Source organism: Malus domestica, chromosome 12 (genome assembly GCF_042453785.1).
Source record: "Malus domestica chromosome 12, GDT2T_hap1".
Taxonomy (NCBI): Eukaryota; Viridiplantae; Streptophyta; class Magnoliopsida; order Rosales; family Rosaceae; genus Malus; species Malus domestica.
The window spans coordinates 9,579,051-9,650,598 of NC_091672.1; the positions used below are offsets into that span (position 1 = coordinate 9,579,051).

Genomic DNA, 71,548 nt, shown 5'->3' on the forward strand with positions numbered 1-71,548 from the left:
CAACCCGTTCTGGTACTCTTTAACTAAAAGTACTCAAGGGGTAAGGAATTCAAGGCAAGATGAACTAGAAAAGGATCATTTATCTTAATGTTAAGTGCGTTAAGCTTTGATGCTACATCAACCATTGAGAGAATGTGCTCCCTCACATCACCACCAAGGTACTTAGTGGTTATAAGAGTGTTCATGAGTGTTCCAATTTCTGCCTTCTCAGACTCTTTGAACTTTGCTTCTATGGAGTCAAGGTATGCCTTAGCATTGTCTGACTCAGTGATTGCCCCTCGAACCAGATCAATCTTTTGATTACCAGCAACGCCATTCTATTAGCTTTAATCCACTTTTCATATTCATTCTTCTTTTCTGCAGTTGTATCTTCAGTAGGCCTGGCTAGTTCATTCTCTCTTAGAGCTAAATTGAAATCCATGAGTCCTAGAGTTATTTCAATATCTTGCCTCCACCTCTTATAATTGGTTCCATTGAGTGTTTGAATTGAATTCAGTGAGCTAATTACTGAAAGATTTTCAAATGAAAATAAGCATTCAAGACTCTACATTCTGTATAACTAAACCAACTCAACCTTTGTTTGGTTTTTTTCAAATTTAATCAGTATCAGTGCAAAGCATATAAGTTCCATAAGTAATGGTACAACATGAAAGCCATCCATCTTTGTTTGGCAATAACTTTCACAGCTCATGCATCTTGTATGTTTTCATTGAGCTATCAATAACTGAACCAATGTTGATTAGTCACACCTTTATTTGGGGATATAACCTCATTGTTATGGCTACTGATACAAGCTGATCAATTTAAACCTTGAATTTTTAGCAATTCTTGAATGATTGAAACGAATTTGTTGTGTTTCATTCATTCAATTACATCTAAAAAACATTGATCATGTTATAACTTTCAGCATGCTATGAACCCTAAAACTTTCGATTTATTAGACATGCTTAACAATCAAGACTTCAGAAGCAAACAATTTCTGAGTTCTAATAGGCCAAAATTAGTTCTTACACTAGTTATGCATGTTAGACAGCTTTAGGGTTTCCGTGAATGCAAGCATAACACAATATGCACAAATAGTATCTCTCAAAAACTTCATACATATACGTGTGCATGCAAGTATTAAACATAGCAGCGGAAAAGAAACCAGAATCGAAACTTGAAGAAACATTAGTTCATTCATCTTGCATGCATGATTTCATTTATGTTAGTTTTCTTATGGATTTTAACTACAAAAACATTGGCTCTGATACCAAGTGTTAAACTTAATACGTTCATGCATAATAAAACACCATTGAACTAACATTGAGAAGATATCTTCCTAGCAAAACAAGCACTGCAGTTGCAGCAAACACTCCTTGAACACTTTGAACTTCAAATGATGATCTTCTGCACACTCACCACCACTGTATTACTTGAACCTATAGGGAGTTCTCTAAGTTTGTGTATCAGTGGTGTATGCAGGGACCTTCCCTTGGTATTTATACTACTACAACCATAGTGTACATTCCTGTAATCATACACTAAGATCCCTTATTGTACAAGGATATAATCTACCAAATCTCAATCCAAATAGGATAGTATCAAGAGCCCTTATTCTCTAATTATAACGGGTTATATACCTTACTTGGAGTACAAGTTATAGCTTATAACTAAACCCTAATCACGCTTACATTCCACATCAATCCTTATTAACCATATTGACCTTTTAGCTGTTGGATTAGAGTCCAACATCCAACACAGATTTCTAAGAAGGTTCCCAAGTTGATAAGCACTAGGGAAGTGGATCGACCCTCATCTGAAACCATGCCCATGATTAAAAAAAAACTTGTGTTTCAGTTCGAGCATGATCTAAAGCTTCCATGGTATGAAACTAGCTACCTTGACATCTGCTTGACTAATATGTTGTGTGTATCTGCATATAAAATGTTAAAAATGTTCTCTCTTGGCTATCTAATTTGTCAATTGTGTACTTATTTCAAAGGTCAAATTGATATATAACAACATTAATCTTCATTTCAACTTGAATTTTAGTAGTGTGATCATGAATTTCTTTCTCAATTTTTGTTGTATTGATGAGATAATGTATTTAGTTTGCAAATGCTTTGAAACCGAAACCAAAACCGTTTGAAATCAAACGAACCGCAACCAAATGGTTTGGTTCCATATTGGTTCAAACTTCAAATTGCACCAAGGGCCTCATCTCGAATTGTATTGAACTAAATCATGTCCACCCATATACTCGAGGGAATTTCAAACATGCATTTAACAATAAAAAAATCACTTTAGCCCGTCAAGACTTAAGGTGGGGAGTTTTCCAACCACATTTTCCCTCTCATTATGGAAATAGTATATGATGGAGTGTTTATGGTAAATAAGGTCAGTTCTCTTGCAGAAAGAGTGGGGAATGAAGAGTTAAATATCTTTTCCGGGTGAAATTTTATTTTGCTAAAAAATATACAAACCGATTCCATTAAAAACTATACAAAACTTATTCTACATATATTAGAAATTGACTCTGCAAAAGTGGTCGAGGTCAGACTAGGCTAATGACATGTTTGTAATTTGTTGATGTTTTACATATTGAAATTTGATTATTCAAAAAACTATACAAAATGATCAAGGAGGGGTTGTGCTGTATGTACTAATTGGTTCTACTAAAACCTAATTATGCAAAAATGCTCAAGGATGGGCCGAAAACGAGATGAATTGATTCTGGTAAAATGATCGAAGATGGGATGAACTGATTATGTAAAAATGGTCGATGACGAGTTGAACTGATTCTGCAAAAATGTTGAAGACGGATTGAACTAATTCTGCAAAATGGTTGAAGACGGGTTGAACTGATTAGGTAAAATGGTCGAGAACTAATTCTGCAAAAGTGGTCGATGACAGGTTGAATTGATTCTGCAAAAATGGTCGATGACAGGTTGTATTGATTTTGCAAAAATGGTCAAAGATAGGTTGAACTGATTCTACAAAAATAGTCGATGACTGATTGAACTGATTATACAAACATAGTCGATGATTGATTGAACTAATTTTGCAAAAATGATCGAGGACGAGTTAAACTGATTCTGCAAAAATGGTTGAAGACGGGTTGAATTGATTCTAGTAATAAAAGATACAAACTGATTCAACATAGAATTTCAAAACTGATTATGCAGAAATAATCGAGGATAAATTGAGCTTATGGCAAATATAATTTTGTTGGAGTTGTGAGGATTGGGTTCTATTAACAGCCCTAAAGCCTTAGGGGTATGACTGATATTTTAAAACATTGTTTCCATGTTTTTAGGCAGGGCTTTAGTTGTTTTTATGTTTTTCTTCTTGATATGTTTAAAAACTAGTGGAGTTTTTTTGAAATATATTGAAAGCTTTTGTCTCTAAATATGAAACTCCCTAATTAAAAAGAATGTAATGAACCAAATAAAAGAAAAATAAACAACAAAAAAGGGAATGAAAATGACTTCGTTGGACTTGGGTTTAAAAACCTTTAGAATTCGGATCCTCTTTGTGAGGATCTCGAGGATCCGTGAATCATATCTATTCATCGTACATCGTGTGGTCATAAATCATTTCAAATATTTTTATTTAAAATTAAATACAAACAGTACCAGATAAAAATTGACTGCACGATTTACGATAAACGAACACGATTTATGGATCCTCAAGATCCTCACCAAAAGGATTCAGAGAGGATCCTGTTGGAAACTTTTATTCCTCCAATTTTTTATTAAAGAATAACTTTTACTATTAAAATGCAATTTCTTGAAATTTAGTTAGCTAAAGGCATTTTTCGGTATTTTGAATAGATAGATAACTACATCCATTAGTTTTTTTTTAATTTTTTTAAACACAACACCTAATTTACAAACTTTATTTCATTTTTTTGGAATTGACTACAATACTTACATTGTCAGATATAATTCACGTAAGTATATGTATTTAGTACAATCACCATCTGATCGTCGATATTGTGATTATATTAAATACATGTAAGTATTGTAGCTAGATCCTTATTTTTAATACAATACTTAGTACTACGGTCTAATAGTATTCTTATTCACTTGTAAGTGAGAGGTCTTAGGTTCGATTTTTGCCAAAGACAAATTTGAACCACATTATTCCTAGCTCATTGTGAGGCTAAGCTCACCCCCTCCCCCTTACACTATGTTTGGATGAGGAAAATAAACTTGGAATTAGGGTAAAAGTCAGAATTTATAAATTGATGTGCACCAATTCATTTGTTTGAATTCATAAACATAGAAATTTAGAATTTCCACCGTGGAAAAAAAAATTTGGAATTTGGGACCTCTAATTCTCAAGTTTAAATTCAAAGTAAACATATGTCATTTCTGTGCTTTTGGTGAAATTAATTTTGGGTTCCAAAATCACTTTAAGTGCTTTTTAGAAGAAACAACATATTTGTACTTCTGGTAGGAAGCATTTACAGTGCTCTTTCAGTACCCACTTGAATTTTTACTAAAAGTGTTTTCAGTCATTTTAAAAACATTTTCAAACGAACCCTAAAAAGTAGTCAGTATTTATTTGTTCGAATAAAGAAAAACTAAGATCAACCAAAATTAGCTATAAATATTAAATTAAAATAAGGCTAGTTGGTTATTAAATGGAGTGGTTTTTCCATGTGATTTTTGCACCAAATCCACAACTTGCCCATTTTCCCAAAAAATAGAATAAGAGTATTGGAATTTCTAGGCAATAGCAAAATGTCAACCAGCTTTAGTTGCTAACATACAAGCCTTACAAAACATTAAAAATGCAAATAAATTATAAAATAAAATAAATATGTATAATATCACATGCACAATCTTAATCGACTTATAAATTTTTCTTATATAAAAATTCACACTACAAATATATCATTTTTTTTTAATTTTTTTTTGAAGAAGAGAACGATATTTCATTCATTGATAAAAGGGAGTTGCTTAACTGTGACTACAGATAGGATAAAGTTCCCTATAGACTTTTCGGGTCTGGAAGGGTGAATAACGTTGTCACTCTTTAAAAAAAAATGAAGAAAAAAGAAACAAAAGAAAAGGGCATTACAAATAATATCTTGAAGAGCTCAGTCCCAAAAAGTCATTTCAAACTAGATTTTAAAAAATTCGATAAAAAAAAGTAGATCCAAAAATATTATAATAAAGCATAACTAATCACAAAACAATGAGTAGACTTCGAACACTCATCCGAGCTCATCGGAAACCGCACAATATTTCACATTTAATATATCATTGCATATCATGATAATTCATGCAAAAGATTGTATGGGTCAATGTCATTTTTCCCTGGGCAGAAGGAGTCAATGGCGTTTAGAATCAAAAGGGAAAAGTTATTTGACTGACGATGGACGTCGTCGTCGGTCGCACAGTTGAAGATGGACACCGCGTTCTGAATACAACTAATACAACTTGTAATTCTATGAGCTCTATGATTATCTTCAACTTAGTGCAAATTATCAATTTTCCCTCGCCATCTCTATGAACACACTTCCCAATTTGATCCCACGTTTTCCTCCAAGACAAGATATTACTATGTTGCGTATGAGAAGGGAGATTCGAACTCAAGATAATTACAAGCCCATACCTTATCCATTTAATCTCACGTTTAAGATTTTGCAAATAAAAATAATTCATTCTACCAAACGCGTCAATAAAATGCTTATTTTGTTGAAAATTAAATAAAAAATTGGGCTTGGTGTAAGATTTATTGAGGGTATGTTAGACCTTAGCGTCCCGTCTTAGAAAAAAAATAGCATGTTTTGAAATGGCTTAAGACTAATCGGACACTTTTTTCGTTATAAGTCACTTTTTAGGGGAATTTTGCGGTTCTAAATATACACAGGCTTGCAAACTTGAACATAAATATAACTGAAAACATGAGTATACACCTTGAAATTCAATTCTTTAACTAAAACCCACCATGATAAATTTATCTAACAAAAACCCAATGACAAAGCTTCAACTAAGCTTTATCCATAATTTAATGACTTATTATATTAACACCCCACATATTGTTGAATAAACTCCACATACTTAATACACCCCACATTTGTTTTTTTAATTAAAAATGATATTAATACACCCCACATATTTCCCCATAATATCCTCACACCCCACATTCTTAACATCACCTTACATTTTCTACATACACCGCACGTTTTCTATGCACCCCACATTCTTCAAATCTTTTTTTGAAGGAAAAAAACCCTAACTTCCTGCGTGCTTGATGTGGAGAGAAGGAAACAGACACTTGAGAGGTGCCAATTGAATGGAATAGGTAATTGCAATAATTCACCCTTAAATTGAATGAGTTATATTGCAGTAATTCACCACTGAAAACAGTGAGACACCAATTACTAAAAGGACCGAAGAATTGTTACATGGTTAGAGGTTAAACTTATAGCACAAAGAAAAAAAATGCATATTATTAGAGAAGTTCCTAAGAGAGAAGCATTTAGGTAATATAGTTTTTTGGGAATTGTAAATAAATATTAGGCTTAAATCAATCAATAATAGGGCTTGGGTAGTATAGTGATATTTGGGACTAGTCTCCTTTGAAATCAAAATTAGGGAATAAAATAACGCAGATAGCCTAAACAATGCTTATAGCTTGGTTAAGATTTTGTTCAGCAATGGAGAGCGAGGGGTTTTGATAGTGAAGAAGGTAAATAATACCTTAAAAGTGATTTAGGGTGTTTTTAGAAATTTCTTGTTTTTTTCTAAACCTAATAAGGTCGAAATTGTCATTACATAATAGGGCACATAAATCATTTCATGTTAAATTTTAATGTGGGGTGCTAATATAAAAAGCCTAATTAAATTTGACTTGGAAAAATTTGTATTTTTGGATGTCTAAATTACTCCCAATAACTTTGACTTTGGATATGTTACTTGTTATCTACATTAGATTATTTGATTCATTTCAAATAGCTTACGCTGATCTGGAAAAGAAATTTTCAAACATGATTTCCATGCATATTAATAACAAATTACCTGGTATTAAAGTTTTGTTCCTTATATAGTTGTTTTCACATTTGTGTAAAATTGAGCATTTTTTCGTTCCGTTTCAAATGATGCTAATAGGTAAATTAGTATATCCTACAAATAAAAAAAAACTTATTTTGTTCAAAATTACCAATACCTTATGTCACATCCCAGACCGGCTCCGCCGTAGCACGATATTGTCCGCTTTGAGCCCCGGCCACGCCCTCAGGGTTTTGTTTCTGGGAACTCACAGGAGAACTTCCCAGTGGGTCACCCATACTGAGAATGCTCTCGACCAAACGCGCTTAACTTCGGAGTTACGATAGAATATGAAGCTAGTGAGTTCCCAAAAGGCATCGTGCTATAGGGAGGGGAGCATGTACATATAAGGCACATCACCCCTTCTCCGTTGGTCGATGTGGGATGTTACAATCCACCCCCCTTAAGGGCCCAACGTCTTCGTCGGCACACTTGCATCGAACGACAAAATGGCTCTGATACCATTATGTCACATCTCAGACTCGTCTCCGCCGTAGCATGATATTGTCCGTTTTGGGCTTATCATTCCCTCATGGTTTTGTTTATGGGAACTAATGAGCAACTTCCCAGTGGGTCACCTATCCTGAGAATGCTCTCGCCCGAACTCACTTAACTTCGGAGTTCCAATGGAATCTGAAGCTAGTGAGTCCCCAAAAGGCATCGCGCTATACGGAGGGGAGCATGTACATATAAGGCACATCACCGCCTATCCGTTGGTCAATGTGAGATGTTACATCTTACCTACAAAATAAATAATTATTGTTTAATTCAAAATTAATTAAATACGTATATTTTGGAAAATTATTTGCACACGCATATACATAATAACATAAAAAAACGTGCCTAACATATGTAATAAACACTGTTCTAAAAATCTTCACCGTCCCGATTAATGCCTAGGTGTTTGAAAATTAAGAATGGCACCTAGACTTGCTAAGGGGCCCGCCTAACCCGCACAGACCCACTAAGCACTCGCATAGGTTGCGACTCACTTAGACAGAAAATAGATAACTTTCATTTTGCATTTTATTTTTTTTCAATAAATTGTAAAAAAACTTGTTGAATACTTAAACAAATACACATTATATGCTTATTCTTCATGTTTTTATTATGTTCTAGTACTCCATAATATATATATATATATATATATATATATATATATATATATATATATCATTCTATGTAGTAGTTTATGATGAAATTATAGATATTTGAAGTATAAACACACTTATTTACACGAAATATAATAGATTTACTTAAATCCACCTAGTTCGCCTAGGCGATAGGCTCCAGCCCGCCGCCCAACTAGCGGCTAGCGTCTTTTAGAACCTTGGTAATAATGTATGCAAAATAATTTACTTACAAAAAAAAAAAGGAATGTTGATTGATTGCACACACCAAATAACAATAACAAAATGTGCCCAGGATATGTAATCATACATGCAAAATAATTTACCTACAAAATAAAATAATGTTTTTAGCCAATTGATAAAAAAATTAATTAATTACCTATATTTTACATACAAATGTAGATAAATTATTTGCACACACATATATAATAATTACAAATGTGCCCGGTACATACATGCAAAATAATTTACCTACAATGATTGTCAAACATATAAAAGAAATGGAACATTTGATGGTAAGACAAGTATATAATAAGGCACTTATTTTCCATGGCAGTCTATTTCAAATTTGGGTTTTATTTTAATGTTCAAAATGAGATGGGTTTTTGTTAAGAAAATAAGTGTTGCATGTGCTTTTATATAAAGAACCCTAAATATAATCACGCTTGTATTTGGTTATGTAATTTTTCTAAGTAAGTTAGAGCATCTCCACTAGTCACCCAATTGCAAGGGCAATTGGGTTGAGTTGCCTTTCACCCCAAAAAACAACTCCTCCAGCAGTCGACAAAATGGGAGGCAATTGGTTGAAAGCAGCTGCCCCTTCAACAATTGCAAGGGCTTGCGCCCTACTTGAAGCCTAACAGACCAGGGGGCCACGTGAAGCCCAGAGTTATTCCAACACGTGAGCTGTTCACCAGCTCTCCCACTTCCCCACCCACACCGCATGGGTCTTTGTAAGCCTTTGATTAAAAAATAAAAATAAAAATAAATAAAAATTCATTCAACGACTAGGATTAATCCAACTCTAAAAAATTAAAAAAAAATCATAAAAATTATTTAGAAAAATTAAATAAACTTACATTATTCTCACTTTAAAAATCTTCCAAAGTTCAACACACTTGCAAACTAACGTTTAAAAGTACCCAAAAATCTACGGCAATAATGATATGTGGGATAAGACAAAGAAAAGATTAAAGAAATATAAGAATAAAAAAAAGTGTTTGTGAATAGTAATTGCTCTTGCCCTTTCTCCTTCCAAACAGGTTGACTTGCACCAAGGTAATTATTGTTTAGAATGAATAGTGAGGGCAATTTATTGCCGTTACTCAGTAATTGTCATTGCCGTCCACCAACTAGTTGAGATGGGCTTATACTTGGAATACCTGTCCTTTTTTATATCTATGGTTTTAATATAAAAATAATATACTATGTAATTTTTTTTTCATGTTAGAAAAGAAAATGAAATCAGTAATAAATAAAGTGGACTTCTCCCATTTATTTTCACAAAGGACATGTATTTTAAGAGCAAGTCCACCGGAGCAAACATTGCCCAACACCCAATCCAAAAAACAGCCCAGCACCTTGTCCATTTCCTCCAGCCCGCAAAACAGCCTGGCACCCAGCCCATGCTGGTCTCAGGGCCAGCCCAAAACAGACTAACCAAGAAGTCGGGCAGTTTGCTGGCGCGTGCATGTCACGGGGCTCGTGGCACGAGTGCCCGACAACATTTCAGATGCGGGGCCCGCGAGACTCGGGCCACAACCCGAGTAGGTGATGTGGCCCACTTTTAACCGTTGGATTTCCAACGGCTATTTTTTTGTAGACCGTTGAATTTCCAACGGTAAAAAAAATTTAAATTTGACTTTTAAAATGGACCGTTCGATCACAGATCAACGGTCCATGTTTTTTTCACCAAAAATAAAAAAATAATAATAAAGTTTGTGGTTGAAGAATAAAGTGTATTTGATGAGTTTATGTAATTTCATTTTAGTGTGTTTTTTTTTTTATAGTTTATTTGATGAGTTTATGTAATTTTATTTTAGTGTGTTTTTTTTAAGTTTATTTGATGAGTATGTAATTTTATTTTAGTGTGTATTTTTTTTTAAGTTTATTTGAAATTTTATTCGAAATTGGTTAAAAATCTTATCCGAAATTAACTTTAAAAAAAACATCAAATAAATGCGCTGGGTGCCAGCACATTTTTATAGGGGTGGAGATCCCTTGGCCTATTACTGTTTACTCCAGTATATTACTGTTCATCTGAGTGGATAAATGCGCTGGGTACTGGCGCAAAGTTCTTAGGGATGGGTGAACTTGCTCTAAGTACACTAGAAGAGAAAATGTTAAAATTTGGAATCCAATGGCAACGATGTAATTACCTTGCCGTTCCAGGTCCGATCTTGAAACTTGAATCCTTTATATACATCCATTCCCATCGGTCTCAAAAATCTGCAAACACTCCCATTTTCAGACCTTCCTCGAGGACAAAAGAAAATGTCAGGCTACCCACACCCTCCTTCCGGCTACGGCTACGGCAGCGCTCCACCACCAGGCCAACCTTACGGCGCGCCGCCTCAAGGCCAGCCCTACGGTGCGCCGCCCCAAGGTCAACCCTACGGCGCAACGCCGCAAGGGCAGCACCAGACAGCCCAACCCTACAGTGCTCCGTCTGCACCGTACGGCGCTCCATCCTCCGCACCGTACGGTGCTCCGGCAGCACCGTACGGCGCGCCTTACGCGCCAGAGAAGCCTTACAATCCAGACAAGCCTCACAAGAATCAAGGCGGAGGAGGCGGAGGCGGAGGCGGATACCCGAATCAAGGTGGAGGAGGCGGAGGCGGAGGCGGATACCCGAATCAAGGTGGAGGAGGCGGAGGCGGATACCCGAATCAAGGCGGAGGAGGCGGAGGCGGATACCCGCCACCTGCTCATGGTTACGGGAGCCCGTTTGCGGCTTTGTTGCCGTCGGTGTTCCCGCCGGGCACAGACCCGAACGTCATAGCTTGCTTTCAGCTGGCGGATCAGGACGGCAGCGGCTTCATCGACGACAAGGAGATGCAGAGAGCTCTGTCGTCGTACAATGAAAGCTTCAGCTTGAGGACTGTTCATCTTCTCATGTACACCTTCACCCAGACCAACGCCAGGAAGATCGGTAACAATTTTCAAACCCTAACACTCCATGCACTCCTATCTGTGTAATTTTCTCGTCCAATTTGGGAATGTATGCCCTAATTCTGCGATTTTGATCGGCGCACAAACGGTGTCGTCTGGGGTGAGCACTGAGTCGCTGTTAGAATCATGTTGCGTAATGTCCGTCATGCCCTCAGTCTCTATTTGCGTGCCCGCGTTGTATAATTAAGTCAAACACCGGGGCCTAACGGATAGAGTCGAAACGCCGGGGCCCACCGTGTGATTCCGAGTGTGGTAGTCGTGGTCAGTGGACCGTTAGATATTGATGGCATTACGCGTTATGCTAAGCGGGAGGGATCCAATGTATTGATGCAGAACTTTTTCCTGTGTTTGGAGAATTAGAATTACTTAAAGTGTTGACCGTCATCATGGCGTCTCGGTCCATTTTTCTACATGGAATGACATTTATTCTTGGACCGGGAACACATGGAGAATTAGAATTACTTAGATGGAAAGAGTTTCACCGTGGCGTCTCAGTTCATTTTTCTACATGCAAGTTGCTCTCCTGTTTTCGTGCTTTTGAAATCATCACCATTGCTAATTTGCTACAATATATCTTTGTAGCTTTCAGTGTAGCTCAATTCACTATTAATTCACTGAAACAGTTGATAATAATGATATTTATTCTGTGTGTGGGTATATTGTGAAAACAGGGCCTAAGGAATTCGCTGCACTGTTCTACAGTCTTCAAAGTTGGAGGGTAATCCCCAGAATTCCCTTCTATTTCTTTTTCTTTTTGTTTTCTAAGATTTTTTCTTTTAATTTTTGTGGGAAATTAACTCTTTTGTAATCGTTGTGGTTGATCAGGGAATATTTGAGAGGTTTGACCGGGACAGAAGTGGGTTCATTGATGCAAATGAGTTGAGAGATGCACTGCTGAGTCTGGGATTTTCTGTGTCACCTGTAGTTTTGGAACTGCTGGTCTCTAAATTCGACAAGTCTGGAGGCAAAAAGAGGGCCATTGAATATGACAATTTCATCGAGTATGTTTTCTTGTACTTTTTTTTTTTCCTGTCATATTTTGCTGGGTTTGGTTTGAGGATTAAATCTTTATGCGTTAGAGTTGGAGATACTTATTGCATTTCGGTTTGGTGTATTTTGTATTATGTTTTCTTAACGATATCTGATTATGCATTGTTCTTTTGTTTGTTTTGGTAAAATGCAGGTGCTGTCTGACTGTTAAGGTGAGTTTGATTTTCACTAAAGCTTATATTTTGTGCACTTAATTTATAGTTTTAATTGGAGAACTTTTGCTTGGTCCTGTGCTTTAAATTTCACTCCTACTTTTGATATTTGAGCATTGTTTACAAGTTTTTGCTATCTTAGCATATCTTAAAAGCCTCGATGTGCAAGTGTATTCAAAACGAGAACAAACACCCCTTTATTCTTTGCTTAATTTCTTTGCACGGAAACCATAAAATCATTGTTCATCACTGAGTCATAGTTTTCACAACATTAATACCTTACAAAAAGGGCTTCCATTATCTCAAGTTAGCTCAAAAAAAGGGGTGTCTGTGTGCAGTTTTATGCTGTTGGATGAGTACAAGATGTAGGTTAGCGGATAAACTGTTGATACTTAATGGAGCGTTTTCTTTTGTTATTCTTGTGTCTTTCAGGGATTAACTGAGAAGTTTAAGGAGAAGGACAAAGCGTACACTGGTATGGGAACTTTCAATTATGAGGAGTTCATGTTGACTGTCCTGCCATTCCTCATTGCGTAGGTTGTTCGTTGTTAAAAGGCTTTATGAATTCGGGTTTTTACGGTAATGTAATATCTACCTCTTTTTTTTTTTCCCCTGTTTCTTGGTGGAGTGGATGCTGTAGCTGTATTTTAGCTTTCATATAATAATGGTTTCAGAGTTTGGTTTTTGCATCATTTTCCTATTAAAGGTTAATGCGTTGGAAATAAAAGTTTATATGTAGTGATTTTCTTTTCTGTTATGCATGGTACTTACAAAAGTATGAGTCTTTCATTTTGGTTCCACCTGTGATCTCACCCGATATAAGAGCTGCCTAATCGGCAGTCCAACTCACGTCTCGCTCAGTATGAGAGTTACTCTAATCAGTCAGGCAGCACGATAATACAAAATGTGAATGCGAAAATTATATTTTGGGGTCAAATGCTTCCAAAGTGGGTTATGCCGTGTGTGGATTGACGTGCTAATATTAGGATGAATTCAATAACAAAAAGGAAAGCCATGAAGCGTCCAAAACCAAATTTTATTTGGGTGACTTGATCTTTCATGTGTTGGCAAAAGTCGAAGTTTGGTGGACATCAGATCCAGATCCGTAGCTTGTGTAATGTTTTTATACAAGTCGTTCGCAAATTCATCTCCCTTCCCCAAATTCATCTCCACTCAGAACGGTTGGTTCCATGATTGGATTTTTTTAGTATTTGTATTCCTGTTCGTCTTACTCTGGCTCAAGAAAATTATGGTCCCACACTTTGCATATATACCGGATTAGATTCACTTTTTGGCGTTTTTAAATGATCATTTTGCTACCTACCAAATATTTTTTTTATTTCACATGAATTTGTTCTTTGAATTTGCGTGGATTGATCAGTAGCTATTATAATACATGCACCAAATAAAATAAAATAAAAACTAGTTTAAGTTACATATAAGGCTTTTTTTGAAGTGCTTTTAAAAACACTTAAACTGCTTTTAGAGAAAATGTTTTTGGGTCCAAAAGCACTTCAAGTGCTCTTTCAAGATTCACTTGCATTTTTATCAAAGATTGGTTCCAAAAACATTTTTACCAAAATCTTTTTCAGCAATTTTAAAAGTACTTCCAAATAACTCTTATAATCTACCTACCTAAAAGGTAAAATGAAGAGCACATACATCCCTTAAATTATCTTAATAGTTGCTACTACGAGATTATATTACCTTGCTAAAACACACATAAAGATTAGATTACCTTGTTACCGAAAAAATAAAGAAGATTAGATTACCTTGTTAGTAGATATAATTAATAGGCCAATTTTTTTGTGATCTATGTGGTGATATGGTACTTTCAATATTACCCCCGCGGTGAAAAAGTTGTTAACTAAACCCTTATAGAGAGCCTCGTTAGCAATTGAGGTCCAAACCTAAACTTTCATTAATCTCCCGTTAAATAAGACCACATGACTATCACATGGTGTCATTTATATCCAACTTAAGAAAGCCATGGATATCTGTCGTTTGATTTGGTGATGGATCCCTTGGAATTTGGAGGACGACCTCTTTCTCCTCCACCACCTAGCGATTGATCCCAGGGCAACAAAATCAAACAGCTCCTGTGGCTGCGTCCTTGGCAAACACGAGGAGTGAGACTGATGTGTTCGGTGCGACAACCCTCTTCCTATCTTGGGATATATATTGTTTGCACATGAGTTCAACCCCTGATTGAAGATGTGGTAGGCAATGCAAACAACAATGGTTTATCACAAGCATCCGTATTTTCAAACGAAACTATACCTAAGAAATTAGGCGCGACTTCACCTTCATCTCGTCTCCTAGCCATTGATGTGGATTTCCAAGATTAGCTTCACCTTGTCCAAAGCTTCTTTTCCATGAAATCCAATTCCATACTAGATGTCCATGGCCTTCTTAATCTGGATTGAAATGACAAATGTAATCCCTATGCGTGATAGTCATGTGGGTTTATTTAACGGGCTGATGAAAGTTAGTTTGGACCTTAATTGCTAACGGCACTCACCAAGGAGGTACAATTAACAACTGTTTCAACATGAGGGTCACATTGAAAATGTCGTGTCACCACAAGGAACACAAAAAAATTTGGCCTAATTTAGGGTTGAAGAATAATACGTATATGAGAGTATCCAAATAGATATATCTTAATATAGAGTAGGGAGACAACATTTTTTTGTATCATATTGGTGTACCACGTGATGTGACAAATGATGCATACAACCAACATTCAATAAGTGCGAAACTATTAAACTTCAATTTCAATATATATGGGTAAAGAAGAAAAAGCACACATATCCCTCTCTAATGTACTTTTACACTAATTAAGCAGAACCTCCAATGTCCCTTGGAGTGTATAACAGCACTGGTCTTCCATCCAGTTCTTGAGTTGGCCTTGCATTCATCTCGAATCCCTGAAAACGAGACACACACGGTTAAACTTGAACTGCGCAACGCAGATTGAACGAGGAAAAAGTGTCTCTGCATCAATGCCACAACGAAGTACTCAACCTCACATCGGATAGGTAAACAGTCTCTCGCGTTTACAGTTTTCAATTGGGATATATATATTCCGAATTCAGATATACTTACATCATGTACAGCCTCCCTTAGTGCATGCACTTGCTCCCTTGAAACTGTCCTCACCTATAACAAGAACAATGTTGGCAACCAGGTTGTTGGAGTAGAGTGAAAATCTGTCATTGCAAAAGGGTTAAGGAGTGAAAAACCTTTTTGACGATTGTCCAAATTACACCCTCAGTGCACGGAGGAACGGTAAGAGAACCGATATATCTGTAGTACTTTCTGCTTCCGAACTTAATATCCCCGGGATTAATAATCCCTATGTCAACCTCCTCTTCTATCCCAACCGATTTTATGTGGTGGAATAGCTGCCGGAATGGATAACAAAATAACAAATAAATAAGTGTATAAACCAGGAAACAGTCTGGCATTTAAGGTATGAAATGATATAGCAGCTTAAAAGTCAAAAGTCCCGTAGCTTGTTGTATTTTCGCTTCATGAGAAAATTTATACCTTTTCCAATCAATTGTTTAGCAAAGAAATGGAGGTTACTCATAGAAAACAGGAAATTATGCTATGGGATTACATGCTACTCTTTCTGATACGTGTTAAATGATAACCGAGTGTTTTTCTCAACTCCAAAACGTCCCACAGCATGATACAACGGGTCTGTTTAAGTTTTTTCACTGCATCTACATATCCAGGCAGTATCACCTAATTAGTTAGCTAAGTTTGTATAGCTGATATGATAATTGGTTTGTTGAGCAAAGCGTGTTTTGTGTCGCAAGTATAAATCAGTTTTTCTACATTATTGCATTGAGTTTACGTTCATTACCTTAAACTCATGAAGGTTTAGAGGCAAACAGAGAGAGATACCTTTGAAAGGAGGGGATCAGGTCGACCATATTTGTACACAATTCCAATTACAGCAATCTTTCCGGTAGAGCTTAAATGAACAACATGAAACTCCAAAGCATACCTATGAAGAAAATTAGAGGAAGAAATACATCGACAGAAATTAGAAATGGTTATATACTAATATAAATTAGCATGGTAGCTGCAACTTGAGATTATATATTTCACAGAAAAAAAATTGCGAAAAACCGGAAAAAAAAAAAAAAAAAAAACCTTGATCCATTAAACGTATGTTCAGAGGGTGAATGCCAATGACATTGTAACAGTCTATAATCAGTCCCATTTATGTTGATTTTTCCTGCATCTCCGTTCCACCTCATCTGATAAAAACCTCATGTTAAAAACAACTAAAAACTGTCACATATTAACATATTCAACTGATTGGATTCAAGTTCAATATGATAGACAAATATGGAAGAGAATAGAAAGAGTAGACACTTGGGAGCGGTGTAGCTCACCGTGATGTCATGACCTCGGTTCTTCACAGTAGCAGGAGCTGGTTTGTAACCCCTTTTCAATTTCCCCAAGTGAGGGAAAACCTGCACCCTTTGGTCAAGAAGATCGATTGGAGACTGCAATTTTCCAGTATCACAAACTTTCCAATGAGGGTCAATTTCTCCCCATTTCTTTGGTCCTTTACCAGTTCCTTCAAGATAAGTAAATGGAGTTTCATCACCTGCCCCATATATGAAAAACTAGGTTAATTACATCACAAGGTACGGTAATCCAAGCGTCTTATTTCCTATATCTACACGTTATTTCATGAAAATATCTTCAATAATACGTAGCATTGAGTGATACTGAAAATGAAGGGTTACGATTGAAATAGAAGATTTAATTGTGGAAATCAAATCTACTTTCATAAGATAACCAAAGTCTAAATGTACCACCCATATTTACCGTCTGTGTGTGAGAGAGAGAGAGAGAGAGAGAGAGAGAGAGAGAGAGGATACTTTCTTTCTCAGACAAAGAAAAGATTGGATGGTGTACATTAAAACTAAAAACAAGGACTTGAATGAGAAGAAAGAAAAAGTTAGAAAGACACTAAGAATAATTCAACCTATGGCAGACAGTAAGAAGCTAAGTAATACTTTCTCTATTCCCAAGAATACCAAAAAGAACTCATATGGTCTAAAAATGTCGGTCCAAGCACGTGACATTGCTACCTAATTGAACTTAATTCCATAAAAATACCAAGTATATAATGCTTCTTTCAACAAGTCAGTCCAAAGCGGGGTACCCAAAAATTTAAATCACCTAGATCTGAATCACATGCATAATTTCAAAATTGGTCCTACGTGTTAAACATGCATTGTTAGCTTGATTAGCTAATTATACTCAGCAAAGTTGTTGAGTTGATGATAATTGTCGTGCATTTGAATTTTCTCACTCTTGATACGTCATTTTGGCATCTTTAGAAAATAATAATGTCACGCGTTTGAAAATTCTCACATGACATTGTATTATTAATTTAGATGCCACTATAACGTAAGGGGAGTGTAGGTAAATCTCTCTAGCAAAAGGTCAAGGAATAATAAGAAAGGTAAAATGTTGGTGTGGGTGCATTAAATCCCTAGATTAATGCAAGAATCAGAATCAAAATGATTTATATTGTTAGAAGGACTTCAATTTCAAATTGTTTGTCTTGATTTTTGATCCTGGGTTTCTTATGACTTCACAGAACACAATATTTAGGAAAATGGAGCTGCCATTTCCAGCATATTCTTATATAATTTGTGTAGTGTGTGTGTGTGTGTGTGTTGAAAGCATAACAAACACCGTAAACAATGTGGTGTTCATAAGGAAACATAACGGTTTGACAAAAAAAATCAGGAAATATAATGGAAAATAAAGAAAATGAAATGTTGGAAGAGGGAGAGAATAATTACCAACTTCATCAGAGTCCTCGACTGCTGCACTGCAAATGGTGAAGGAGGAGTGATGAGACGAGAAGAGGAGAGACGCAAGAAAGAGAAAGAAGAAGTTGGGTTTGGTCATGGCGACGTAGAACAAGCTCATAAATTTGGTTTTGGTGATTGGATTGGGAGGAGTCGGAATGAAATGGCATGTCAGAAGAAGAGATATAAATATGTAGAGAGAGAGAGAGAGAGAGAGAGAGAGAGAGAGAGAGAGAGAGAGAGGGCAGCGTATTGGGAAGACAAAGCATTTTTCAGACCAGTAGAGGATTTCTGTAACAAGTAATTGGAGATGGATTGTCTGCCCTTCCCTTCCCATACCTTCCAAAGTAATTAAGCGGCTTTTGCTTAATTAACCCACTCCCTGTTAATGTTATGAGGTAACGGCTACTTGCGCTTTCATCTCTTGGCTTCCCGGCTCCCACCTGCTGGAAATTAAAATCAGCCACGAATCTAGGAAATAATATTACGAGGGTGAGTAAGAGTAGCGCACAATTTTTTTTTTTACTAGAAAAGCATACATATCATCTTTTCATTGAGTCTTGGTAGGCCTGAAGTCATTTGGAAAAGCATACTACACACTTGTTAATTCCTCATTTGCATGGGTAACTAACATGTTCCAAGGCTGCTCTCATATGAATGCTTAACGAAGAAACACACTTATCTTGAACATACTAGCAATGTTTGATATCATTGCATCCTATCCAAGAATGATAATGCTTTGTTATTCTCTGAGATCACCATTTCATTTACTTTGCATTTTTGGATAGTTTTTTACTTGGTTCATTTTTTCTTTCTACAATTGTAATCACAACTAACAACAAACCAGAGGTAAATAATATTAGGACTAGACTGTAAAGGGGCAACTTTTCTCTAACGCATTTTATCAAGCAGTTGAAGGGCATATATGAAGGGAAACTCCAACCTTCAAGGGGGCAGCACCCCCTTTGCCTCTAAGTCGGTCGGCCCCTGATTAACGTCGTAAGTAACATTAACTTGGTAATTATCACAATAATTATTTTGGATGTTGGTGTGTTTACAACTTTAAATATTTACCAGAGAATAGCCAATTCTGAAAGCGTAATATTGGGAGTAGTCTAATATCTTATACAAGTCCTTGTATGATTTGATTCCTCAAATCATGCATGGCTTATAAGCCTTTGTATGGTTTGGTCCCTCAAGCCTTTGCATGGTTTGGCCTCTCAAACTCTTACATGGTTTGGTCTCTCACCGATGTGGAACTTTGTCTTCATTTTCTCACACGTCCCCTCACATGTGGCAAATTTAAATTTTCAAGTCTGACACATGGACAACACAAATAGGGTGATGTGGAGCACATGTGGTTATTGGACTTCACACATGGAGCAACCTGCTCTAATATTATAAAAAAGTTGAGGTTCTACCTTAAAACCAATTGGTAATATAGGAAGTAGCCAAACCTCTTATAAACCCTTACAATGATTCTCCTTTCATCGATGTAAAACTCTTTTATCTTTACAATCTCATTTCGGACACTAATTGGGTGCATTGTTGAGAGTATAAATGTTATATTTAGGGCCATTTAGTATTATGATTTAATATTATTTCTCTTTACATGTAAGTGAGATGTCTTAGTTTTGAATTTTGAAAATGAACAATTCACATCTTATAATTTAATTCGTTTGTAAGTAGAAATAACTCCTTACAATTTTCTTAATCGTCCAAATAAATAAGGAAAAGAAAAGGTAGTAAATGAGGAGACTGTAACTTTGAAAGTTTGTTCATACTTTTTCATATTACCCATGGGTTAAAGATTAATGTTGGGTTTAGGGTTTGATTCTCTTTCATTTTACAAAGAAAGGAAAAAGGATTAATTCCAAGTCCAATTCTTTGTCTACTTTGGGTATCCTTTGGATGTCTTTTGTATACTCCATGTCATATGGTTTTTGTAAGCAATGGGAAAAGAATAATTCGAACTTATATCACTAGATTAGATGTAGTTGGTATAATTAAAAGTTAAGGTGCAAATGCAATTGCATTTTCAATTAAGGTTTTGAAACTCTTGTATGAAACAGGTTTATTGCTATTATGACATTCCTCCAATAATTTCAAGTTGGATGTAAGTTTCTCTTCACATGACATGATATTTTAAATCACAACGCTACGTAACGGTGAACTCATTTATGAAAGTCATTCTCCTTTTCGTAGCTCCAAGATATTATTTTGTCAATTCGTTGGGCACTGACTTGGGATAGATGAGAAACTTTATTGGCGTTGGATTGGCTTTTTTGGGTTTGTCAATCTTGGTTCGTGATTGATCAATTATCTATTTTTACATGAGCAAAAATATGCAAGTTAGACATCGATTTTTTAATATAACATTAGTTGAATGTAGTGAACCATCCCCACCTAATCCTACACTAGCAATTAGAATCCACACATTTATTTTATCCCCCTACACATCCCCCTGTTTAATCTTGGTCGTATTAATTTAGTTTGATTTATTCAATTCGATAATCATAAATTAAAAAAAAGTGTGTAAAAAGCTAAAAACGATGTGAGAAAATCACTTCTAGATAAAGTTTAAGACCTTATTCAATTCCGATTACATATAAGTAAATATGGTTGAGATGTATGTAAATTGCATTCGGGGAAGGAATGGTTTTGGGGCCGACGGGTCTTAGTAAGTGGGCATCGGCCCACCTCTTCTCAAAAGAAAAGCACAAGTTGCTACAACAAAAGGAAAAAAAAGACAGGCTAAACCTACAATATCAAAACCCTTCTCCTTCTACTTGTTTCTCTTCGACGCTCTCCGTCTCCGCTGTTGCCGCAAAAACCAGGAGCTCGCTCACTGACCATGGCGGAGTACGACCTAACTCCGCGCATTGCGCCCAACCTCGACCGGCATCTGGTTTTTCCCCTCCTCGAGTTCCTGCAGGAGCGTCAGATGTACCCAGATGAGCAGATCCTCAAGGCCAAGATCGAGCTCCTTAACAAGACCAACATGGTCGACTACGCCATGGACATCTACAAGTCCCTCTATCACACGGAAGATGTTCCCCAAGGTGAAATATATACACACCCATTATGTATTTGTATGTGTTTGTTTGTGGGAATTTTTGTATATATAGGTCTGTGTGTGTTTGTATGTGCGCTCCCATTAGGTGTTTGACAATTTGTCTCTGTGGATGTTTAGATATGGTGGATAGGAGGGTAGAGGTCGTGGCTCGCCTCAAGGCTCTGGAGGAATCGGCTGCGCCCCTTGTTAATTTCTTGCAGAATGCCGCCGCGGTTCAGGAATTGAGGGCTGACAAGCAATACAATCTCCAGATGCTTAGTGACCGTTACCAGGTTGCCCCAATTTCTTTTTTCCTATTAACTTTTAAAACCCAGGAGTAGAAGCAACCAATTTGATATGGGTAATAGCATATGCAGCTTAATATTGCAAGTATTTGCGGATGTTATCTTAGAAAAGATTGCGTATTTAAATGTAAAAAGGTCTAATTTTTGTGTGGTTAACATTACTTTTATTGGACAAAGAGATTTGGTTTGTGTTTTCTTTTTGGCTTTTTGTTCTTTTGGTTTGGCATTAGTTTTAACTCTCATGGCATGGTTGTATGAACAGATTGGTCCACAACAGATCGAGGCGTTATATCAGTATGCAAAATTTCAGTTTGAATGTGGTAACTACTCTGGTGCTGCTGATTATCTATATCAGTACAGGGCTTTGTGCACAAACAGTGACAGGAGTCTGAGTGCATTGTGGGGAAAGCTGGCGGCTGAGATATTGATGCAGAACTGGGATATTGCCCTTGAAGAGCTTAACCGCTTGAAAGAAATCATTGATTCAAGGGTTTGTTATTTTTTTCACTTATCGACTTGTTTATTTAAAGGTGTATTATTTTTTTCTTTTGAGTTCCATTATAAAGGTGGATGATTTCTGTTGCAGAGTTTCAGTTCACCTATGAATCAAGTGCAAAATCGAATATGGTTGATGCATTGGAGTCTCTTCATATTTTTCAACCATGATAACGGGAGAACACAAATCATTGACCTGTTTAATCAGGACAAGTATGTCATCTGCCCTTACTGATTTGACTGTTTTGGTTTCACTCTACATTTACCTCTTGCTTTACCAATTGCTAAAACAACCCGGAATTCATGCGCATCTCTTTTCTTATCACCGTCTACTCCTAAAAGCTTAGAACTTTCGAATCATCTTTGGTTCTAATTGATGTATTTATACCCTTGATCATTCATTTGACACTAACGGGACTGCTACTTCTGCTCTGGTATTGAGCTGTAAATGTGACACCCCGTGCTTTTGTTCTCGTAACATTAATAATTGTTTGCCTCTACCATGTGGATGGTGTCAGCATATTGTTCTGAACAGGATACATTTTATAATGCATTCTTGAAATGTTAGGAAAAAGAATATGCTTATTAATGTACAATCCTAGTAGCTTACATAGTTGAGATGCCATTAAGTTAGTGGTTTTATCATTGTATTAGACAGTATGGATATCCTTTTGAGCTTCATGCTATGAAACATAGACATTCCCTATGGAAAATTGAGTTCTAGTGAATACCAAGTGACTTGGTATTTTATACTTATTTCCTGATAGAAATGTTTGATTTTTTTTACAGGTATCTGAATGCCATTCAAACCAATGCTCCCCATCTTGTGCGTTACTTAGCCACTGCATTCATTGTCAATAAGAGGAGGAGACCTCAGTTCAAGGATTTTATAAAGGTTATTCAACAGGAACAACATTCTTATAAAGATCCCATCACCGAGTTTTTGACATGCGTTTATGTTAATTATGACTTTGATGGTGCACAAAAGAAGATGAGGGAGTGTGAAGAAGTAAGTGCCTGATAACCCTTGACATGTTTCAGAATTCAAATTCCACTTTTTTCGACCCTTGCGTAACTGAGCTGACCATTTCATTGTAAATTTGCCTTCTGCTATATCTCAATTCCTGCTTGAAAACTTGATTTGCATTATCTCTGTCATCTAGGCCCATGACTATTGATTTGAAAATGTGGGTTGTCTGGCAATGTAGGTAATTTTGAATGATCCTTTCCTTGGAAAACGAGCAGAAGAAGGGAATTTCTCTACTGTACCACTGAGGGATGAGTTCCTTGAAAATGCTCGCCTATTTATCTTCGAGACATACTGTCGTATACATCAGCGCATTGACATGGGGTAAGTAATTTCTTCTATGAGTTTGGCTGTGCCCTTTTTCTTTGTTAGACATCATTATTCTGATTTCTATATAAGAAAAGGAAAATAGTAGAAAAGTTCTGTAATTCACCATGCGAAGTGGTATATGATTAAGTCATATGTCAGAGTACACTTTCGTTGCTTCTTTTTATCTTTATTAAGACTTTCATAGAAGTATTGTGACTAGGCACATTTAAAGTCATATTCCTTTAGATTTTTAGGTGCAATTTGACCGGTCTGTCAACATATTTATTTGTTCTTGTCCCAGAGCTTGGGAGATACGAGTAATGTGTGTAGGGGTTTTTGCTGGGTTCAAAATGTTGGTGCATGCCTTTTGTTTTTCATATGTAGTGTGTACGAATGATATCTTGTCTTTTATAGTTTTGTAGAATTTTTCGGGAACCTAATTGACTTATTGTCTATTACTGGACGTATTTCTTTTTTGTTCTTAGAAAAAAAAAAACATTCTTCACTCTTTTCAGTTGCTAAATCTAATAGAATCGTGGTTTCGCAGAGTGCTTGCAGAGAAATTAAACTTAAATTATGAGGAGGCTGAGAGATGGATTGTGAATCTAATTCGGAGCTCAAAGCTTGATGCCAAGATTGACTCGGAGTCAGGAACTGTTATCATGGAACCTAACCATCCGAATGTGTAAGTTCATTGACGTAGACTGAAATTTATAACAATTAACTGCCTGTTTTTGTTCTTGGATCAGTTGTCTTTATGCTTCATGCCCGTTTTTAATGTATTACTTAAATGGTTTTCAGGTATGAGCAACTGATAGACCACACAAAGGCATTATCGGGGCGTACTTACAAGTTGGTTGGTCAGATTCTGGAACATGCACAAGCACAGATTGCTCGTTGAATTTTGACGGTGAATTTTATCTGAAATTATTAGTTTTCATTTCCTTGATATCCAGAAATTCTCCGAGATTTTGTTGACATGTAACTGAAGTCTGAGTGACCAGAAAAATTTTGAATTTTAGTAATGAAGCTGTGCTCAGTACATGTCGAGATTTGTTGGATCAAAATGTAATTTCATTTCGAGCTTATGCTCCCGTTTGATCTTGTTTGCTATTTTCCTTGTAAGGATGGTTGTAGTTTAACAAGAAATTCGATGACTTTATTCGATTTTCGTGGAACGAAGATATTTTTATATATAAATATGTTATTCTTATCATCTAGCTGTACCATCTCTTTAATAGAGATGGAATCCGCATGCGTTGGCGGGTCATGTCTCTATTAGAGAGATAATACAAATAGATGGTAAATGAAGCATTACTCGTATACATAAAATTAAATGTTGAATAGCATCAACAGAATTTTCAAAAATGACGATTTTACGTTGTATATATTTCTATGATTTGCCATTTATGATCAATTTTGAATTGCCATCAATCGTATTCCTATCTTTTTGTATTGGAAAAAGATTGGAGCAGTTGTCCCTAATCTTTTACTTTGAAAAAATTGGAGCAGTTGTCCCTGATCTTAAAATTTTGTGAGTACTGGTTCTTAAACTTATCACAAAGCGGAGCAATGGTCATTTTGAATAATTCTATTGGAACTTTTGTTACTTTTCCTTGAGCTTTTACTTAGTTTTGATGTCTCCCTAAACTTTCGTATTTGAAAATTAAGGACTCAAACTAATTTTTCAGCCGACTACTTTCTATCGTTAATTTTCCATATATTCCATTCAAATCTTTGTTAAATGGAAGCAAGTGCACGACATATGAAAGTAATTAAATCGTTTCAGTCTTATAAATAATTGAAAACCTGACAAATAAAATAACAAGAAAACTTTCCCCCTCTTTCTTCCTGCCAACTCCTATCCTTGATTCTACCAAACTACCACATTTACTTCGACAACCATACCATTTACTCAATTAAGAAAAACACTTGCAGACAAAAGATAGAAAGTATTACGGTACAGTGATTCTCATCAAAGGCGAATTTGAACCACATTATTGCTAGCCCATTATGAGGTTAAACTCATCCCCTAGTAAAGATAATATTGTTTGTTAAAAAAATAAAAAAATAAAAAAAGATAAGAAAGTGCACATGCTTTTCTTTGGGACGACATATACATTTAAGTACCATTGGAAAACCAAAAAGAAATCTCATACAAAGTTCTACAGAAGAGAGAAAAAGCCATGTAAAACCGACAGCCATCTATTACATAAACAATTACATAAGGATAAAATGTAGACTTACGGTACTTTGGACGATTGCCCCAGATTCGCACCTCTAAATCGACAAAGAGGTAACGTCAATGTTTCCAACTTTTGCCCAAGACACGTTTTGCTGAGCAACAAATCTATGCGATTCAACATGTTGTTGTGTTTGAAGGCCTAGCAAAGTGACACTTCTACCTTCAAAGGTTTATCATGTGGTGTGCACGTGACAATAATTAACGTCAATTTGGACTTTCGCACTTTTTCAAATGCCACATGTCATTCTTTACACAAAAATCATGATCCTTTTGGATAGGAACGAAATAGGAAAACAAAAAAATATAATTTCAAATGCAAAAATGACATATGACACTAGTTAAAGCGAGAAAGTCCAAATGCAAAGGTTAGTGCAAATGTTGGCTCGATATCGCAAGCAAAATGACTTAGAAGGGCAAAGCTACAGCATTGTTTTATAACACCTTTCAACAAGCATTTATAATATTGGGCTAATCATTTGTAAAATTGCTACGAACAAATACAAATGTTACAATTACTTTGCTCACTGTTATTTGCTTCCCACCAAAGTGGGATGGAAACCGATGAATTCCAGCTCTTCTTCCGTTATCGCCAGCACTCGCTGAGTATCGTCGGAGCAGGGTCAAGGTGTTGCGTTTTGTATTTTGAAGGTAGTAAATACATAGACATTGTTGCTGTATACCTGGCTCAACATCTCGCTATCCATTTGTAGCTGGCTTTCAGTTCGAAGACTGCGGCTATTTCAGTTGGATCCACTCTTCTGAAAGTAATTACCCGAGCACTTGCAGCCAGCACATTTCCCTTGATCCTCTATCAAACTAGGGCCACTCGAAACACGCACTCTGAACTTGTATAAAATTCTCAAATCAACGAGTTGCCTTCTACCATCGAGGATACGAATTTCCATATGTCCTCCAACTCTCTCTGCCATAGTTTCGACCACCAGAGCTTCTCTCAAATGGAGAGCTACGGAAATCAGGTCTTCTATAACTGCTGCAGCCAGGACTCTGAAAACCTGAAGCTTTTCTATAGATGCTGCTTTCCTTGCATTCAATATCTACTTTTCTCATCTCCTCCTCGAGATCATACTGTGACCGCTGTTGGCAGAAAAAAAACATAAGGAGATCTTGATTTAGTAAAATGCATGGTTTAAATCCTAGTTGAAGCATCTACGATACTTCACACCAAGTAGCTGCTTCCCACTAGATATGTTACCAACTATAATTTCATCTAAATGACTAAAATTTACAAAAAGCAAGGCATGTCATAAAAAATGAATGTTGTTTCAGTCATCATGCTTGACGGGGATCTTCAAATGTCAAAGTATGAAACTTAGCTTCAACTGAGTATCAACACTTTACAACAAAACATGAAAATTTTGAAAGGGAAAAAATATGTAAAACAAATAATCTTCAAGAGTGATGTCACAATTTTAAAACTGCAGTTTCTGTATCGGTAATTCAGTATCTATGAAGGTTTCAAAATAAGCTTTGAATTTTTTTTTATAAAAGGAAGCTAGGGCCAATTTTTATAGATATGGAAGGGCAGAATACGTCTATGATAAAAGCAAATAATAAATATTGTAGGAGGTGGTAAATCAATAAGTATCCTAAATAAAATGATTCAAATTCAAATTTGTAGTACAATGATCAATACGTTTCTCTTAAAAGTAAATAACTATCAATTAGCACACATCAGGGGGGGGGTTAAAAAACCTTCGTAGGGTCTGAAAGTACTGCATATGCCTCTCCAATCATTTTAAAGAGCCTGTCAGCATCCTTGTGAACCTCCGCAGAGATTTCTTTCCAGAGTTGCCCTTCATCTCCACACTCACTCCTTGCTAAGAACTGGCCAGCCTAACTCCGACCAAAAAAGTAAAAATACGACAGAATAGGATGTCAGAGTAAAATGTACAGAAAAAAACAGCTTAAACAAGAGTGGGAGGTATAAAAGTTTAAAACCTTGTCAGGATGATGCTTCAATGCTGCCTTACGGTAAGCCTTCTTAATTTCAGAACTCTCATCGGATGGTTTAATTCCCCTGGCATTGAGATTTATAATAAGAACTCATTGGAAAAAAAGTCACAGGAAAATAGGCATAACATTCTAAACTCATAGCCTTTATAGAAATTTGACCATAAAATTATTAGCGCCATAACAGACTCCAAAATCTGGGCATGGGATGACACACAATCAAAGACCAAGTAGGCCTAAAATGTAAATTTCACAATATACAAACTATTTGTTTGGAGAGCTTTGGTCGTTGGAGCACTTTCTGACAGATTCCCTACAAAACTCTAGTATAAAAAGCTTCGTATTGTATCACTGACAGTGACATCATTCTCATTGGTGTACGTACAGGAAAACTTTCATCCACAAGCCGATAGCAAAGTAAGACTTTCAAACCACTAAAAGATTTTTCGCAAAAACATCGGAGACAGCAGTCTAGACATGCAAGAATACTAAGTAACCTACAAACTATAATACCTAAGTTCTGTTTTAAAACAACTTGAATCACACCTGTAACATTTTTTTTATTGTACATGAATGCACAGATACCATCCGATGTAGTACAAGTTCACTATGATTCCAGTTGATGTATGCTCAGCAAATATAATTGCTCTTGTATCCATCGTGTCTTTGTTTTCTTTTTACTGAAACGTCCGTGAAGTAAATATCAAAATGCTTTCAAAAATGCCCATGAGTTTCCCGCTTTCTATCTATAACTTTTTCCTTGTTCTAACTATTAAGAATAATGAGAGATTTCTTATCCTAATTACATTTGACGTCTGTCTTATCTTTTCATTAACTTTAACACCCTAAATTGTTGAAAGCTGTCCATATTTAATAAAATGCTAACTATACTGTAACTGATTCAGGAAGAATAAACAAGGCTTCTAGCATCATATATGCAAGGTACTAAATTACTAAGCTGTGAAGGCATTACTATAAGAGGAACTTACAAAATAAGATAAAAGTCCAAGGAGATTCCTTTTTTAGCTTCTTCTTCCATCAAAGGCATACGTCGACGAGCATTGCGTAATTCTTTTACACTACCATTGGATCTATCTTGTGAGCCAGACTCTTTGGCCATGTCATTAGATTGGTTTTCTAGAATGGATACAAGTCTTTGGAGATCACTAGCCGCTTGTCCATAGTCTCGTATCATCTCATGTAAGGTGGCTCTTCTAGAAACTGCCTGTTAGAAGAAAATCGGAAACAAAACTACTGAGGATCTAATTTTAAGTAAAGAATAATTCAGTGCTCTGAAAAGAAAAAAAAATTACATAAGAAAATTCAGTGCTCTTAAAAAATTACAAAAGAAAATTCAGTGCCAAAAGAAACAGACTATTCATACTCATACAATGGTTCTCATGAACAATAACTAGTAGGGCTCAGGATGACCACGTACGAATACAGGTAACATTTAACAGAATACCTTGATTTCTTGAGAAAAATTAGGAAAGCCACTATCAATTGGAATATCAGATATTTAGGTTTCAGGACTTAAGTTGCACCCATTGTAGATTGAACAGATTACGTTTGGCACTATTAATTGGAATATCAGATATTTTTGTGAGCTCTAGCAGTCACTGATAAAAAATGAAAAAAGAACTGCAGGTTTTCTTTCTTTTAAAGTAAAAAGGCAAATGAGTACAATGATTTTTATTTATTTTTTGAAATATTTCCAATAAAAATATCAGACTTTACTGATTTTGTCAAATTTTAATGGATTGGTATGTTGATATCTACTAATTAGAAATAGGGTAAAAGAAAGGGTCTTTGTGACAAGAAAGCCTATCATCCCCTACTAGAGCAATTGACAGAGGCTTTTCCCATCATTAAAGAGGAAAGAGCAAATTCATTCTTAGTTTACCCACACATGCTTATGCTGTATTCACTTTGAAATGAACTTTCATGGCATACCTTTACATAATTGCCATCAAGAGCTATGGCAAGACTGCAGTCTGCAATGGCATCAGTAATTTGACCCAAAGCTTGGTGTGCTGCAGCGCGGTTGCACAAACAGATAGCTGAAAACGGACGAGATCCCATATTGCTAGATAAAGCAACAGTATAATGCTCCACTGCTTCTGTATAGCTTCCTGATCTAAATGCTTCATTGCCTGCATTCTGTTTTTAGAAGAGCTGTGATTAACTCAAATGCTCAAAACTATCGGCATTGGCATTATCATCATACTGATAGCTAACTCAAATGATCACGAACAGTTATGAACACTAGGCCAGAAAAAAGAAAAAAAACACTTAGTTGTAAGTTAAAAATCATTAAAATAAAAGATGACTAAACTGCAACCAACCCGTACCAATAGTAAGCTTCCACCAAATAAAGGAGTAAACCATTTGATGAACTATCCACAAAAAAATACTGCATTTTAGGAACTCTCTGACCGCATACAGCGTAAGCATTTATTTCCTTTCCTACTTTGGATTTCAGGGGACATAGTTATGCTCTGCGTGGTCAGAGAGGTTCCAAACTGCAATGATATATTAAATTCATACCAAACTTCGATTATTACTGGAAAAGACCTAACTTAGTTTACTATTTTCACATTTCCAGTATTTAGAGAATATCGAATAACCAGAAAATTTTTCTGCCATGTCCTTTCTGGTAAGTCTCCCTAGTGACCCTAATATTTATCATTTTCATCTTCCAGAATGAGGAATTCTTGTCATTGTTGATCAACTTGGACTAATACAAATATAAACCATCAAGTGAGAGATGCTATATGCATATATGGATTAGGATCCGAGGCACAAGATTTTGACACACGTTTTTGTGGGGCGCACTCCGTAATGTACTTCAACGATCCAACTGTCTATCTTTTCTCTTACCTCAATCAAATGGTAGAAAATTTGTGGCTGAAGTTGTGTCTAAAATGTAGTGCCATGGATCCATCCCCATATGTGTGTGTGTGTGTGTGTGTGTGTGTTGTGAATGGAATTTATCCTAATGAAGGTTTGATATCAATCTTCTGTTTTACACCATTCAGAATATGCTCAAATTGCATGTTTCACATTGAGACTACTCACAACAACAACAACAACAACAACAAAGCCTTTTCCCACTAAGTGGGGTCGGCTATATGAATCCTAGAACGCCATTGCGCTCGGTTTTGTGTCATGTCCTCCGTTAGATCCAAGTACTCTAAGTCTTTTCTTAGAGTCTCTTCCAAAGTTTTCCTAGGTCTTCCTCTACCCCTTCGGCCCTGAACCTCTGTCCCGTAGTCACATCTTCGAACCGGAGCGTCAGTCGGCCTTCTTTGCACATGTCCAAATCACCAGAGCCGATTTTCTCTCATCTTTCCTACAATTTCGGCTACTCCTACTGTACCTCGGATATCCTCATTCCCAATCTTATCCTTTCTCGTGTGCCCACACATCCCACGAAGCATCCTCATCTCCGCTACACCCATTTTGTGTACGTGTTGATGCTTCACCACCCAACATTCTCTGCCATACAACATCGCTGGCCTTATTGCCGTCCTATAAAATTTTCCCTTGAGCTTCAGTGGCCTACGACGGTCACACAACACGCCGGATGCACTCTTTCCATCCAGCTCGTATTCTATGGTTGAGATCTCCATCTAATTCTCCGTTCTCTTACAAGATAGATCATAGGTAACGAAAACGGTCGCTTTTTGTGATCTTCGCTAGATTGCTCCGGTCATTAGTGTGGATAAGTATATAAATGGATAGAGATAGGAAAGCAAACACAAGATGTACGTGGTTCACCCAGATTGGCTACGTCCACGGAATAGAAGAGTTCTCATTAATTGTGAAGGGTTTACACAAGTACATAGGTTCAAGCTCTCCTTTAGTGAGTACGAGTGAATGATTTAGTACAAATGACATTAGGAAATATTGTGGGAGAATGATCTCGTAATCACGAAACTTCTAAGTATCGGAGTGTGGTGTCGTCTTGACTTGCCTTATCTGTCTCATAGGTAGATGTGGCATCTTCTCTGGAAGTACTCTTCCTCCATCCAAGGGTGGTATCTTTAACTGGTGGAGATGCACAAGGTAATGTATCAATTTCACTTGAAGCTTACTTGTAGTTTCAGGCTTGGTCAAGCGCGATACAAACCATGTAGTAGGAGTCCCCCAAGTCGCCGAGCTAGGGGGTCTGCTGAAAGAGGTGACAGACAAGGTAAGCAATCAGAGCTCCGACTGATTGTTCACCTTCTCCCCATCTTGCAGCAGCATGAAGGATAAAGAGAAGAAAAATGAGAAGAGATGATATGAGATACTTTTGCTTTTGAAGAAGTAACTTTCCACAGGCTTATTCTTGAACTGAGCTGGAGGGTTTTCTGGTTTCCTCCAGAGTATAAGGCCGACTGAAGAATTTGAGGGTCAAAACAAGTCCATCAAATCTAGAGTACGTTCCACCCTGCTGATATGGGATACTTTTGCTTTTGACAGAGTAATGGATGTATCGGCACGTGTGCTGTTACGCTTGTCTCCACATGCTTCCTTGTATCCTTCGCACTTGCCCTATCTGTTCCTCAAGCAGATGCGGAATCTTCCCTGGAAACATAAGATGTTGAAGATGAGTACTCGAGAGCAATGCCAGGTAAGTAATCAGGTAAGGGGTTCCAGGCAGTCAGTTCCTGGCTGGAAGCTTGATTCCAAGTGCTGACTGATTGCTCTCTTTCTCCTTGTCTTGCAGGTAAAAACAAGGCCAAAAGAAAAAACAGGGAAAAAGCATGATATGGGATACTCTTGCTTTTAACCCTGATGATATGAGATATTCTTGCTCTAGTATAGCTTGTTTGCAGAGGTATTATCGGGGGGAAAGAAAGCTGAATATTTCGAAAGGCTTTGTTGGGAGTGCCCTCTCAGATATGATGAAGGGTTGAGCATTTTTGCAGGTCTGCCTGTCCGTTGGGGATGGAGGTCGACATATATAGGAGTCTCCCTAACAACAAGTAGTAATGCTATTCCTTTACCCTGCTTGGTCATAGCACGGTAGTGGGAGCTGCCAGTTTCACATGTTTTAACTATTTCAGAGCACTTTGAAAAAGTGGTCTGTGGTATCTGGCTCTCGAGATTCGGAGAACGATGCCTCTTCGATTTTTGAGAAAGCAATCATGTTGGGGGTCTGACTCTCGAGATTCGGAGAGCAGTGTCTCTTCGATTTTTGAGGAAGTAATCATGTTGGGAGTCTGGCTCTCGAGATTCGGAGGGCGGTGCCTCTTCGATTTTGGAGCAAGCAATCTTGTTGGGAGTGTTGTCTCGAATGTGAGTAAAGGTTGGACATGTTTGCTAGTCTACCTTGCCACGAAGCACAAAGGTTGACACATAGGGACTTTCCAATTATCCAGCAATGGTACTGTTCCTTTACCCTCTCTTCGATTTTGAGAAAGTAGTCATGTTGGGAGTCTGGCTCTCGAGATTCGGAGGACGGTGCCTCTTCGATTTTGGAGCAAGCAATCTTGTTGGGACTGTTTTCTCGAATGTGAGTAAAGGTTGGGCATGTTTGCTAGTCTACCTTGCCACGAAGCACAGAGGTTGACACACAGGGACTTTCCAATTATCCAGCAGTGGTACTGTTCCTTTACCCTTGTGGGTAATAATACGGTAGCTAGACCTTCAAAATTTATGTGTCTAAACTTTGTTAGTGCTGTTTCTTTGCTATTCTTTTACCTTTCTTGGTCAGAGCGATGTAGTGGGAGCTGCAAGCTTCACGTGCTCAACTTTGGCAGAGAACTTTGGCAAAGTGATCTGTGGTACCCATGAGTTATTGTTGCGTGTGGGAAGTGGGTGATTGAACAGTAAGATTCATGTGCTTTCTACTTCACCAGAAGTCTTCGACAGAATGCCCATAATTTCTGCAAAGCTGAGTGTGCGTGTGACAGGTGCTGACAAGGCTAGAAAAGTAGGTGCCTCTTTGATTTCTGAGATCGGCCCTCGTGGTCTCTGAGCAGCCCAGCTTTTGAGAAAGCGAGCGCCTCTTCGATTGATTCGGAGAACGGTGCCTCACCGATTTTTGAGAAAGCAATCATGCTGGGGGTCTGGCTCTCGAGATTCGGGGAGCAGTGTCTCTTCGATTTTTGAGAAAGTAATCATGTTGGGAGAGTGGCTCTCGAGATTCGGAGGGCGGTGCCTCTTCGATTTTGGAGCAAGCAATCTTGTTGGGAGTGTTTTCTCGAATGTGAGTAAAGGTTGGGCATGTTTGCTAGTCTACCTTGCCACGAAGCACAGAGGTTGACACACGGACTTTCCAATTATCCAGCAATGGTACTGTTCCTTTACCCTCTCTTCGATTTTTAAGAAAATAGTCATGTTGGGAGTCTGGCTCTTTAGATTCGGAGGACGGTGCCTCTTCAATTTTGGAGCAAGCAATCTTATTGGGAGTGTTTTCTCGAATGTGAGTAAAGGTTGGGCATGTTTGCTAGTCTACCTTGCCACGAAGCACAGAGGTTGACATACATGGACTTTCCAATTATCCAGCAGTGGTACTGTTCCTTTACCCTTGTGGGTAATAATATGGTAGCTAGACCTTCAAAATTTATGGGTCTAAACTTTGTTAGTGCTGTTTCTTTGCTATTCTTTTACCCTTCTTGGTCAGAGCGATGTAGTGGGAGCTGCAAGCTTCACGTGCTCAACTTTGGCAGAGAACTTTGGCAAAGTTATCTGTGGTACCCATGAGCTATTGTTGCGTGTGGGAAGTGGGTGATTGAACAGTAAGATTCATGTGTTTTCTACTTCCCCAGAAGTCTTTGACAAAATGCCCATAATTTCCGCAAAGCTGAGTGTGCGTGTGACAGGTGCTGACAAGGCTGGAAAAGTAGGTGCCTCTTCGATTTCTGAGATCGGCCCTCGTGGTCTCTAGGGAGCCCAGCTTTTGAGAAAGCGAGCGCCTCTTCGATTTCTGAGATCGGCCTTCGTGGTCTTTGAGCAGCCCAACTTTTGAGAAAGCAAACGGCTCTTCGATTTCTGAGATCAACCCTCGTGATCTCTAAGCAGCCCAACTTTTGAGAAAGCAAACGCCTCTTCGATTTTTGAGCAGGCGCCTCTTCGATTTCTGAAGCTCCGTCGAGTGCAGATTTTTATAGGGGCTGGCATTAAGTTCCAAAGCACACTTGAATCTCCACCAGTAGAAGCTTCATTCTTGCACTTCTAAGATCTTGATTTGTCCGACCTCTTCTCTCTTCAACACCTTTGAAAATGTCTGGCCCCTCCGACCGTCGTTTTGACTTGAACCTTGTTGAAGAGGCAGCCCCGCCTTCTCCAGACAACATATGGCGCCCATCCTTCGTCTCCCCAACTGGTCCTCTTACCGTTGGGGATTCCGTGATGAAGAATGATATGACCGCTACGGTGGTGGCCAGGAACCTTCTCACTCCCAAAGATAACAGACTACTTTCCAAACGGTCTGATGAGTTAGCTGTTAAGGATTCGCTGGCTCTCAGTGTTCAGTGTGCAGGTTCTGTGTCTAATATGGCACAACGCCTATTTGCTCGAACCCGCCAAGTTGAATCATTGGCGGCTGAAGTGATGAGTCTCAAACAGGAGATTAGAGGGCTCAAGCATGAGAATAAACAGTTGCACCGGCTCGCACATGACTATGCTACAAACATGAAGAGGAAGCTTGACCAGATGAAGGAAACTGATGGTCAGGTTTTACTTGATCATCAGAGATTTGTGGGTTTGTTCCAAAGGCATTTATTGCCTTCGTCTTCTGGGGCTGTACCGCGTAATGAAGCTCCAAATGATCAACCTCTGATGCCTCCTCCTTCTAGGGTTCTGTCCAGTACTGAGGCTCCAAATGATCCCCCTCCGGTGCCTTCTCTTTCTGGGGCTCTACCGACTGCTGAGACTTCTCCTAAGCAACCTTTGTGAAGGCTCCCTCTTGTGTGTTTATTTTGACTCATGTATATGTACATATTTGTAGCTTATCGGGGATATCAATAAATAAGCTTTCCTTCATTTCAACGTATTGTGTTAAATACACCAAAGCCTTCTTCGCTAAGTTCTTTGAATTTTCTTTTGTTGAAGCTAATTGATCCAACACATACTATACATGATATGTTAAGCACATAACCATAGATAGCATCTATCAGTTGTCTACCAATCCTCCATCCAAATGAGAAAATAAATTAAAGCAAGACTGCATACCTTGTGGCGTAATAGTTCACGTATTGTGACAGCCAATGACACGGATGATTCCAGTTTCTTACTTGCATACCTACATAATTAAAGTTGTAACTTAAATTTTAGTAAAAGGAATGCCCTGAAAAATCTGGAAATTTTAAAAGTTAAGCTGCATGGAAACTTGTGTATTACATCTCTTTTGTAGATCCCACTTTTTCTAGCTTCTCAAGTAAATCAAGGGCTGCCTCAAGCCTTCCCAAATGAAAGTGAGACTTGGATATGAAGAACCACCTCCACAACTTAACTTGATAAATTTCAAGTCCAGAAAAATTCCTTTCAGCAAAAACCATACTCTGCTCACACAGACGAATTGCCTCTTCATACCTCCTCAACTGCAAAATGCCACAAGATATATAGACTGAGACCAAAACTTGGGTTTGAGAGAAGGTAACCACCACTATTGGGGGGAAAACGCAAAAATAGTGGTAACAGAAGGGGACAAACATATAATGTACACAAGCACCAACCACCGCCACTCTAACTGATTTAGTAAAAGAAACTAACTAAAATATATAAATGCAGTAATATGGCACTAAGCACATACCAAACACAAAGCCTCTGCTTTCATTTCAAGTAATGTTTCTGAGCATGAGCTAACTGACAAGGCCTCAGAAATTAGCTCTAATGCAGTGAGAGCTGCATCAGTATTTCTCTGGTCCAGCAGCTTGATAGAACGATTTGTATACTCAATCACTTTCTGCATAGAAGGAAACCACATAACTTGCTGTCACATTGTTTTGTTTATAACAAATGCTTGAGAATCATAAGACTTCCTATGCATGCGAATACATGATATTGGTTAAAGTAGATACAAAGGCAACAATCAATATAATACTAAAAGATATAAAACTACATAAACAGCAATGTAACATTGTGACACAAAACAAATGCAGTACCTGAATCTTTTGTAGGCCATCAGCAGAATTTATTACAATTCTTCGGTCCAAACATACACCGTTTACTGATTCGGAACACTTATTGAAGTACTGCTTTGCATTTTCGACTTCACCGAGCAGAAGATGGCAACTAATACCAAAAATAGGAAGCATACTCAGACCATACAACACATTAAAGTAGCAATGCATTTCAAGAGCAAAAGCACACTAATAATGCAGCACTATATACATTGAAATATGCATATATGAAAAAATTTAGCAAACAATGTAACTAATACCAAAAATAGCAAGCATATTTAGATTATACAACAATATTAAAGTTGCCATTCACTTCAAGAGTAAAATAACACAGCACGAAATATGCACATATGACTTATTTTTTACCAATGTAACTATAACCTTGGGACAATATATGTTAAGTACAGGGTAAGCAAGCCATAATCCATATCCACATATGGCTTGCAAAAAAATAAATAAATAAATCAGATCACCTAGGCAAAAAAAAAAAAAAAAAAAAAAAAAAAAAAAAAAAAAAAAAAGACAAACAGAATAGAAATTCACCAAGGATGAAAGGAAAGCAGACCAATCTTTGAAAAACATTTGGGAAAACATAAATCAACAAAATTAAGAGTAAAATATGAACTCATAATTCATAAGCATACAAAAGGAATACTTACTTTGCAGCTCTCATTTGAGCTTTGAGAAAGTTGGGATCTAGTGCAGTAGCCATCACACAGTCCCCTAAAGCTTCCCTTATCCTTCCAAGGCACATTCTTGTTGCAGCACGGTTGCTATAGCATAGCAAAAGAGGCTTAAGAGAGCATCCTGCTCTTTCATTAGAAGGTATAGAAATTATTCCCTGTGTGTAAAATTCTTCAGCTTTTGAATGATCTCCATTTTTATAAGCTTCATTTCCCCTGACAGAAACCAAAACCTTACACATGAGAGAAGCACAAGAATCATCTCCAACAACACATATAACTAATAATAATCACAGTAAAACAACCAAGGATCCAAGAAACCACATGAAAGATAATTTGTTTAAAAAAAAAAAGAAACTAGCTGTTAAATTATAATGCAAAGAGCACCTGATCCGCCATTTCTCACAGGTTTCATGAATAGCAACACTAGAAGAAACATGCACTTGCTTAAATTGTTCTTTTGCTTCTGATTTACCAACTACCTCCGTACATAAAGGCATGCTAGAGTGAGGGGTAAATAGGCCAGAAGATCCAAACTCAACATTTGAACTTGGAGTAATAATAAATGTTGCATGACCAACTTTTATCTTGTTTTTCTTTCTACGTTGTTGGCGCTTACCCATCATTGAACTACCTTGCACAGAAGATGATGCCAAAAACGTAAAGCATTTATCCTTTTCGGAACCCGAAGCAAAAAATGGTGATCTACAATCACTTTCTTGTTTCTCTATAGTTAATCCAATACCAGCTCTAGCTGTTTCTGAATCAGAACCTTTCCACAAACCATCACCGAAAAAACCTCCCTCACCATGATACGTCGAATTCTTCTCAATGGGCTCTTTACATATCTGATCAACCGTATAACCTAATCCACTTGCTGTAGCAGCCAAACCTTCACCTTTGGGATCTACAGGAACTGTTTCGCAGGGGTCAGCAGATATCACAGAATGTTCCCTTGAATGTGGATCAGCAACTCTTGTTTCCTCATAGGGAGAGAAATCCATGGGCGAGTAGCATCCAGAAGGTTCTGGGTTTTCTTGGGAACCACTTTCCTTAGGCACATGGTCTTGTCGTGGCCATGGCTTACTCATGGAAGGTTTCTTTGACTTTCCCCTTTGTTTCCTTGATCTTTTGTCCCTAAAGGACCTACCCTTCGCACCACATTCTGAAGTTTTATTTAATTCAGGAAATAAATTTTCTCTGAGACAGGAAGGATCGCAAAATGACCTCTTAAAGTCTTCAAGGCACACTCCAAATCCATCTGTAGTGCCAGTAAAACTAACATCATCTTTCTTTTTTACTCCATCCACAGAAGCTGCTTCAGAAGCACAACCCTTGGGTTGGAAGCCAAGACCAACTGATGAAAATGAACATGTTGCTGATGCTGCATCTATATTCGGGAGTGTATTATGATTGACTTGACATTTGGTGAATTGGCCTGCCTCAACACTCTCAGCACTTCCTGCAGATTTAAAATCTTTGGAACTAGAAAGTCCTATTGTGGCACCCTCCATGTTACCATCACTTCCAAATAAGAAATGGTTTTGGCCACTATTTTCATGATTATCTTCATTAGTTCTCTCAGAGGCAATATAAGGACTTCCTGAACTCTGACAGAAAGGACTACTGTCTGAATTTGTCTTGAAACCTCCTAAATTTTCACTACTCAGTTTCATTGTATCTTGACACTTGGCTTCCATGCATTCAGTATAACTGCTGCTTCTAAATACAAAAAAGGCGTTCTCTTGATCCTTATTTAAGATGCAACTCTTCTCAGCATGAAATTCAAAAGGATCAGCTTCCACTTTCTCTAAGTCTGTTTCACTCTCTACTTTCAGCTTTCTGCCAACATCAGAAGCCAACTTGTCCAGATTTCCACTAGGTTTTTTCTTTTCCATATTTGAATTTAAATTAGAAATCAAACTAGAACAAAACACGAAAGGAGCAGAGCCCACATTGTACTCTACTTCACTCTCTAATTTCATTTCCCCCCTATTATCCATGCTCGGTTTCTCCACATTTCCATCACACTCTTGCATTTCTGGATTTGAATCCAAATTCAAATGCAAACCCAAATCACTACTATTAGAATCAAAAGCAAAATCCATGTTATCAACCTTCTGACATTCTGTTTCAGTATCTGTTTTTGCATTCCACTTATCTTCAGAAATCTTTCCTCTCACATTTTCACAAAATTCTCTCTTCTCACCGCACAAAAGCGATCCCAGATCATTGTTCTTTGCACCGCACTCAAAACTATCACTCTCAACCTTATCAAACTCTCTTCCATTTCCGACATCCATCTGCCCCCTCTCATCACAATTCAAAGTTTTCACTCCTTCCCCTTTATCCAAATTATCATCACAACTCGAAGTTCCCGCTACCCCATCACTCCCTCTTTCCGCATTATCCACATTTCTCACTATTCCATCACTCTCTCCATCCCCATTATCCAAATTCTCAACCCCACTCTTAGCACCAAACACAAAACCCACACCCCCACAATCGCCAGTCGAAAAATTAAACCCATTAGAAGCTCTAGTAGCATCACTTACCGAGCAAAACGGATTGACCCCCGGCCCGCTCTCGGCCGACCCAGTTCTGGACCTCGAATGCTGCTTCCTCAGCTTCACCAACCTCGGCCGCGACCGAGCCGATCGCGACGGCACACTCGGACCGAACTGACACTTACTCCCATTGCCGTCTGAAGCACCGAGATTGAAAGTAGAAGAGGAAGGCATGTCGGACGCAGGAGCAGAATTTTGAGGAGCAGATGAGGGTTTGGGCGGCGGAGAGGTGACCGGAGGCCGGACATCAACTGCCGCCGGCGACATTTCCTGGGAGGTGGAAATTTAGGGTTTCTGGAATTGGCAGAGAGATTCGTTTCGTTTGGAAATGATATAACTAATTATGTTAATTTATTGGAAATTTGGGTTTTACAGAGTGAGAATTGTTGAGAGAGAAAGAAGAGGGTTTTTTTTCTGGTCGGGGTTTTCTCTCGAGTGAGTCGTGCGATAGCTTCCAGGAAGGAATTTAATTTTGGTGACGTGGTGACTTTTCTTTGGCCTTGGAATTTGGTTGAAATGGCCACGTTTAATAACACCATTCAATATTAGAAATTTTTAGTTGTGACGGAAAGACGGATGATACACCATGTGTTTTTATGTAAGTAGTAGAAAATTTAAATTTTTAAGTTATTAACCTTTTAACATACATATCAAACCATTTATATAAGAACACGTGATGTACCATTTCGTGTAACGATCATACTTAAAAATCTCCATTTAATATGGCCCCAAAGGGGAATATTATATTGACTTTTAGCCACAATTAATGAATGTTTATGTATTTTTTAAATTTGATTCCAATAGCTCTCACGTGCGAGACACGAATAAATTCGAAAACATAAGAGCTCAAAAAATCCTAATTTGGGAGCGGCAAGAATTCACTTATTTGAAAAATACTATAAATATTGAAATATATTACAAATAAGTATATGTGCAAATAGTGCGTAAATTATTAATTTTGGGGCTTAGTTTAAGAGATTTTTTTAATTAAAAGTAAGAAAAAAACAGAACAAAATGCTAACTATCGAGTGACCCAAATATAAAAGCTCTAAACTGGTGGAGAGGGAAGGAGCCTGGCATGGAGGGAGGTAAGGCCTAGTGGGGGCACATGCCCCCTCTTAGCCCTCTTGTTTCATTACAAATTATTCAATTAATCATGTGCGGATTATTCAATTAATCATATTAAAATAGTGAAAATGCTCTTTTAGTTTTTAAATGCCCCTCCGTCTTGTATATTTTTCTCATGCACTAATGTCTAAACCATGTTGAGTTGCATGTACTTGGTTAATTAGTACAAATGAGCATTAGATTGTTAACAATTAAAGATAAAATTAGACAATAGAGTAATAAAATTAGGCATTTTGTAATTAATTTTTTCAACATTTGTAAAAGAACTAGCTTTATTTGTCCAAAAAAGGAGCTCAAATTTTTTAAGATGCCCCCTCTTAGTTAAATTTCTGGCTTCATTCTTGGAGCCTGGCAAACCGGCGCTCCAATGTTGGTGGTGGTGGCCTTTGGTTCTTGGGTGGGGTGGGTTGCAAAACCTTCCCTTCAATCTGTAGTCTTGGCTACTCTTCTCCTCCACCAAAACCCAGACTTGGGTGGACCTTGGAGGTCCTCATAGTCACTTACCCGAGCTTCCGGGTGGTCTTCGGACCACCCTTGTTCATTTATAGATCTGCATCTGAACATAACAATGTGAAAGATTGTTGCCTACCACATGTTAACAAATAAGAAGAGAAGAAAAAGGATTTGTGTGAAATGACTTCATTGTTGTGGTGTTGAACCCACAACTCTGCAGAATAGTGTTTATTGTCTTCCTCCCCGCCTTAACTATTGCAAACGCTGATGAATCCCTAAGTTTTGTGGAGCCACTCCTTTAGCCAATTCAAGTCGTACCCAAGCTGAATTTCAATGATTTTGGCCGCTCCCGCACCAGCTCTCGCTTTTGGAGCATAAATTAGCAGTAAATTGAAGCTCTAGTGCTTCACAGCCTCTTGTTGGGATCAAATTTGGTGCATCGCCGTATAAGGTGGAGATGCACAAAATCGAGTAACCATAAGTGGTGTGACGGTTAAAGGCTTTCTAACAATTAAATTAGTAAGCAATGTAAGACTTAAGCAGTGGGTAAAAGAATAAGTATGTGATAATTACGTACCAGAGATGAACCCTAGAAGATATATTTATATTAGTCGAGGGTGAGACCTTTTAGGATAGGAATCCATATTAAACTGAGCGAATTTCAGAGGATATTTAGAAAGTAAATATTGCATTCTTTTAGGAGTGTGATTACTTGCGTCACATGCCAATCCTTAGATTGTAAGGACTCCAAGAATAGGAAACTTGTTGATTCATTGCTGGATTATGTTTTCTTATCTTGTGAAACAAGCATGACCAATCTTAGCGAAGTCACCGGACTTTGCCCACTAATTTTGGAATAAGATGATGGTGGCATCGTTGCTATGTTTATTCAACTATGCAATGGAGGTTGTCGAGTCCATGACCAAATTTCCAAAGTATTAACCAAATTTCTGAAGTATTAGTACTTCGATATGCCTTACTTTGACCTTGAAAAATTGTGGTCCACAATTGCCCTTAGCTATGTATCTGAAAAGACTTGTTCCCCTTGAAGAGTGATAGTTATCCAAAGACCATGCCTTTCGGAGTAAGTCGAATGTGCGGTTTCGAGAATCGTGGCGTGTAGACAGCAATGACAAGGAATGTCATGTTGTTTGTGCACATTTAAGAAGGGGCAGCTTTTTGCATCACCGAGTGACTTCAACTCTCGAACACACAAATCTCTAGATGAGACTTCTCAAATTCGGCTGTGAGATTTCTTAGCAACTTCTCTTTAAATAGCTCACACTTGGTTCTATTTTTCCAAGTCATTCCTTCTGAGTTCTAAGCTTTGACATAGAGCCTTCTTGCTTCTTTCATGTCTTAGACTTCTAACCCAATCTCCACTTTAAACCTTCGATGATTAGGATATGTAACCAACAAAATTACCACATCCACATTTACTCTCGTCGAGAAAGATCAAGTGAGATAGGGATTACCCACAACCTTTCAATAGCTAAACATGTTTCCCTTAAAAGGTTGTGCAGCCTCCATACTTTGTTCCGTAACCAAAAGCAACATCCCCTTGCTGTCTTCATGTGTGGGTTCAAGTTAAGAAAAATGTTTTATGACCCTTGAAAGGATTCTTCTTCATTGGAGCCTTCTCAACTCTCTATCGATGCAGTGTTCTTCTTGATTGGCCTTACGACATATTGAACCTCATCATATTTGATAATGCTAGCCAAGTCGGCCCCTCTAGTATCCTTAAAGCAGTTTTGGTATGTAAAGGCTCCCCATGGCAATAGGCAATTCAATCCCTTTAAGTGAATAATAACTGTCTTTAATGAACTGTAATTGCAATTGCATCTCTACCTCTATATTAAATAGCCTAGGCAATTCGTATTAAAATATTAGTATTTTTTATTATAAAAAAATAATATATTTTTAATTTCGGATAGGATTTTTAACCAATCTCATCACGCCATATGTCATTATTCGAAAGTACAATTTTTGTCGATAGATTTCAATAAGATTTCTACCTAATTTTGTTGCGCCATGTGTCATTACCTATTTAGAATCGTTGAGTATACATTTCCGATAGATTTTTAACTAATCTTGTCACATAATATAACACTGTCTATTTAGATCTTTGAGGATAGATTTCGATAATAATTTTTACGAATCACAGCATGCCATGTGACATTATCTACAACCTAATCCTTTCTTTTTTCTCCATATAACCCAACATCACACACCAAAATCAAAATCTCTCAAAATCTCTATTCTTCTTCATAGTTTTTAAATCTTGAGTTCTTACAATATCTTCTTCAAGGATTTGTAGGAAATTGATAAGTAAGAGAAATAATTGTTTAAGTAAGAGGAAGAAATGTTCAATCTCTAAGAGTGAGAAAATAAGATGGAAGAGGATGATGATGAGGAGCGTAGAAGGAGAGATGACGAAGCAAGGAGCGAGAGAGCCTTACATTCTCGTTGAGTCATCCAAGCTGTGGTTGAGATCTCCAAGCCCAGGCATTCTGCAAACATTAATAGAAGCAGGCAATGACGAGGTAAGAATCTCTTAGACGATTATTTTGGTCATAACAGTGCATTCTTTGATGTGTACATTAAACATTGTTTTAGAATGCAACAACATTTCTTCAACAAAATCATGATTGATGTTTGCAACCATGATTATTACTTTGTGCAAAAGAATGATGCTTATCATGCTTTTAGTGTCATGGATCTCCTTCCTGAGCAAAAAATTATTGTTGCCTTGCAGATGCTTACATATGAATCATATGCAGACCAAGTGGATGAGATAACAAGGATAGGGAATCAACCATTATTGAGTCGGTGATGAGATTTTTCTTTGCAATCGAAGCTATCAATGCCGAAGAGTACCTCCAGAAACCCACAACAATGGACCTACAAAGGCTTTTAAAGAATGGTAAGATGCAAGGTTTTCCTAGCATGATTGGAAGCATCAACTGTATGCAATGTACCTGGAAAAACTGCTTAAGTGCATGATAAGGAGCTTATGGAGACAGAAAAGAAGCCAAAAGTATCGTTTATAGGTGACGACATCATTTGATACATAGATTTGGCATGCTTTTTTTTGGTGTTCCAAGAGCTCAAAATTAACTCAATGTCCTTGCCCAATCCCCAGTGTTCAATGAGGTCCTGCAGGGAAGAGTTCCTCAAGTCACATATATAATCAATGGAACCGTACACTCAGGAGCATACTACTTAGTAGACGACATCTGCCCAATGTGGACATCATTTGTCAAAATAGTGTCACGTCCACAAAGGGAAAAATAAAAACACTTCACAAGATGTCAAGACCCGTAAGAAGGATGTTGAGCATTGTTTTGGTATCCTCCAAGTTCATTGGGCGATTATTATAGGTGTTGCCATATTGTTTGATATAGAGGCGCTTCGATTCATCATGATGACATGTATCATTTTCACAACATGATTGTGGAAGATGAGTATTATTATGATGTCATTGATGAATTTGAGCCAGACACGATGAACAATTCCAAAACACAGATATATTGTGCTCATGACGCCACTAAAGATCTGTGTAACACGAGCCTTTGGAAAGGGATGAATGTTACAATCAAATGCTCATTCAACGATATACTTCATTCCAATCTCCATACTATTACAAAACCCAGCAAAGTGACTTGATAGAGCACTTGTAGAGATTGAAACAAGCTTAATAAACTTAAAAACAAGCTTGTGGTGGAAGAAGAATGCTCTTAGTTTGTTTGGTGTGTTTTTTTTAAAAAGTTCATTTGGTTCATTTTTTTAATTTTATTTGGTGTGTTTTTTAAGTGCATTTAGTGTGTGTATGTTTTTTTTTTTAAGTTTATTTGGTGTGTTTTTTATGAGGTTTATTTGGTGTGTTTATGTTGTTTGAATAACAATGCTCTCAGTTTAAATAAGGTCCCAAATTAAATAAATACGAAATTACATAAAGTACTAAACTAAATAAATACAAAATTATATAAAGTACTAAACTAAATAAATACGAAATTACATAAAGTACCAAATTAAATATAGGGAGTTTTAACGAAAAGCCCACGGTACTGTTTACTTTAACGAAAAACCACATTTTAACACTAAAAAGTCAAACCTGGTATTATTCACTTTATCCTTTATTTTGTCCTTATCGTTAAAACTCAAAGTTTTCAAGCCATTTTCATTAGGTTTCCTTTAAATAAATACGAAATTACAACCCAAAGTGAAAGGAAAATTATGGGGCTCCGATTTTACAACAAATTCCCTAGTCATCACCTAACCAATTTTGTGGTGCTGGGCCATCTCCACTTGCTTCCTTGTCTCTTGCACGCCCCCTTCACACCACATCTGCCTTCTCCGAATCCCAAAAATATTTAGAATTTGGAGACATTTTTTCTACAAGTGTGTTCTTAATGTCACAATCTTGTTAAGCCATTCTTTATTCTCTAAGCATTTCCTTTTCTTGCCTAATTAGCTTTCCTTCTCTCATTAGCTTGAAACAATCTCTCAGTAGCCGCAACTTTTACCTCATATCTAGCCTTATCAACCTCATATTTAGCCACTTCCCAAGCCAAAGTCAATTCACCTTGGCGCTCAAGTTCTTCCATATATATTGCATAATCATTCCTGGAAGAACTCCTTTTTTTCTTTGAAGCCTTTGAAGGAAAAATTTTGTCCTAGCTAAGAACAAGTAAGAACATTTGAATACATATGCATACTATTAACACTTTAAAGTAGGCATTCATTCAAAAACAATTCATAAAACCCATGACTTTCAAAGCCTAGTATATGGTGAACCAATAAACTCTTTAACAACATTAAAGAAAAGTAAAGATTTAGAGTTTCTTTACCCTTGAAGCTCATCCTTGTTTACACAAGGGATTCACCCAAGTGGAGGGCCTTCAAGTCACCTCCAAGCTCCTTGGATATTGCTTGTGATTTCCTTCTCCTTTTGTGCTCCTTTGGTCCTTGAAGATGTAAGGAAATGATCTCCAAAAACACCAAAGATTTGGTGTCTCTAAGTCTCCACACCAAGGGTGAGGTGTGAAGATGAAATGGATGACTTAGAGAAGAAAAGATTGCTAGATGAATCTCCTCTAAGTGGCCGGCCTCCTTGTTCAAAAAGAGAGAATAGGTTTCACCTCTTTTCTACAAGAAAAACCCTAATGAGAAAAATAGTTATAAAGTTGCTTTTATAACACTTTTCTTAGGTGAGTGGCAAACTTGCAATTAAGCAAACTTTCACCATCTCCTCACCATGGCCGGCCTATATGTTGTGATTGGGCTTATTGCCCATTTTGTTTTAGTTGTCATACAACTTAAACATAATGGGCCTTATGGACCAAAACACTTTTGGGCCCCGAAACCCAAAACCAACTTAAAGCCCAATACGAACCTTTCGTAAAATTAATTAACTAATTAATTAATCTTGACCATTCTTCAATTAAACCATTTAATTGCATATCCATTTCATTCAATTTCTTCATTATCGCCTTACACGGTGTACGATCCATTAGGTTCCAATTAGCGAGGTAGTGGGCGATTGTTACTCTTAACGATCAATTGTGAATTGAAACCACATTTCAATTCTCCCTTTGATTAGTGTTGGCTAATCTTCAAGGCTTCCACAAACCATGAGTGACACCTAGCAGTATGTCATGGTTACCCAAGCTAAGTAGAAGTGGTTGGAGAACCTATCCAGTTACAACTACAATGCAATACGGTCCATCTCTAATACAATACTCTTAATCACATTGTTTAAGTGATAGTTTGTTTCATGTCTACTATCCAATGTGATACTTATCTATATGATTCCCTTGAATATGATTTGGAACAAACTTCCTAAGTCATATTCATATGCTTTGGCCAAAGACTTTAGAATCATATCTTAGAGTATTCTCCTTCCACCATGGAAGGTTAGAGATTCCTTGTTGTGCATTCATATGCCTACATGACTAGATCGCTTGACCCCAACAATGCCGTGGACACTCCGATGGAATGCCGTTGACATGATCAAAGATCAAGGACCTAACCATTAGACATCTATGATGCCTCAGGTTAAAGGACTACTTTGCATATTGCAATTTTCGAGTTCTTACATGACATGTATGTTCGAACTCTCTTTTGATCGTTGTTCAGTGTACTCGATTACTCTTTCGAGCACCTATGTGTTTGTCTTAGTGTCCAACACCAATGACTTGAGACTAGTTATACTCACGCTTGAGTCAACATAACACATACTAACCTTAGCGGATTGTCAATGCCCAATTGGCAATCCTATGGCTAGGAACGTTTTAGGAATGAACATAAGAGAATAGTTTCGATAATCTAACTCATTTAGATCACTTGTCTCTTAGATCAAATACATCCCTAGGATTCTCTTATTGCTTAAACACATGATACAATAAATAGTGATTAACAATAAGCTTTGCCCTTCATTAAACATATAAAAGTTTAATACATTAAGTATTCCAAAAAGCTATTACATCAAATGAGTGGCTTTGTGGGCATACTTCCAACAGCCTTCTTACCTTGAGGCTTGAATGGATGACGGGTTGGCCTCGACACTGCTTCAGGGGTCACTCCCGACACTTGTATGTGTCGCCTTCATGAACATGCGAGTCATTATCTGGCGTAGAGTGTAGAGAGGTGCTGTTCATGATAGCTTATGGACCGACATACACAATTATGTATTTAGGACAATCTTTGACAATATTCCAACACTCTCACTGGTTGAATGATTTGTTTCTGTTTTTGGCATTGGACCAAGCTTGTGATTGAAGTGTCTACAAAATGTAAGAGAAGAAAAAATTATAATCAAAGTAGTGAATGTAAATTGAAGTATAATACAAACAAATAAATAATATATTGTCACTTGATCCGCTAAATTTTCACCATTTTGAATATTAGTACTAGATTGTGCCAAGGCGTCTCTCCAAAAAGTAAATGATTGGTTAAGTATTCTCCATCGACTTATGAGAGATTGTTTCGTTCTTCTACCACCAAGCTTCTCGCAAAAAAAAAGGAATGAACCCAGCTAGAACACAATGTAACATCTTCAATCATCGATTGATTCGAATCTGCATCATTAGTAGCTTGAACCCAGCTAGAACACAACGTAATCTGATCATGAGTAGCTTTAAACACAAGCTAGAACCCAACTAGAACACAACGTATTTCAGTAGTAATTAGTATATTGTTCCATGGAGTTAAGGTCCAAAATATGGAAGAACTATTTGCTGTTATTCCATCTATTTATGCATTAAGTTCGAAGACATCTTCAATCATTGACCGATTTGAATCTGCATCATTAGTCATTTTTTTGCAAACAAAAGTATATGAAAACTTTGAGAGAAAGATTGGAATGTGGTTGAAAGTATTTTTTTATTTTTCTTATATAAAAAATTTTCATTAAAGAGAAAAGTCTCTAGTACATCTGTTACCAATACAATCAAAATGGAAACCAGGTAAAGCACTCGAAGGCAGACAATGGTCCCAAATGTGAGGCGAAGTAAGAGAAACCCCAAAATGCACCAAAGCATCCGTGACAAAGTTGGTTTCACGGAAGGTATGCCTCCACTCAACCCACCAGAACGAAGCATCAATAAACCGAGCCTTGTGAAACCCCAAAAATTTATTATCGAAGAAGAGAAATATTTGAAAAAAAAATATATATTGCGCTTATTTATCAAAAAGGTTTTTATATGAAGATAGTGAACGATATTACGAGTTCGTAGCACATTTCAGATTAATTTTCGGGGCTTAAATGAACTTTATGTGGAACTTTGAATTTAACGGATGAGAGAGTGCGACATGGCAAATGAGAAGTGGCTGATTTTCACGTGGCAGCAACTAGAGACGCCAACATTTGGATGAGAATGCTGAATTGTCGGAGCATTAAACTTGGAATCCAGGTAGCGGATATTCTCGAGGAATTGGTGGAATTGTATGACTACTTGATAACATGATTCAAAATTTCAAATGCTTAATTTCGTTAATATTTCTGCAAAAATATTATTGATTTGAAATGTCATTTGAATATTGTTTCATAATTATCATGAACGATAACTGTATCATGCATTGTGGACTCATTGGGAAATGATCGGTATAATTGAATAACTATGATCATTACATGATCATTTGTTGGAGTCCCAAATTGGGAAAGTATGTGATTTAAACTAAAAGTAGTTGAGTCCACTATTGGGGCACCAAGATTTATGTTCAACCCAAAGTGCACAAAATAAGGGAAGCCCTTTCGATTAGAGTCAGATAAAACGATCTATTCGGGTTTTGAATTTGGGACTGAGAGTTTGACAAGATGACTAAAGAAAAGAAACAAGAATATCTGTTAATTGGGTTAACATAATAGAATGAAGAGGAAACACTACATTCATGCATCATCATTGCCTCCAGTGTGTTAAATGCATTGTGGTTATTGCCCTATTGAGCTAGTAGCTCACCCCTTTATGAATTATTTGACAGGTGTTGAAATAGAGATCTGAAAACGTAGTCAACTTTCATGGAAAGTATAGAGGACTTTTTGTAACGTAAGTTAGAGTGTGACTGAAACGTTCTGATATATAAGAGATTTTCAAGTAATTATTTCTTACTATTTTCACTTTTATTCGCTCACCGGGCGCGAGGTTATTTATTCCACCGACCTCGAATCTGGGGTTGGACAAGCCTCTTTAATGAGAGTTTTAATCTTCCTCGAAACATCCCAATTACCCACCACTACTTCAATCACCACTTTGGAATCTCTCTCCACAGTTAACTTCCGAAAGCCCTTAGCCTTAGAAAGCTCAAGAGCTTCCTTTAAGCTCATTTCCTCTGCAAAAGTAATAGTAGCTCCATCAAGGTTGATGGATCCTGCTCCCACCACCTGACCACCACAATCTCTAAGAACAAAAGTCGCCGACGCTTTGTCATTGCACACTGAGCCATCAAAGTTTTGCTTAATCATATCCGTTTCTTAGGAGGCATCCATTTGATGTAACTGTTAGCATGACTCGAATCCACTCTAGACTTCTTATTGTTGGCGTTCGAAAAGGCCTTCCTAACACTACAGACAATGGCAGCCCCCTTGACATGGTTCGAAGAAACTCCCCTAAAACTAGATTATTCCTTTCAAACCAAATTTGCTAAAAAATAGAACACCTTTACTTAAATAAGATAAACCATCCTCCTCATTATAATTAAGAGTTTCCAACCAATGTTGAAAGTGATTATTCTTAAGGTGGAAGATAATGTTATAAGGTAATTATGGAAAAAAATTATAATTTTTTTTCAAATTTTTTTGATTTTTAATTAATGTTTAATATTTTTTTTTAAATTTTTTTTAACTTAATTAATTTGGATCATTGGATTAAAAAAATTTGAAATCCAACAATCCAGATTGTGACACATGGCCTAACGGTAATATATCAGATTTTTTTTTGATTTTTTTTTAATTAAAGTCGAAATACGTGTACCGTTGATTTGAAAATCAAACGGTCCAGATTGTGCCACGTCATATACCCGTTGAGAGATGTTTCAATGTTTCTTGACTTATAGAAATCCGACGATCTAGAAAAAAGAGCCGTTGGAAATCCAACAGCGTAGAAGAAGCTATGTTGCTCCCATCAACATTAACCGAGTTTGCTAGCTATTTAAGAGTGTCCTTTTTGGTATTTGGTTGTTTATTTGTTCACTTTGTATTTCTCTTTGACATTGACAAATATATGGCATGAGAAGTTAGCTTTTTTTTTTCATATATTTTTTAATTTTTTTTACACATGCACAACTTGGTGTAAACTGACACCATGTCAACTACCCTTTTCACTCACTGTTTTAAAATGTCCACATGTCAACAATCTAGAATTGCTATCAAAATCATATGGAATGTCTAGTTCTCCTTCAAGATTTTTCGTACTTGTTGGGACTTGAAACTAGACCTGTAAATGGATTGGATTTATCGGGTTTGGATCGGATTCAATCTGACTTGTTAAGTTAACGGATCATCCGAACCCAACCCGTTTCACTCGTTAACAATTATTATTATTATTATTTTTTCATAGAGTTTATTTTTTGTTGTTAAGACTTTACTAAAATTACTAAAACATCCTTAACTAACGGGTCCTAATGAGTGCTAACAGGTCTAACGGATTGACCCAAAATGACCCGTTATTTAACGGGTTGTTAACGGGTTCATCCGTTAATGACCTGATCAATTAAACATCCACCCAAATATTAAGATTAACGGATCGGATCGGGTTCAAAATGCCAGGTCTACTTGAAACAGCTTTTTGTTGTTAAAAAAATTCATGTCCTTTAAACATCAATTATGTTCCATAAAAATGATTAAAATCTATTTTCCGCTCCACTGTTGTAGTATTCAGTCTATTTCGTCAAAATGACGTCAAATGTACAATAATTTTGTCTATTGGCAACAATCATATCGTGAACGCGCTTCCAAGTAACCATTGGTCACATTTTCCAAAAAAAAAAAAAAAAAAAAAAGTAACCATTGGTCGCTTCGCAGATCCAGTAAACAACATCATTGTGACAAGAAATGCTGGTCATGCACAATTTTAACGGTACCGGTCAGGTCATGCAGGGTCGCGCATCCTTTTCGGTTTTGATGAGCCAGTACGATGTGAGAAATTTTTTATTGTTACTAAAATACGGATGGTATACCATATATTTTTATGTAAGTAGTGAAATTTTTTATTTTTAAGTTATTAACTTTTTAATACACTTATCCCACTATTTATATAGTGACACATAATGTATCATCTCGTGTGCCGATTACACTGAAAAATCTCTCCACGCAGATCATGTAATCAGACTCATCTGTACAACAACTCATTGTCCTAGTTTGATGGACAAAGAGTATCCCTTGGTTGTTCTGCTTGAACAATTGACTATGATCCATAAAAGTTTATGCGTATAAAGTTTATTGTACAAAAAGTAACGATAGTTTTGCTTCCTTTAAAAATTGAGATTAAGTTCAAGTTTTAAATGACATTGCAAAAAAATAAGCCAAATGTATAAAATAATAGTTGAGCCACTAACACGTGGTGTAATTTAAGGAAACGCTCATCACCTAGTAAGCGTGGTGAGCAAATTCGAACTCAAATTGAAAGAATGAAGGTGTGATCGGAGTTGGATTTTTCTTCTTCTTATTTTCCTTCAATTTTACTAGAGAGCCCATTAAAATGCATCATCGAAATAGCAGTTTGGCACAGCTGAAATTTAAAAAAAAAGCAGCTATGAAAAAAAGTTGGGGTGTAAAATGTGTTTGGTAATTGTAAAAATGAGTGATTCTTTTCGAAGCCCAGCGAAAATAAGCAGAAAAATGGAAGCATCATCTGCTTCTCAAACCCAATTATACCCTCTTTCTCCTTCTTGCTTCACTTAATATCTCAAGAAGCTGCCCCCAAACAACAAAATCCAATTCCAGATTAAAATTTCCATAGATTCAAAACCCAATTACCAAATTCAGCTAAACATACGAGTAAACCAATATTTGTGGCAATTATTTTTCGGAAATTGAAGACCACCACCGACAGAAAAAAGTAGCAAAGCGAATGGAGAGAGAGAGAGAGAGAGAGAGAGAGAGAGAGAGAGAGAGAGAGAGAGAGTTTGACTCTGACCTTGTTGCGGACGGCGGAGGATTGAGAAGAAAGGGAGGAAATGGTGAGGCGGAGAAGCTTGGAGAGTAAGGGTTGGAGGTTGGAGTCATCGCAGAGAGCTAGCCGAGTTAGCAATTGGTCCAGCATCTCTACTTTCTCTTCATCCCACTTTGTCGCAGACGCCGATGATGCTTCCGCCATTTCTTTCACATCCCCTTTTTTTCTTTGTTTTTTTCTGGGTTTTTTCAAAATTGATTGGATGGATTGGCTGATTGGAATCCGATCATGGAGTTCGAGAGATTCGGAAGCTCGGAATTTCTTGCTCTCTCTCTCTCGAGGATCGGCGATTTTGGTGATTGGGAAGGGGAGGGAACAGAGGGTTGGAGGGGAGGGATTTGGATCTTGAGCTGTGACCAGAAACTGATGAAGATCGTGGATGAAATTATAAATAAAAAATAAAATAATTATTATATTACATTTAATATTATACTTTTTAGTCATTTAATATAGTTACAACAGTATTATATAAAGTTTACCAAACAATTGAATATTGTTTTTTTTGTTAAAAGTATTTTTACAATAAAAGTAGATCTGACACTTAACTGCTTTATTTTACCGTTGATTATTTTTACAACACAACAAAAATAATTTTTTCTTAAAAAACACAACAATACCAAACTTGCCCTAAATCAAATCCGAAGGTATCAAACCAACCTAAGCAACGATCTAGTTCACTTCAAGTCACATTCTAGTATCTATAAATATCTAGAGCCAGCCGGAACCAAATCTATACCCACTCGACTACCAATGATTTCTCACCAGCTGTTGTCAACCACTCGAAACGTGTCCTATAAGGCAGATGACACGTTGAATTCAAGTTCTGACGCTGATCGACCAACGTTATTCAATACAAATATCAGACAAACAAGGCCCTCGATAAGTCTATAAACCATCTCTTTGCTCCCTAGTCTCCGAACAAGAAGGTAGTGAAAAACCAGACCAAAAAGCGGATCTCTTCTCTTCCTTCAAATTCCAGGTATCATATATATATATATATATTTATAAATACGTGTTCAATGCATATGTATGTGTGCATATAAAAGCAGATGAAATGTACCTCTGTTTGTTTGCTGAGAAAATAAATGAATCTTCCAGAAACATATGGTTGATGAGATTTCGCAGTTACTTGGGTTTTTGTTGTTTGGTAAGTTATTTGGTTCTAGTATTTGGGTTGGTTATGTTTTTTTTCTTTGATTTCCAGTCTTGTTGTCTGTTTTTTTGGCAGCCAAACAAACCATGATTGTGAGTTACCTCATCTGGATTTCACAGGATGCAGGTTGTAAGAGAATTAGGGAAAATGGAAAAAATTTGGGAAAGGGTAGGGAGTTAAGAAATTTTAATTCTAATAGGGGTTCAGTATTTCTCATTCAAAACTAACATATGTTGCTTAGGGTTTAGGATTTAGGGATTATCAAATTTGAAAATTAAATGTGTTGCGCACTCAAAAGTGAAGTCCTTGAAAATTTTATGAAGGGTACTTCGTCAGGAACGTCGATGTTCCTTTGGGTACGATTCATTTGACTGCATAGGCGTTCTGTCTCAAATGCAGTTTTTTTTTTTCCTTTGTTTTAGTCGGTGTTGTCCACTTATCTCATGTTATGTTTAAAACTCTTATTTTTTAATCTTCTTCTTGCACTTAATGATACACTAATTCATGCTTTATGCATATTTTTTTTACCTTTTGGACTTCCGTTCTATCTATTACACTTTGATCATATTCTCTGTGTATTCATGTAATTCTCCCATGCATCTTCTGATAGTAATGTATGCCACCCTTGATAAAGTTTTATCGTGGATTATTACACAACTGTGAACTTACCTGCTTCAAGATATATAGCTCCGCATGATCCTCCAGAATATCCTTGGACATTTCTTCCTCTCCTTTTATAATTCAATGACTGAATAATTATCTTGTCATTGTGGACTATCAGAATAACCTCTGAAATCTCCACAACTTGTTATTACTTGTTACAGTATAAGTGGCGCACTACACCACTTACTAATAGGGTACTTCAAGGTAGTTTACCAGTAATTCATTGTGCTCGACTATTATGGTTAGAAGAGAATATGGTGTTTGGATTATGGTAAAGAAGAGAATGCTGCTTAACAATGTGAGACCTTCTAGCCAGCTGTCTGTGGCTATAACAGTCTTGCTTGCTTAAAATGCTCTGGTGTTTAGATTAGTAATCTGTGCTGTAGACCGCTACTTTGTTCAACATAAAGGACTAACCATGGTTCAGATGGATCCTGCTGCTAACTTTGTCTGCAAAATGGTGTAGGAGTTGGTCAGTCTGCCAAGTTGTTGCGTCCCCTTACCTATTTAAAGCATCTACAATTTCCATGCCAATTCAGTGTGAAGTTTCAGTTTTTTTCGTACTTGCAAGTGTTTTTACTTCTCATGTGCTTGTAACTGATGTGTGGCCATATCTTCTTGCATAAGAAATTGTTGGTAATATGAGAAAACGTTTTTTTGGTTTGCTCCATGTTTCCAGATATTAAGGTTAGTATATACTTCATATTGTTCATTGGAGCCTTCCAATAACCGTTCTTTTATTAGGTTTCAAGAACTAAACTAGAAGAACAATTGCAAGATTTGATCCATCATGGAGTCCAAGCAAGATGAAGTTGTACATGGTATCTGCTTCCTTATCATGCATATTTCAAGCAATTCTCGTATGTAATTGTTCTCCAAGCATTAACATAACTAATAATAATGTTAAGCATGCAGTTCTGTTTAGGTTGTCAGCATCTGTCAAATTCCGGTAATTTCTAACATCTGAAGTAGGATTAGAGGAACTGACTTAAGACGGGGGCTGTCCTATATTTCTGGTTATGCTTTTAGATAAACTTTATGGAACTATGTCATTAACATTACAAAATAAGATCATGGCTTTCCTTATAGGTTGTTTCAACAGTTAAAATAGGATTAATCATGTGGCAAAGAATTGCACATTTAAACTACTCACATAGAAATGCCGCCTCTGTAGATATTTGCAGTTTTGTCATACTGAACTCGTCTTCCATGTTTCCTTTTTCGGTATCTGTTTGGACCAAAATTGAGGGAAAGTTGTGTGAGGCACATTCCAGGCCGAACAGTATCATATGATCATTTCCTATTAAATCCGTCATTTTCGCATTTGGCATTAGTTCCATATTAACCTTTGGTTGTTATTTTATAATATAGGATGACACTGAATTGTCTCTATTTTTACTTACAGTTGCAATTGTCTTTATTTAGGCTATGTGTTCTAGGATTCATATAGCCAACCCCACATAATGGGATAAGGCTTTGCTGCTATGTTGTTGTAGGCTATGCTTTCCTGAATTGTTATTGAACTGTTATTATTCTGTCTCTATTGGATTTTCTCACCATATATAATACTATTAGTTTTTTAATATTTGATGTCTTTTTCATGTAACTAGACTAATAAACATGCTAGCTTTCTTTGTTAAAGGTTTTTGAGATTTGACTCCAGATAAGAACGAAACCAAGACAAGGAATGAAGTAGCTGATTCCAATCTATCAAAGGCTGATGGAAGATATGTTTTGGAACCCTTCGCTAGTTCACTAGACAATAGAGTACAGCCTAACTTGATTGATTTGGGAGGTGGAATTAATCTCACACATGACGCACCTTCTGTTTATAAGGATGCAACTGCTGAAGTGAATATGGAGGCATCGATAACATCTGATGATGTTATGCGGGCTGGAGGCTTTGGTGCTAGAGATGATATTAGTAGTTTTCTTCCCGTTGCAAGTGATTCTACTGACTTTGAAGCCACAATACGTGATGCTCGAGGTTATGAAGAACCACAGGGAAATATCTGTAGGCCAGGTCTTGGCTGGAAAGAAGCTAAAGAAACAGAATAACCGTGTTGTTGCTACTGCTTGCCTACGCGCATGTAAGTTTGTTGCACTTTACATTTTGGTACTTTTTTCTTGAACTACTGAAGGACTAATATCTTGCTGAACATGTTACATAAATTTCAGTGTATTTAAGTTCGAGATTTTTATCCTTTTACTCTTTTAATTCTCTGATATTTTGTTCGAGTTGGAACCAACCAAGGAACAAAGCATACATAGGTTTCACAGTATGCTACGAACACGGTTCATTGGGCTGAATGCATTGTTCTACATACAACATGCAGTGACTGTACATTAAATGCTTAGAATTTTAGCGGACAACGAAAAGGTTCCCTTTGTTGCGTACTATGGAACTGGAATCTAAGAAGACTATACAGTTCTGTACATTATCGATCAGCTCTGAACATGTGAGGCACTTCCTGTGTGGGGTGGCTCAATCATTTTAATACCAGTGTCATAATATTAGTGGTTTAAAAGGCTCACCTCGGGGTGCGCCTAGGCAGTCTCGAAGGTTAGGCAGGTAGCTTGCTGCCTTTGTTTTCCAGGTGCGGCGTAAGGCGTTGCCGGAGCGCGCCTAGGCCGCGGAGGCACGTCTCAAGGCGTTCCAAGTGTTGTATTTTCCCATTTTTGCCTTTTTAAAAAAAATAAAATACCCAAACCAAAGTCATGCCCAGCCACAAACCTAAGTTGCAAAATCGTACCAGGGAAGAAGATGAAGAAGACAGACGGCGAGGGCTTTCTTTTTTCAATAATTTTTTTCTCTTTTAAATTTAAATAGTCTCTACTTTGTTAACATTTATTACCTCGCTATCTTTTTTTTATTCACTTTTATTTTTTATATTATTTATTAGATAGATAGATAAGCATCTTTTTGTGTTTATTATTTATAGATAAGCATATTTTTATGGATATTCTCATAACATTCCAACAAAAAAAAGGATAAACATCATATAATCTGTTACAGTCATATTTAGAATAGGAAAGTGATTGTGTAAATCCTAGGGAATCTGGGAATGTATCTTATATTCCTATTAGGACTAGATTATCTATTAAATGTTGTAATCCTAAAGGGAAAGGTTTTACCCTTTATACTACTATAAATAAAGGCACAATGGGGTGAATCAAACACACCTCACAATTAAATCAATCTCTCTTCTCCCTAAAGCTTGCCGCACCCCTCTCTCTCTAACCCTGGATCGCTCAATCAAATAGGCTTACAACACGTTATCAGCACACTCTTGCTAGAAGCTAAGGAATTGACGCATCGTTGGAGGAGGCTATCATCCACCCAATTCAAAGGTTTATTCGTTTTCCGCTAATTAGGTACGCTTAAAATAAAAGAAGATATTTGAAACGTCCACGAAGTATGAAAACATTCCCCATGATGCATGAACCCCTCTATGTTTATATTTTCCTTTCGATATATATTGTATATGTTCATATATTTGTCAATATATATATTTGTTTCATGCATCACACAATTAAATTGTTATGTGGAATTTGTGAGTCAAAGCATAAAATTAAATTAGAAGCATATTAGGGTTTGTAGAACCCTAACAATTTCGAAAATTTTGGGAAAATTGGACACCATCCTTGTGGCACAAACTGGGCAGCAGCCCCCTAGGCTCTGCTGCATCTACTTAGACCCTCAGACCTTCGGCCTGATTGATTGGAATAGGCCTGTAGCCCTAGTTCTTTCTTTGTGGAAAGCCTGCAGCTTTCCTGGACCCATACCAAACCCATGGCAAGCTTTGCTTGCTGGGTTCTTGTCCCGCACGCACATGCCAGTCCACGGCCTGGGTTTGTTTTGTCCTCTCGTGCATCACTCACAAGGCCAGTTGCTGCTGGGCCTTGTCCCGAGCACCCTCATTCGGCCCAAACGACAACCTAGCTACGACTGGGGGATTTCTTGCACCTCGTGGCCTGCAGCCACCACCCAAGTTTTTTTTTTGGGCCGTGTCTTATGCTTAAGACACCCACCCAAGCCCAAATTATTTTTTGGGGCATATTTTTCGACCAAATGCTATTATTTTAGCATTCTAAAATAATTTAACCCGTATGTTAATATTATTTTGCTTATACAATCGACCTTGTATGGCCCGATTTATTGAATTAATTAAAAGTGACTTGCAGTCCATTAATCTGATAATGAATTCAAAATTATTGACCTGAAGATCACTTTTGGACATTAACAATTCAATAATTTATTTTATACTTTGAACCGTCACATACTTTCGTAGTAACGAAGCTCTCACACTTGAGTTCCCGAAGACAACTCAAATCCATTACACTTAGTTAGTATATTGCATTATGTGTTTCTTGCTGGAACCTCTCATTATGAACTAATTGTTCATAAAACTAAATTGAACCTGTAGTTTCAAATTTAGTGTCATTGAAACTTGAAGTTTTCATTCAAAACATACCACATGAAACCCCTAGTTTTCATGCATAAATTAAACCAATACATGTCTAAAGAACCTGTATGTTTTACGATATATGTCTATGGCTTACCATATGACTAATCACGTTTTCTCCCTCCGTTTTAGGGACATGTCGAACTTGAACAAGCTCGATTTCTCCGCTCTAGAAGTCTCTGGAAGAAACTATCTGAAGTGGGTTCAAGATGTGAAGCTCCATCTCACTGCAAAGGGTATTAGATCCACCATCGAGACACCTATCACCGACAAACCTGTTGACGAAGCTCAGAAGGCTACTACAATGATCTTCATCCGAAGACACATTCATGATGCACTGCAGACTAAGTATCTCGCTGAGGAGGACCCACGCACCTTCTGACTTGCTTTGGTCGACCGTTTCGATCACCAGAAAGACATATACTTGCCTGAAGCAAGACACGACTGGCAGCATCTTCCCTTTTAGAACTTTAAGTCTGTGAATGAATACAACTCTGAAGTTTGTAGAATCCGTTAGCTGTTGAAATTCTGCAAAGTGGAACTAACCGAATCAGATCTCCTAGAGAAGACCTATTCGACCTTTCATGCCACAAATATTGTCCTGCAGCAACAATATAGGGCACAGAAATTCACCAAGTTTTCAAATTTGATCTCTGTTTTACTTTTCGCTGAAAAGCAGAACCAACTTTTGATGAAGATTAATCAAGCTCGACCTAATGGCTCGAATGCTGCGCCTGAAGTGCATGCGATCTATTCTAGTAGCCAGAAACGACGAAAGAACCGTCGTGGCCGTGGCAATGGGCGGCAAGCCTAACCACGAGCCCAAGGTCAATAAAGTGCCGCACCCAAGGGAAGAATTACGACCCAGCAACGTCCACCACTCGCCCTTAAGGTCCCAAACTTCAAGAACAAGGGCAAACCTCCCGTTCAGGCTGCTTCTACTGAACTGGACATGTGCTATCATTGTGGATTAAGGGATCATTGGTCACGCGTATGCTGAGCTTCCCCTGAGGCTATTGCCAAGTACCATTCCCGTCGTGAGTCTAACTTTGCACATGTGGATCATCTGGAAGATGCAACTACATCAATGGAGATATTGGATTTCCAGGAGGCATCAACGCCTATGGATGAATAAAATACATGTATTTAGGATGTTTACCCCTAGTGGCCGAACCCACTAGGAATGGCCGGCCCTACCCCCTATTTTGCTAGGTTTATGGTTTAATTTTGAACAATTTTTCTAAGTATTTGAAATAATTTGTTTGGTTTTGGTTTGTTTTGAATTATGGATTGTTATTTGAATGGATATTATTTTCTCGAATTGCTTAATTGAATGAATGGACTTATATTTATACATGTGACCAATTCAATCAATTTATTTCTAGGTATGTCTAGTGGGGAAGTTAGTTGTCTGGCAGATAGTGCAACCACGCACACCATCTTGCGTGAACGCCACTATTTTACTAACTTCATACCCAAGAAAGCTCATTTGACAACTTTATCAGGCTCATCCAATCTGATTGAAGGATACGGAAAGGCACGCATCATGTTGTCTAATGGGACAATTCTGACCATTAAGGAGGCACTATATTCTTCACGTTCCGGAAGACCGTTGGTGAGTTTTAGAGATATTCGAGATAATAAATATCATCTTGAAACCACTGAAGATCATGGTTCTGAATTTCTTTGTATCACTTCATATGAATATGGCCATAAGCATATTCACGAGAAGTTGGAACGCCTGCTGAGTGGGTTGTACATCACAACCATTCGCGGCATAGAAGCCCATAGTGTGGCCGACCCTATGCCTGAGTTCCTAGACACTTTGTTGCTTTGACATGATTGTTTGGGACATCCTGGACGTGACATGATGCGCAGTATCCTCAAATCTTCACATGGGCATAAGTTACATCCTGTTTAGGCCCAAAATATTGGTTTGGGCCGAGTGTGGAATCATTCTCGGCCCGAAAGGATTTATTGTTAGGGGTCGTCTTGTTCATGGGCCGCTTAATTAGAGTCGGTCGAGCCCCATTAGGAAAGGGAGCGGTCTGGATAAGGAAGATGAGTGGGAAATTCTGCGTTTAACAGAAATCCTGATGTGATAAGGAGTCCCAGTGAGATGAGGAGGTCGAGACACATTTTGAATACGGCCTGATAGAAAGGCTAGGTCCAAAATCCTGATGGGAGTAGGAGTACTCGAGATGGTTTTTGATTAGAAGAAGAAGTCCTAATCCGAGTAGGGTTTAACTACTCGGATTAACTCTACTTAGGAAGTATCTGATACTATAAATAGAAAAGGCTGTGCATTGTTCAACCCCCCCAACTTAACACACAACTGCCCTACGCAAACTCTCTCAACAACTTTGAGATTTTTTTTATTTTCTCTTTTCGCTGACACATCTTCCGTTGGCATCAACAACACTGTGAAAACAATCGGTGATATCTTCAGTCGGTATAGATAGCTCTGTCACCGTAGAATCAGCCGATCTCGCAGCATCTTCCGTTGGCATCAACAGCACTGCGGCGAGGACGGTTGGTTACCTATCCAAGTCTTGGTCGAGAAGGATTTCTGAATCCTTATTGATCGAGGTCATCTCATTAACCTTCTCGACGAGGTGATGTGTTACAGCTTACTGAGCTCGGCGTATTGCACGTCGAGTTATTTTATGATTGGATACTCTCAAGTGGGATTTAGAGTTCGGCATTCAGACGGCCGAACCACGTTCACTATTAAGACTTATATCCGCTTTGAGTATTTGTGCCCTTACACTTTGGTGTCGATTCGGCGTGAGTTTACTCTGACAAATACTATCACTGTGACCGAATCCAACGACGACGATTCGTGAACTTTGTAAGAATAGTAGCCTTGTCTTCAAGTTCGAGAACCCAAGAGGCCGAGACGTGTTCCTTCCTCGGTCGCAATCACAAGACGCAGAAGTCAGTCGCGTACCCAACACAACATCAACAAATTTTACTTCTCGGTCGAGCTCGGCCGACGAGTTGGCACACCCCACATTCAACCGAAGGACGTAGTTAGCTTATAGATTACTCGGCCTGCGCGCTACGTAGGCTTGGTAGTTTTTAGGGTCAACATTTTGGCACGCCCAGTGGGACCTAGTGCTAAACTACGAAGTTCATGCCAATGAAACGCGATTGGTAAAAAAGAAAACAGCTATGAGAAAATCAATAACCGATTTGCCAATTCAGAACATAGGACAAAGTGTGCCACATGCGCAGAATCCCCTTAACGCCGTGACACCTGAGTCCACAAGCGCGACTTGTCGAGAAAGGGAAGTTAATCTCGGCGATCAACTTCGCAGTCTAGAAGTCCCTAACAGAAACACCTGCATTCTCAATGAAGGGATAATGGAGGATTTTGACGAGGATGGTGGTGAAGGATTTGATCCATCAACAAGATCGTTTATTCGAAAACGACTTGACGAGTGAGGCACAAACCAGATTGCTCAAAATACTAGTTAGTAAGGTCAGCGACGGTAGGTCTTTCGATCTTTTCCAGCACTTGCCACCAAGAAATAATCTGTCACCAATTATATAGGCCGAGTCAATCCCTGCTCGGCTCAAGCCAATTGACTCTGAAAAAGAAGGAGGATCGAATAGTAGGTCAGGCGGATCCGACGATAGAGTAGAAGCCACACCCGTTGATATGACCGAGGTTTAACGGATGATCGATTCGGCCATGAAAAAGGGCCGAAGTTCCCTAAATTTATCAATCCGTATCCATCTTATGTGGAACAGTTCGAATACCTTAAAGGTTTCAAAATCCCAGATTTTAGCCTTTTTACCGGTGAATCGTCCCTGTATTCGTTGGAACATGTGGCTCGTTTTATCGCGCAATGCGGAGATGTTAATAGTGACTTTCATAAGCTACGGCTATTTAACTTTTCGTTGATCGGCTCATCATTTTCTTGGTATATTAACCTCCTTCCTAATTCCATCCAAAGTTGGGAGGAGTTGGTTGAGAAATTTCACGAGTAGTTTTATCGGCCAGGGATGGAAATGTTAGTTTCTTCATTAGCAAGGATGGCTCAAGCATCTGATGAGTCACCAATGAATTATTTTACCAGATTCAAATCGGCCAGGAATTGGTGCCGAGTGCCTCTACCCGAAGTCGAATTTGTCAGACTCGCTCTGAATGACCTCGATGTGGAATACAAAAAGAAGTTCTTGGGGGTAAACTTTCGGGATATGTATGAACTACCCCAGCATGTCGAGCAATATGATTATTTTCTCCGAGAAGAGAAGATCTTGAAATCCCTATCCCGGGGGACGATATACAAAAATCCCATAGTTAGTTATGCATCGACTGAAGGCGAATAGTCTCAATACATCAGCGTGGACGCGACCGAGATAGTAATAGATAAACCATACATTTGCAAGGCGTTGACTCAAATTAATTCCAAGGATGCCAAAATTTGCTCGACCATGGAAGGAACATCAAAGACTTCAAAAGTTTACACCTTTGATATTACAAAGGCCGAAGTGATTTTTGATCAATTGCTATCAGCAAAAATCATCAAGCTTCGGCCATGGCATAATATTCCCACGACCGAAGAGCTTAAAGGAAAGACATATTGTAAATATCATAACTCGAGCAAGCATGCCACAAACAATTGTGTCGTATTTCGTGATGATATCCAAAGTTGGATTGACAAAGGAAAGCTAAGTTTCCTAAAAAACGCATGACGGTTGATACAGATCCATTCCCTTCAGCGACAGTCGGCATGGTAGACACCCGTTTGCCCAAAAGCAAAGGAAAAGAGAAGGTCGAATTTACCCCAGTACAGCACATCCGGAAGCAAAGCTCCCAGCCTCGACTCAAGATAGATCTATTTTCCAATGCGCCACCTACTGAGCTATCTGGACCAGCCATAGTCGAACCAATGTCGAACTACAACAACGAAGAAAATGATGGGCCAATAGTACCACAGATCCTAAAGAAAGGTTCCCAACCTCGACTCAAGATCGACTTGTTTTCTAATGCACAACTCACCGAACTCTCAGGACCTGCCATAGTCGAGTCCATGTCAGACTCCAGCGAAGATGGGAATGGCGGGCCGATAGTTCTGTGTAGCAATTGTAAGGCACGCGTTGTATTGACCGAACCTAAGGGGAAACTGTGTTCGATATAGATGCCAACATCACAACACCAATCGGCGATTACAGCAAAACCTTTAAAGGAACCTAGTAAAGGCCATCGCCAGAAAGTATTCGGCAGGCTCGACCCCATAAAACAGACAGATGGACCTACATCAGTCAGACGTCGCCTTGATTTTGACGCACCGTTTTACAACGAGGACTATTATTCCTGCATTTCCAGTAGTTCGAGCTCATCAGCAAATCAAAAAACCTTCAGGCCACCTGAACCACGTGACCAACGTTGGTACAGCTACAATTCTCCTACCGGCATGTATACCGCGTTATCCAAATCCCAGAAACGTCGACGTCAGCGTATAGATTGCTTGGCTCGACGACAAGTTACCCAGCCTGTCTCAGCCACTAAATGGCAGCCGAAAGAGACGGTAGGAAGCGGAGATGATTGGCCAACCCCAACAATTATGGCTGAATTACAAGGACAGAAGGAAATTAATCGGGACTTCGAAACTACCATTGAAGCAGCCGAGAAGCGCATCAAGCTTCTTCTTCGGCACGACGAAATGAAAGCTTGTTTCCAGCAATTTAAGAAAGAGGCCGAAAGCCAACTGCCTCCGTTACCGTTGAAAGAACCTCTAATCAAAGTTCGACGGAATCTGCATCCCCCATTCCTCGGCAAATCATTAGAATATATGAAAGAATTTCACAAGACATATTTCGCCAATGATTTATATGGGTTGCCCAAGGCCTGCCAAGAAGCTTTTGACCTGGCATTAACTTGCCCTGATGCAGAGCAGATCATCCAAAAAACCACCGATCCGGCGATGAAAGCCAGATTCCAGCACATCCGAAAGGCTAGGGTTCTCGACTTCGAGGTCGATCCATACACGGACATTGACACAGCCGAGCTCCATTTTTCTCTCGACGACTTTCAACACCTTCGATATCACTTCGAAGTCTTTTCGACTGTCTCCTTGTTCGGTTTAACGGTCGATGAGACAGAACGGGTGGCACGTCTGGATGCTTACTTGGACACTAGGAACGCTCAGATCGCCTATGAAGAACGAGTTCGCCAAATACGGCAGGATCAGAATTCGGTGCCAGATGCATGCAAGTTCGAAGACGACAATCAACAGGATACAGCGTCGGATTGTGTGACACAAGCACTTGAATATGTTGAATCACAGAGTGAATTGGCTGCTAATGCTCCATCACACATTAATATAGTCCTCCTTACTTCGGAAGATGACAACCAGGATCCAATGGGCCATTCAGTCCTTGAAAATATGGAAATCAGCATGGTCCATGTCCTCCCTGCCGAATTTCAGTTGACTACACACCAACCAAGTTCCTTGGACGGTGATGTGGTCGCCGAGGAGACAACACAAGTTGATTTCGTCACTACTCCTGAAGACGAGTCAACTAACGGCGATGATAAACTTAAAACAGCCTTGGACATCTTGTTTCCCCGTTCCTCCTCGACTAATCTTCAACATTTGAAGCCATTGTATGTAACGGCCCATATCGAAAGATATCCAGTATCCAAAGTTTTTGTCGACCGTGGAGCCACTGTCAATATCATGCCTATAAATATCATGAAGGCGTTACGTCGCTCTAACGACGAACTTATTCCATCGGGGATCACCATGAGCAGTTTCGTCGGAGACAAATCCCAAACCAAAGGGGTGCTTCCTTTGGAGGTAAACATCGTCGGTCGTAATCACATGACCGCCTTCTTCATCGTCGACTCCAAGACAGAGTATAATGCACTGCTCGGTCAAGATTGGATTCATCAAACAAGCTGTATCCCTTCGTCATTATATCAAGTGCTCATCTTTTGGGATCGTAAATCGGTCATCGTTTATCCAACCAATGATCAGCCCTTCGAAGCTAACATGATCCAAGCACGGTATTATGATAACCATGTTGGCTACATCACCCTACAAGGTTTCAATGATGAATGACGGTCGACTCGGATTTCTATTCAGAAGGCTATCGAGGTTGGCGCCGAAACTGTACACCAGGATTCGGCGAGACTCGGGTTAGCCGCCTTCATTATCGATCCCGATGTCTGACATCGATCAGCAAAAACGTTGGGCCGCGATTTCATCTACTATGGAACGATTGCTGGCTCATTGGAATACTATATCTAAGCAACCAAATTCAGGCGTTAACCTCATAGAGTTCCTCGCTGAAGGAGATAATGGTCCTGCTTTGTCTCTCGACCAAATTCAAGCCGCCCTGGCCGAGCTCGAAGATAATCGGCCCCAAGTCAATGACCCGTTGGAGGAAATTAATGTTGGGACGACCGATGACCCTTGGCCTTTATTCATTAGTGCTTTGCTCTCATAATTTATGAAAGCCGAACTTTGTGCTCTGCTCGAGGAGTTTATAGATTGCTTCGCTTGGAGCTACCATGAGATGCCGGGCCTCGATTGCACTATTGTCGAGCATGAGTTACGTATTAAACTAGGATGTAAACCTTTCCGTCAACCACCTCGTCGATTCTCGACCGAAGTGCAACTCGGAATCAAGGATGAACTTGTTTGACTTCTGAAGGCCGGGTTCATCCGGACAACTCGATACGTGGAATGGTTGGCAAATATCGTTCATGTCTTAAAGAAAAATGGTACTTTGCGCGTTTGTATCGACTTCAGAAATCTGAATCTGGCAACTCCCAAAGATGAATACCCAATGCCGATTTCAGATTTGTTAATCGATGCTGCAGCGAATTATGCGCTCTTATCTTTTATGGATGGACATGCCGGATATAACCAAATTTTCATTGCCGAAGCCGACGTCCACATGACTGCCTTTCGCTGCCCGGGGGCACTCGGCACATACGAATGGGTTGTCATGCCATTCGGCCTCAAGAACGCTGGGGCCACATACCAATGAGCAATGAATACCATCTTTCATGATTTGATTGGCACCATCGTCGAAGTTTACATTGACGATGTTGTAATCAAGTCAAAATGCTGGCAGCCCATCTAGATGATCTACGACAGGCTGTCATTCGCATGCGCCAGCATAACCTCAAAATGAACCCTACCAAATGTGCTTCGGCGTGTCCGCGGGTAATTTTTTAGGTTTCCTCGTGCATCACCATGGGATTGAAGTAGATGAAAATAAAGCACGTGCAATCATCAATGCCCCATCACCGACGACGAAGAAGCAACTACAGCCCTTACTCGGCAAGATAAATTTTCTTCGCCGATTCATATCAAATTCGACGGGCAAAATGAAAGCGTTTTCTACGTTGTTGAAACTTAAGGACTCCGACAAATTTGAGTGGGGTGACGAGCATCAAACAGCTTTTACGCAAATCAAGGTCTCCCTTACAATGCCCTTTGTCCTTGTCCCACCTCGGCGCGGTAAGCCTCTCAAGCTATATATTTCGGGGGCCGAAAAATCCATCGGTTGTCTTCTTACGCAAGAGAACGAAATCGACCGGGAACAAGCCATTTTTTATCTTAGTCGAAATCTCACCAATTGGAGATCAATTATTCTGCCGTCAAGAAGCTTTACCTCGCTTTATTTTTCACCGCATCAAAGCTTAGGCATTACATGCTCCCGTCGGTCACCCAAGTTATTACCCAGACCGACATCATCCGCTACATGCTCACTCGACTAATAGTAAAAGGTCGAATTGGGAAATGGACAATGGCGCTGTCTGAATTCAACTTGCAATATATGCCCCAGAAAGCTGTCAAAGGTCAAGCACTGGCTGATTTCCTCGCCCACCATCCCTCACCGTATAGCTTCGAGGGCAACGACATCGAAATCGGCATGGTTGAAACGCGTGATAATTACTGGACGATGTACTTTGATGGCTCGAGTACTTTATCTTCGGCTAGTGCTGGAATTGTTATTCAATCCCTACACCATGATCGTTGGTACTCGAGCCATTATCATCGACCTTGGTATCCTTCACAACTTACGGGCGACCCGTGCCCTCATCTTCGGTGACTCCGAACTTGTGATTAACCAACTTAATGGTTTTTTTCGGTGCATGAGTTGTACCCTGGCACCTTACCACATGGTTGCCAGCTATTTGGCCGAATCCTTCGTCGGTATTACCTTTGAACATATGTCCCGGATTCATAACACCGATGCGGATGAATTGGCTCAAATCGCCTCCGGTGCACAACTCTTAAGGGGTAAGCTAGGTCGAGAAATACCCGTGTTACGACGGTTATACTCGGCCTTGGTTAACCAGCAAGTCCTCCGACGCGATAACGTGATACGCACAAGAGTCATGTCTTTACCTTCGTTGTTAGACCGACAAGACCCTATAAATGTTTATGCCATCGAGGCAATACCAGATGACTGGCGAATGCCCATTATGCGGTATCTTGACAACCCCAATGGCAAACACGATCGCAAGACAAGAGTTCATGCCACAAACTATGTCGTGTATCAAAATGAGTTATACCGAAAAGGTGAGGATGGTTTATTATTGCTATGCCTCGGCCCCCAAGAGGTTGCTCAGGCAATCACAGAGGTCCATGAAGGGATTTGCAGAGCTTATCAGTCCGGACGTAAAATGCGATGGCTGCTTCGACGACATGGCTACTTTTGGCCAAGTATATTAAAGGATTGTATCGAGTTCGCACGAGGGTGCATATAGTGTCAGATTCATGGTTCTATACAAAGGGTCCTGGCCAAGTCATTACACTCGATCACTAAACCATGGCCGTTTAGATGATGGGTTATGGACGTAGTCGGTAAAATCACACCATCTTCTGGGGCTGCCAAGCATGCATGGATACTGGTAGCAACCGATTACTTCACTAAGTGGGTCGAAGCGAAATCGTATGCCGAGTTAATGTCTAAAGATGTTTGCGACTTTGTGGAAGAACACATCGTGACCAGATTCGGCGTACCAGAAACGATCATAACTGACAATGGCACAATTTTTACAGTCGAGAGGTTTAAAGAATGTACGGCAAGTTTGAAAATTCAGCTTGAACAGTCTACACCGTATTACCCATAAGCAAATGGGCAGGCCGAAGCGAGTAATGTTGGAAATATGCCCTGAAAGTCAATCTTTGGAAGAAATCTTTCAGGACAAATATATGGATGTATGGATGAATCTTATACATCAAATGGCAAAGACACGAATTAGGACTATCTCAATAAACGAAATATGTCCTAAATAGTGTATCCATGGACAATGGATCGATTGAAGAAGTAATCTAATGATGTTAGACTACAGAGACCTTCTTCATATAACCAGATGTCCAAAAAGGTTCCTGATCGTTGGATTGTCGGAGGGATACTGACAATGCGGAGACCGGTACATACTATGTCTGCTTCAATTGGAAGGATGGAAAGTCTCACCCCATTCGTGTTGTGACACTAAGACAAGTATGTAGGTGCTCATTAAGGGAATGAGTTCACTGAACACAATCAAACGGGAGTACTTGCATGGAGGTCTACTCACATGTCAAGCAAGTAACTCTAATGGTTGGAAAGATATAAGTAATCCTTAGACCTGAGGCATCGTCGTTGTCTTGTGGTTAAGTACTTAATCTTTGATTATGTCAAAGTCTCCCCATTCGAGGGTGTCCACGGCATAATTGGGGTTAAGCCACTTAGTCATGAAGGCAAGTGTATGCGCAACAAGGAATCTCTAATCCTCGATAAGAGAGGAAGAATACTCTAAGATATGATTCGGGAATCTTCGGCCGAAGTATCGAGCGTAATAAAGGAAAGCGTTCCTATACGACTCAATTGGATCATATAAGAAGGAATAATCACATTAGGGGTTTGACATGATATATCCATACCCTAATGATGTGATTGAGAGTATTGTATTAGAGAAGGATTGAATTACATTGTAATTCCAACTGACTAGGTTCTTTGAATAAACTTCTACATTAGCTTGGGTAGCTATGACATATGGTTAGATGTCACTCATAGCTTGTGAGTTCTTCTAGATGATTAGATGTAGTCGTCAAAGAAGAAAGGTGAATTAAAATGAGGTTTTAATTCACTAAGTGATTGAATTAAATATAAGCAATTGGATTAATGCCAATCACCTCACTGCCTTGCTAATTAGAACCTAAAAGATTGTTCACCACAACACTATTGTAGTGAGTAACTAATGGATGATGGAAACAATTAATTGGATTAATTATGTGTTGTGATTAATTTAGAAAAGTCTAAAGAAATCATAAAAGCGATAAAGATCGTTTTGGGCTTAAAGAAACGTTCGGGTTTAATTAGGCCCATTGGGCTTTTATTCAAGCATTGGATGACTTGAAATAACAAAAGCCCAAAGCCCAAAAACAACACAAAGGGGCCGGCCACTTTAGGTGAGGAAAGGTGAGATATTTAGTCAAGTGTTGACTAGGTTTTCTTTTTGTCTATATAAGCAACTTTATAGAGATAAAGTTCATTAGGGTTTTTGTGAGTTTTGAACACAAAAGAGGCAAAAGAAAATAGCCATCTTGAACCACAAAGGCCGGCCACCAAAAGGGGGTTTTTACTAACATCTCTTACACCCTTTTGGTTATTCCTTCATCCTTCTCACTACACTAGTGGGTGAGGATCTTTAGAGGTTTCCTACTTTGGGAACTTGAAGAGAACCTAGGGGCACTCATTGTAACAAAGTGGAGGAGGCAAGGAGGGAAGCTAGGCTCAAGGATTTCAAGGAGCAAAGGCCTTGGAGGTGGTCCATCCTTGGTCTTAAGTCTAGATCAAGAGGTATAAGACTAACCTTCACTTT

The 71,548-nt window shown here is 38.3% G+C and overlaps 4 protein-coding genes, 2 long non-coding RNA genes and 1 other non-coding gene across 9 annotated transcripts; 4 read left to right on the forward strand and 3 right to left on the reverse strand.

Moving 5' to 3' along the window:
• The first annotated feature begins 10,562 nt into the window (after positions 1-10,562).
• Positions 10,563-13,291, forward strand: LOC103427684 (probable calcium-binding protein CML49). Its single transcript, XM_008365753.4, has 5 exons — positions 10,563-11,327; positions 12,019-12,065; positions 12,173-12,348; positions 12,531-12,549; positions 12,982-13,291. Exons 1-5 carry the CDS (start codon positions 10,670-10,672, stop codon positions 13,084-13,086), a joined length of 1,005 nt encoding a protein of 334 aa, XP_008363975.2. The 5' UTR covers positions 10,563-10,669; the 3' UTR covers positions 13,087-13,291.
• Positions 13,292-15,185: 1,894 nt separating this feature from the next.
• On the reverse strand, positions 15,186-18,791 carry LOC103424366 (alpha carbonic anhydrase 4-like). 2 transcript variants are annotated; one of them, XM_008362452.4, is made up of 7 exons: positions 18,390-18,791; positions 16,959-17,176; positions 16,714-16,820; positions 16,462-16,564; positions 15,792-15,953; positions 15,655-15,708; positions 15,186-15,476 (listed from the first exon to the last, which is right to left on the reverse strand). In XM_008362452.4, exons 1-7 carry the CDS (start codon positions 18,733-18,735, stop codon positions 15,387-15,389), a joined length of 1,080 nt encoding a protein of 359 aa, XP_008360674.4. In that variant the 5' UTR covers positions 18,736-18,791; the 3' UTR covers positions 15,186-15,386. The 2 variants fall into 2 exon arrangements, with proteins under 2 accessions (XP_008360674.4, XP_070666004.1); XM_070809903.1 differs by lacking the exon at positions 18,390-18,791 and adding an exon at positions 17,388-17,512.
• Positions 18,792-20,418: 1,627 nt separating this feature from the next.
• LOC103415044 (eukaryotic translation initiation factor 3 subunit E) lies at positions 20,419-24,767 on the forward strand. Its single transcript, XM_008353409.4, has 8 exons — positions 20,419-21,460; positions 21,592-21,746; positions 22,021-22,248; positions 22,345-22,466; positions 23,043-23,262; positions 23,462-23,604; positions 24,137-24,274; positions 24,391-24,767. Exons 1-8 carry the CDS (start codon positions 21,253-21,255, stop codon positions 24,488-24,490), a joined length of 1,314 nt encoding a protein of 437 aa, XP_008351631.2. The 5' UTR covers positions 20,419-21,252; the 3' UTR covers positions 24,491-24,767.
• A 1,456-nt stretch (positions 24,768-26,223) lies between these two features.
• On the reverse strand, positions 26,224-40,661 carry LOC103421069 (uncharacterized). Its single transcript, XM_029090623.2, has 11 exons — positions 37,992-40,661; positions 37,581-37,820; positions 36,904-37,033; positions 36,552-36,704; positions 36,140-36,339; positions 35,972-36,041; positions 29,759-29,965; positions 28,795-29,030; positions 27,794-27,872; positions 27,548-27,688; positions 26,224-26,929 (listed from the first exon to the last, which is right to left on the reverse strand). The coding sequence occupies exons 1-11, from the start codon at positions 40,436-40,438 to the stop codon at positions 26,714-26,716; spliced, it is 4,119 nt and encodes a 1,372-aa protein (XP_028946456.2). The 5' UTR covers positions 40,439-40,661; the 3' UTR covers positions 26,224-26,713.
• Positions 40,662-48,163: 7,502 nt separating this feature from the next.
• Positions 48,164-53,780, reverse strand: LOC139190002 (uncharacterized). 2 transcript variants are annotated; one of them, XR_011573944.1, is made up of 2 exons: positions 53,386-53,779; positions 48,164-48,537 (listed from the first exon to the last, which is right to left on the reverse strand). It is a non-coding gene; the product is annotated as an uncharacterized lncRNA (long non-coding RNA). The 2 variants fall into 2 exon arrangements; XR_011573943.1 differs by lacking the exon at positions 48,164-48,537 and adding an exon at positions 52,779-53,162 and having other exon boundaries at positions 53,386-53,780.
• Positions 53,781-54,194: 414 nt separating this feature from the next.
• LOC103428824 (uncharacterized) lies at positions 54,195-56,921 on the forward strand. Its single transcript, XR_011573945.1, has 3 exons — positions 54,195-54,400; positions 55,982-56,058; positions 56,880-56,921. It is a non-coding gene; the product is annotated as an uncharacterized protein (transcript).
• A 367-nt stretch (positions 56,922-57,288) lies between these two features.
• LOC139190003 (uncharacterized) lies at positions 57,289-60,339 on the forward strand. The gene is made up of 3 exons (XR_011573946.1): positions 57,289-57,327; positions 58,502-58,612; positions 59,836-60,339. It is a non-coding gene; the product is annotated as an uncharacterized lncRNA (long non-coding RNA).
• Positions 60,340-71,548: the final 11,209 nt, after the last annotated feature.

Coding starts and splice junctions, on each gene's coding strand:
- LOC103427684 (XM_008365753.4), top strand. CDS start 10,670: ATGTCAGGCTACCCACACCCTCCTTCCGGCTACGGCTACGGCAGCGCT. Junction 11,328..12,018: donor GACCAACGCCAGGAAGATCG/GTAACAATTTTC, acceptor TTGTGAAAACAG/GGCCTAAGGAATTCGCTGCA. Junction 12,066..12,172: donor ACAGTCTTCAAAGTTGGAGG/GTAATCCCCAGA, acceptor GTGGTTGATCAG/GGAATATTTGAGAGGTTTGA.
- LOC103424366 (XM_008362452.4), bottom strand. CDS start 18,735: ATGGGAAGGGAAGGGCAGACAATCCATCTCCAATTACTTGTTACAGAA. Junction 15,954..16,461: donor CTGATCCCCTCCTTTCAAAG/GTATCTCTCTCT, acceptor CCATTCCGGCAG/CTATTCCACCACATAAAATC. Junction 15,477..15,654: donor TAAGGGAGGCTGTACATGAT/GTAAGTATATCT, acceptor TCTCGTTTTCAG/GGATTCGAGATGAATGCAAG.
- LOC103415044 (XM_008353409.4), top strand. CDS start 21,253: ATGGCGGAGTACGACCTAACTCCGCGCATTGCGCCCAACCTCGACCGG. Junction 22,467..23,042: donor GACCTGTTTAATCAGGACAA/GTATGTCATCTG, acceptor TTTTTTTTACAG/GTATCTGAATGCCATTCAAA. Junction 23,263..23,461: donor AGATGAGGGAGTGTGAAGAA/GTAAGTGCCTGA, acceptor CTGGCAATGTAG/GTAATTTTGAATGATCCTTT.
- LOC103421069 (XM_029090623.2), bottom strand. CDS start 40,438: ATGTCGCCGGCGGCAGTTGATGTCCGGCCTCCGGTCACCTCTCCGCCG. Junction 37,821..37,991: donor TGTGAGAAATGGCGGATCAG/GTGCTCTTTGCA, acceptor GGTTTCTGTCAG/GGGAAATGAAGCTTATAAAA. Junction 36,340..36,551: donor AAGCAGAGGCTTTGTGTTTG/GTATGTGCTTAG, acceptor GGCATTTTGCAG/TTGAGGAGGTATGAAGAGGC.